The sequence below is a fragment of the Solanum pennellii genome, chromosome 7 (genome assembly GCF_001406875.1).
Source record: "Solanum pennellii chromosome 7, SPENNV200".
NCBI classification, from domain to species: Eukaryota; Viridiplantae; Streptophyta; class Magnoliopsida; order Solanales; family Solanaceae; genus Solanum; species Solanum pennellii.
In genome coordinates this window covers 36,128,937-36,201,025 of record NC_028643.1, presented here as the reverse complement: position 1 = coordinate 36,201,025, position 72,089 = coordinate 36,128,937, and the positions used below count along the sequence as shown (strand labels likewise).

The 72,089-nt window shown below is 34.1% G+C and overlaps 2 long non-coding RNA genes across 3 annotated transcripts; one reads left to right on the top strand and one right to left on the bottom strand.

Annotated features, from left to right (window-relative positions):
• Window positions 1-2,222: 2,222 nt before the first annotated feature.
• LOC114077950 lies at window positions 2,223-4,984 on the bottom strand. The gene is made up of 2 exons (XR_003579330.1): window positions 4,911-4,984; window positions 2,223-4,177 (listed from the first exon to the last, which is right to left on the bottom strand). It is a non-coding gene; the product is annotated as an uncharacterized LOC114077950 (long non-coding RNA).
• Window positions 4,985-42,848: 37,864 nt separating this feature from the next.
• On the top strand, window positions 42,849-51,436 carry LOC114078090. Of its 2 annotated transcripts, none has more exons than XR_003579636.1 (3): window positions 42,849-43,194; window positions 45,860-46,034; window positions 51,015-51,436. It is a non-coding gene; the product is annotated as an uncharacterized LOC114078090 (long non-coding RNA). The 2 variants fall into 2 exon arrangements; XR_003579637.1 differs by having other exon boundaries at window positions 42,849-43,306.
• The last annotated feature ends 20,653 nt before the right edge of the window (window positions 51,437-72,089 follow it).

The window sequence follows — 72,089 nt, the reverse complement described above, 5'->3', positions numbered from 1 at the left end:
TCATGCCCAATTTCTATAGATCTTGTGTCTATAACAGTAAACTCAAAGAATCTTCTGGTTTTTAAGGAATTATCGGTATAAACATATTTCCTGTTAGTAAAAATAGGTTTTAAAAGATGTTTAATCTCGTAACCTTCATATTCCTTGCCTACGGCAAGAATTGGAAAAACATGTAAGTGAATCATTTCATATTTTTCTTCTCTTTAGAAGGAGACTTAGCACTAGCTGGAGATACCTCTTCAGCAAAGCTTTCTGGCTGCTTCATGGCATAACTTTCACTAGTTTGTACTTGGGATAATCTGAGTTTTCTTGTAGGAGATGAAGATCTAGGCTCTAGATCCTTTGGAAAGGGCTTCTTCAAAATTAAAATGTTCGACGAACTACTATGAGGCGGTGTAGAAGAAACAATAGAAGGCCATCGGGCCAAAGCTGAATATCTATTATGATCAATATCAGGCCTCATAGTAAATGGACCTGTAGCTTTTGTTGGGACACTATTATTGGGCCTTAGAGGCTTTCTTCCTACTACAGGCCTCATTACTTGTGGCCTACTCATTATGTCCCTTCATGAATTCTCGTGATAGAAAATCTCGCAGAGAATTATTTTCTCCTTTGATAAATTTGATTTTAAAATCGAAGCTAGATACTAGAGCTTGCCACCAAGCAAAAATTAGCTTAGAAACAATATTTTTAACATCCTTTTGGACGATTTCTTTTGCAGGTTTACAATCTACTCTAAGCAGGAATTCTTTATTAACTAAATCATCCTGAAATTTGGTGATGCAAAGAACAATAGCAAGAACTTCCTTTTTAACAGTGCTATAGTTCTTTTGAGCGGAATTCCAGATTCCTGAGGTATAACAAACTAATTATTTTGGTGAAGTTGGGGTTTTTCTTGGTTTAAGGATGCCACCAAGTCCTATGTCAGAAGTATCAGTTTCTACAATCATAAAATAATCTGGGTTAGAGATACCAAGACAAGGACGATTTTTAACCATATTCTTAGGAAGAATAACTGCATTAGTTTGTTCATCACTCGAAGGAGACGGATTCTTTTCAACCTGTGCGTTAATTTAGGTATAAAGTCGGCAACATAATTAAGGATTCCTAAGAATCTCTGCAGTTGAGTTTTGTCAAGAATAATATTAGGAAACTTAGTTGAAAACTCAATGGCTATATAGATGGGTTTGTAGGTACCTTGATAAAGATCATGTCCTAAAAATCTGATTTTTGTTTGAAACAATTTTATATTTTTAGCACTAATGACTAATCCATTGTGCTTAATAATTTTAAAGAAAACCTTCATATGTTTGGAATGAGAATCAATGTCCTCATAGAAGATTAATATATCATCAATATAAACAATTGAAATATTGTTGATGTGATTAAAATTTGAATTTATGATATTTTGAAATTTAGAGGGGGAATTTTTAAGCCCTAAAGGCATTACATTCCATTATAATTGTCCAAACGGGACATTGAAAGCAGTTTTATAATTACCCTTTTTGGAAATTTGAATTTTCCAAAAACCTGATTTCAAATCAAGTTTTCTATAACATTGGCTTTAAAAGTATTTTTAAAAGATCTCTTTTATTTTGAATTGGATAGCGAAGCCATTTCAAAGTTGTGTTTAATGGCTTGCAGTTTATAAAAAGTCTTGGAGAACCTCGTTCTTGTTCAGCTGCATAATTAACATAAAATGATGAACAACTCTAAGGAGAATTGGAAGAATGATAGTTTTATTATTCAAAAGAGTATTTATTTCCTTTTTACAGATTTCCATAAGTTCATGGTTTATCTGAATAGGCCTAGCTTTTGTAGAAATGACCTTTTTATCAAATCCATCAATGTATGCTAAATATATAATGTGGGTCTTTCGTGCCAAAAAAATGTTAGGAAATTCTGAGCTAATTTCTTTTTCGAAAGTTTTATGAAGATTGGCTATTTTAGTAACCATTCCCGGGGGTTTTTAAAAAATGTCCTTAATTTTCTTAACCTTAATTTCTTATTTCAGAAAACAAATCTGATTTATTTTAAAAGCAGTTTGTTTATGCAAAAATTTACTTTCTTCAAGAGAAAGAGTTTTTATAAAAGGAAAAGAAATTTTATTCCCAATTTTTTTTTTTATTGAATCAAAATCTGAAATATAAGGTTTTATTTGAGTAATGAAAGGAATACCCAAAATAATATCTTCATTAATGTTTTTTGTAATAACAAAATCATTAGCAAGGCATATACCGTCATTCCATATATGAGCATTTGAAAGTTTATAATTTATACAGATACGCTCAGCAGTCGCGCTGTATAACTTAGTAGTTCCCTTCTAAAGGTACTTTGTAGGAATCAAACCTTTAACTATGCAGTTTCTATTTGCATCGTTGTCTTACAAAGAAATTTTGTTAAGTACAAAATTATTATTTATCACTAATTTAATCATAATATGAGAGCTCTGGGGTCTCACTTTTGTTATTAGACTAATACCTGCATCATCATTACCTTTGGGTGATAAAGGAGTATACTGAGAATCATTAGAATTTCCTCTTCATCAACCGAGGTAACAGGTTCTTTTCCTTTAGATGATATGGCAACATCCTTTAAAAATTGTGCTGCCAAACTATCTATTTAAATCTTGTTGAGTCATGACTTCACTTCTCTTTCTTCTTAGTTAAGAAGATTGACTTCTGCACGTAGTTCATTTATAGAAGGTTCTTCCTTCTTATATGTATATCGCTTCATGATTTGTTTCATGCTAAAAGGAGTTACACTTGTTGTAACTTCCTTTTCCTTTTGTTTGATGACAAGCTTTTGTTTCATGCTAAAAGGAGTTACACTTGTTGTAACTTCCTTTTCCTTTTCTTTAAGAAGATTGACTTCTGTACGTAGTTTATTTATTGAAAATTCTTCCTTCTTATATATATATCGCTGCATGATTTGTTTCATGCTAAAAGGAGTTACACTTATTCAACTTCCTTGTCCTTTTGTTTGATGACAAGCTTTTGAAGTTCGAAAAAATAGCTTCTTCGAGCTTCATCGTCATTGATATGCTCAATATTTGCGAACAAGACTTATACAGAATCTTCAGAGAGGACTCGAATAGATTGGTCGTCACAATGGTAAAATGCTCCTTGGCAATTGCATTCTTGACCACTATCTTCAGAGTTCTGGGCAACATTAAGAAATTCTTCATCCTCAGTTTTTCATATGAAGAGGAATCAGAATCTGATCCTGATTCTTCTTCTTCAAAAATCTAAAGAAATTTGTTTTTAGTTTCTTGGTCTACTTCAAGAAGATTGATTTTCTTCTTCTTCTTTTTGTTTCTTGGACAGTCAGGAGACTTGTGACCTGTTTTTCCACATGTCCAAAACTTTCCCTCTTTAGAACTGTTGTTAGAAGTTTTCCTACTTCTTTTTTCTTTCGAACGAACTTTCCTTCGAGAGGATTTCTTACGATGGTGCGAATCTCCAGATCGTTCTTTTTTTGAAACCATTATTGCTGAAGGTTGTTGTAAACATGGAAATACGAAGTGTTGGCAAAAGCTGCAAAGTTCGTTAGCTGAAGATTTTTATCTTTTTAAATTTGTTTTTTAGCTTAATATCTGTACAAAGCTCCATAGCTACAAAATGAATCAAACTAGTAAGATCACCATAAGTAAGATGGGGGTAGGGGATTTTACCATCACATCGATCTCTTATTTTTGGATCTGACTTTTTCATCAAAATGAGGGGGTAATCCACTAAGGAAACGTTCTTTCCAATAATCATTATTGCAGTCATCTCTTAGCATGACCTTAGTTATAAACATATCTTTATACCACCTGAAATAAGTTAATTTCGTACAGTATAGATTGTTTAATATTTCTAAACTTCTATCTTGGAAAAGTCATGGTTCTCCCACAAAATGTTTAGCAATGTTGTAGAGTAGAGTAGCGGTTTCATCCTCAACCACTTCTACAGTCGTGGAGGTCTGTCATCCTTCAGTCTTAACAATACTCTTGTTTGATACAGTATCAAGAATTTCATTTCTATTTCGTTCTGTGAGATAATTGTCCCACCAATTTCTAAGAGTACTTGTAAAATGTACAACTAACCTGTTAGCTGCTTGCTTATCGGTAGCATTTTCCATTTGTAGGTTGTAATATTCATGCCCATTTCTTGAAGTTTATTGTAGATTTTTCCATCTGCCATTCAATCAATATTCCATTCTGTTATTCCTGTACCATCTGCAACACTTTGGGTATGCAAATTTTTTTATTCAAACTAGATATCTGAAAAAGAAGGTCTCGGATAAAAGTTTTTGAATAAGGAAGTCTATCTTTGACAGTAAGAATAACAATGATGAGAATAATACAAAAATAAATTAAAGAAGAGATTATTAGATTAATAAAATAGATAACAATGAATGAACAATTAAATAGCCTTTGATATTACTCAACAATTGCTCCACACATATTGGATTTTACTCATCTTTGGCAAGTCATGTTGCAGGACGGAACACTAAAAGATCTATTGCCTGCCCCTTAGGACTTATGGACTTATCACGATCTATTTTCACGCTTACCAAGTCCTTAAGCCGGAGATTAATCAGCACACTCAGACTTATGCAGAGATGAAACCTCAATATGGGTAATGGGAAACCTTAGCTCAGAACTTGTTTTAAATCAAAGTTAACCAGATATTAATAGAATAATAACAAAGCTATAATTTCTTTAGATTATGCTTATCAAAGTTAATAATATCATAAGCAACATAAAAATAAGTTAAAATCATCCTATTACTTAAAAATTACATGATTTCTAACAGCCAAGACAACTAGAGGGATTAGCAATTCATGGTAATAATTAATGCCATAGACATGGATCCGATACCATTTGTACAATCGAGGTGCGGAAGTAAAAGAAGAAAGAATCTTACTAATAAACAAGCTTTTATTTATTGATTATTCATGTACAAAAGATGCATGGAGAGAGAGCTTCTAGAAATTTTCGTATTGGAAATATTTTGATGCCCTTCAATGAAAAATACAAAGTCTTATATAGACTTCAAAAGATAAGGGAAATCTTCAAAAGATAAGGGAAATCTAAAAGCTTCTCTCTTAATTTGCTATTGATTTCCATCCATTCTTTTTGCTTTTTCAGCTGTCAGTTGCTTTTGCTTTTAAGAAAGCATCTTCTTTACCTATTGATAAAGTCTTTGTGGGTCAGAATTGTCGTTCATGCATGTATGCCTTGTAGGTCAGTTGATCTTATTTGATTAATATGTTCAAGATTCCATCTCTTTGAGATTCCTTTATCACCATTATCATCACTCTTTGATGAAGATTCATCAAGAAGTCTATTAATGGATTCTTCATTTGGATCATTGTCTATCTCATACAAGGCTTTCTCTAACCTTTTCTTCAACTCACTCTTGGAAGGTGAGGATTTTGATGGAATCTTCTTCTACGACGGAGAAGGAACATCCTTTTTGGTCGAAGACCAACCTTTGACTCGGATTGCTTTTGATAAGAATTTAATCTTGTCAAAATCTGCAATAAAAAACGTGCAGCTAATAATATAAGATAAACACTTTTTAATAAAAAATTTACAGAGCTTAACATTGTCTGGTAGGGTAGATATGCCTTCTTCAATTTGAAATTGAGAATATTTTTCTGCATATTCCTCATAAACAGCTCCACCAATCGTAGAACCATCTGGGAATTGTAGAAGTTGCGACTTCTGGACAATACTTCACAAACCATGTATGGGTAGTTGGTCTAACATAGAAGAAATTGACCCAAGCATTCTTGTAATCATACCAATTATAGATTTATGGATTAAACCTCATTGAGATTTTGATAGGGGTTTGTAGATGATCTATAGGAAAATTAAATGGTAAAAAAATCTTATTAATTGTGAACTTTTAATAAGCGATACTATCTGGGTCAGATTTGTCCGCTAGTTCATGCTCAATTTCCATAGATCCTGTGTCTATAAGAATGAACTCAAAGAACCGTATGGTTTTAAAGGAATTATCGGTATGAACATAATTTGTGTTAGTATAAATAGGTTTTAAAAGATGTTTTATCTCGTAACCTTCATATTCCTTGTCTAAAGCAAGGATTGGAAAAACTGTATAGGAATCATTAAAAAATTTTCATTCTCTTTAGAAGGATACTTGGCACTAACTGGAGATACCGCTTTAACAAAGCTTTCTAGTTGCTTCATGGCATAACTTTCACTAGTTTGTAATTGAAAAAATATGAGTTTTCCTGTAGGAGATGAATAGGTAGGCTCTAGATCCTTTGAAAAGGGCTTCTTCAAAATTAACATGTTGGAGGAACTAACCTGAGGTGGTTCACAAGAAATGACAGAAGGCCATTGGGCTAAAGTTGAATATCAATTTTGAACAATATTAGGCCTCATAGTAAATGGACATGTGCTATTATTGGGCCTTATAGGCTTTATTCCTTCTACAGGCCTAATTCCTTGTGGCCTGCTCGTTATGTCCCTGCAAGAATTCTCTTCTAAGAAAATCGGGCAAAGAATTATTTTCTCCTTTGATAAATTCTATTTGAAAGTCAAAGCTAGATAAAAGAGATGGCCACCTAGCAAAAATTTGTATACAGCCAATATTTTTAACATCCCTTTGGAGGATTTTTTTTTGCAGATTTACAATCTACTTTAAGAAGGAATTCTTTATTAATTGAATCATCCTGAAATTTAGTGATGTAAAGAACAATAGAGAGAACATCCTTTTTAACGGTGCTATAGTTCTTTTGAGCGGAATTCCAGATTCCTCACTTATCACGAACTAATTGTTTTTATGAATTTGGGGTTTTTCTTTGTTAAATAATGCCATTAAATCCTATGTTAGAAGCATCTATTTCTACAATCACAAAATAATCTGGGTTAGAGATACCAAGACAATGAAGATTTTTAACCATATTCGTAAGAAGAATAATTGCATTAGTTTGTTCATCACTCCAAGGAGACGGATTCTTTTCAACCTGTCAAACAGAGGTTTACAAATGTGCCTTACTTTAGGTATAAAGTCGTCAACATAATTAAGGATTCCTAAGAATCTCTGCAATTGAGTTTTGTCAAGAATAATATTAGGAAACTTAGTTGAAAACTCAATGTCTATGCAAATGGGTTTGTAGGTACCTTGATAAAGATCATGTCCTAAAAATCTGATTTTTGCTTGAAACAGTTTTATCTTTTAAGAACAAATAACTAATCCATTGTGCTTAATAATTTTAAAGAAAACATTTAGATGTTTAAAATGTGAATCAATGTCCTCGGAGAAGATTAATATATCATAAATTTAAACAATCGAAATATTGCTTATGTGATTAAAAATTGAATTCATAATATTTTGAAATTCAGAGGGGGCATTTGTAAGCCCAAAAGGCATTACACTCCATCCAAATTGTCCAAACGGGACATTATAAGCAGTTTTATATTTATCTTTTTCGGAAATTTGAATTTGCCAAAAACCTGATTTCAAATCAAATTTGCTATAAACATTGGCTTTAAAAGTTATTTTTAAAAGTTCTCTTTTATTTGGAATTGGATAGCGTATCCACTTCAAAGCTGTGTTTAGAGGCTTTTAGTTTATAAAAAGTCTTGGAGAACGTTCTTGTTCAGCTGTATTATCAACATAAAATGTTGAACAACTCCAAGATGATTTTAAAGGACGAATAATTTTATTATTCAAAAGAGTTTCTATTTCTTTTTTACAGATTTCCATAAGTTCATGGTTCATCTAAATAGTCCTAACTTTTGTAGATATGGCCTTTTCATCAAATCCATCAATGTATGGTAAATCTATAATGTGGGTCTTTCGAGCCCAAAAGGAGTTAGGAAATACTGAGAAAATTTCCATTTCGAAAGTTTTTTGAAGATTGGCTATTTTATCAACCATTCCCGGCGTTTTTATAATTTGCTTAATTTTCTTAACTTTAATTTCTACTTTAAGAAAACAAATCTGATTTATTTTAAAAAAAGTTCGTTTATGCAAACATTTACTTCTTTTCCAAAAAATTTTGTTTTGATTGAATCAAAATATGAAATATAAGGTTTTATTTGAGTAATTAAAGGAATACCCAAAATAATATCTTCATTAATTTTTTTAGGAATAACAAAATCATTAGCAAGGCATATACCGTCATTGCGGATATGAGAATTTGAAAGTTTACAATTTATATAGATACGCTTAACAGTCGCGCTGTGTAACTGAGTAGTTCCCTTTTGAAGGTATTTTGTACGATTCAATTCTTCAACTATGCAATTTCTTTCTGCACCACTGTCTAACAAAGAAATTTTGTTAAGTACAAAATTATTATTAATGACTAATTTAATCATTATATGAGAGCTCTAGGGTCTCACTTTTGTGATTAGACTATTACCTGCATGATCATTACCTTTGGGTAATGAAGGAGTAGACTGAGAATCTTTAGAATTGTCATTTTCATAATCCAAGGTAACAGGTTCTTTTCCTTTAGATGTTATGGTAGCATCTTTTAAAAATTGTGCTGCCAAATTATCTATCTCAATCTTGTTGAGACGTGACTTGACTTCTCTAACTTCTTTTTTAAGAAGATTGACTTCTGCACGTAGTTCATTTATAGAAGGTTCTTCCTTCTTATCTGTATATCGCTGCATGATTTGTTTCATGCTAAAAGGAGTTACACTTTTTTTAACTTCCTTTTCCTTTTGTTTGATTACAAGCTTTTGTTGTTGATGTTCGCCTTGACGTTACATTGTCGTTCATATTCACATTGACTTTCACGTAGACTTTGGCATTCATGTTGATGTTTATTACACATTGACGATTACGTTGATGTTCAACAAAGCATTGATGTTGACTTTTACTTTTATGTTGATGTTTACGTTTACATTGAAGTTCACATTTATACGTTGAAATTTATGTTGACTTTTACGTGGATGTTCACATTTATGTTCACGTTGATGTTGATGTTGACATTTACATTGACGTTGATTAAGATTCTTCATGCTTACGTTGATGTTCACATTGACGTTGACGTTGATGTTCACATCGACATTAAAGTTGATGTTGACGTTCACGCAAATGTTGATCTTTATATCGATGCTAATGTTGTCATTGATACTTACATTGTCATTGAAGTTGACGTTAATATCGACGTACATGTTGACGTTAACCTTAACATTGACGTTAATGTTATTGTTTACCTTGACATTTATATTGACGTTGATACTCTCGCTGACTTTTACATAGACATAACATTCACATTGACGTTGATTAGACGTTGATGTTCACGCTAATTATAAGGTTGACATTCAACAAAATATTGACATTCACATACACGTTGATATTTCCATTGACATTCACTTTGACATTAACATTCATGTTGTCTCTTACATTTAAGTTGGCATTCACATTTACGTTGAAATTTATAATGACGTTGATATTTAAGTTGACATTGATGCTAACACTAACGTTGATGCTTACATTTACTTTGACATTGATGTTAACGTTCATACGCTCATATTGACATTGACGTTCACATTTACGTAAATGATGACATTGATGTTGATGTTGAGGTGATGTTTATAATTACATTTACGTTGACATTCACATTTATATTGATGTGTATTGACATTAAAATTAACATTCATGTTGTAGTTGACGTTCACGTTGACTCTAATGTTGATGTTGAAATTCTTGTTAACATAAATGTCCCGTAGTGTGGGTTGATCTTCTCCTTTTAATGAGGCTAAACTTTGAACATCCACAAGTTCTTCCCAAACTGTAAAGATACAAGATTCCGAACCCTTTCCCTCTCTCACGTCTCCTTCAAAAAACCTTTCAGACATGGTAGATGATACAACCATAAACCCAACATGCGTTTCATAAGATATAGGTTCAGCACAAGATTTTGCCATATATTGAGCTTGTGAATACTGAGATTTGTTGTCACACAACACTAGAGTGGGCAACACACCAAGACCTCGTCGGACGGCTGTACAAGGGAGGCTACAATTTCTGTTTGAGGGGGAATGGATTCATCAATTTCACCAACTCAAAAAAATTGAGTTAAGGGAGATTCCTTAGGGTAAGAGTGGAGAAGTTTAATGAACTAGGGTTTTCACCTTCTTGGGAGAGTGGGGCCTTTGAAGAATATTGAAAGAATTTTGAAAGAACTGAGAGACGGATTTTGAGAGGGTAAATTAATCTTCAAGAGAAATTGGTTGAAGAACAATGAGTTTGACTAAGTAAGTTAGGGATTCTATAAATTGGATTTACAAGGGTATCGGGTATTGATTAGTAGTGATTGTTGAATTTAAAAGTGAAAATATGCATGCAATTGATGCGACGTATATATACGTGGAAATAATGTTGACAACTAAGGCAGTGTAGCATAAGTAATACTAACATTAGGAGGACCATGTCCTCTTTTCAATTTGCAACCTTTCTTATTGTGCTTTAATCATCCCTTCAGCTTGACAAACCATGAGTGTATACCTACATTATGGTACCAAATGTATGACCAACATATAAACATGTATATATACCTACCATCCTTATCATAGTCAGTGAGAAGGGAGCTTCATGTAGTTTGTCAAGATATCAAGTGATTTTGAGCATCCCAGGTCTATCCTGTGTATGAGGAAGGATTCTTTACTCAAAGGCTTTGTAAAGATATCTGCCAATTGATATTTTTACTTGGATAATTTTATCACAACATTTAGCTTCTCAACATTTTTTATCAGAAAACGGAGAATCAAATTTATATGCTTCGTCCTTTATCTTGGAAAGGGTTTTTACATATGTTCATTGCGCTAGTGTTATCGCACATGAGAGGAATAATATCTGTGGTTAAAACATAATCTTCTAGATTGTACTTAATCCATAGAAGTTGTACAGAACGTTGATGCAACAACCACACATTCTGACTTTGTAGTTGACAAGGCTACAGAATTATGCTTCTTTTTTTCCCATGAGATTAGTGCAGATCCCAAGAAGTGTTACATTCATGATGTGTTTTTCAATCCACCAAAAAAACGTGCATATTAGGCATCAACATAACCTGTTATCTCAAAAGTATGGCATATTGTACAGAAAAAAAATAGGTCCTTCGCTCTTTTCAGATATCTCAGAATTCGTTTGGCCGCATTCAATTGTGACTCCTTTGGTGCTACGTGAAACCTTGCACTCAGTCCCACAGTGAAGACTTTGTAAATCCTGCTAGCAATGAGTTTTAAGAGTCATCCAATAATTCCTCTGTACATGGTCCGATTGACTTTCACACCATTTTCATCTTTATCAAGCCTCACACTTGTACTCATGGGAGTGTCCACCACCTTTGCCTCCAAAGGATTGAATTTTTTGAGTAGATCTTTGATGTACTTCTCTTGTCATATTAAGGTACCTTGAGTTGATTGTTTAATTTTAAGGCATAGGAAGAAGCCAAGCTCACCCATCATGCTCATTTCAAACTGATTACTCATCAATTTAACAAACTCTTTTCACAGTGAATCTGAGGTGGCTCCAAATATTATATCATCTAAATAAACCTGCACAATCAACAAATAATTACCTCTGATTTTTAGGAACAAGGTATTATCAATTTTACCTATCTTGAATACTTTTCTAGGAGTAACTTTAATAGGAGTTCATACCATGCTCTGGGAGCTTGTTTAAAACCATACAATGTTTTATCCAATTTAAGCATATTATTTGGCTATTCTGCATATTCAAAGCCTAGGGTTGCTTTACATATACTTCCTCATTCATATTTTCATTTAAGAAAGCACTCTTGACAATTCATTTGGAACAACTTGAATTCCTTTTGAGAAGCAAATGCGATCAAGATTTTAATAGCTTCAATTCTATCCATAGGGTCAAAGGTCTCATCATAATCAAATCCCTCCTCGTTGTTTTTACCCTTGCACAACAAGTTTTGATTTGTTTCCTGTAATTTTCCCATGCTAACTAAGTTTATTCTAAACACCCATCTTGTCCCTGTACAGGTTCTATCAATTGGTCTTGGGTCAAGGTGCCAGAATTTGCTTCTCTTGAATGTGTAAAGTTCCTGTTGCATTGACATGAACCAATATTTATCCTTTAAATCTTCTTTGATGTTGTTGGGTTCAATAGATGATATGAACATTGAGTATGCAACTAGGTTTCTTGATTTGGACCTAGTTTGAATTCCTGAATTAAGTAGAAAAATAAGATTGTCCAGTGGATGTCAGATTGATGCTTTCATCCGGACTTCCTGATTATCTCATCTTCTCTGCTAGCATCAGATTCACTTTCATCTTCTTTGGATTTTGCTAAATATTTCTTGGTACGAGCCTGAAGGATTGAGTCCTCTTGAGTGTTCTGCATCCTTCTCTATATTACCCTGATCCTGATGTTTCCCTTTTATAATCTCCTTGAACGGTCTTCTTTGTTCTTACTTCTCATTTCTGACTCATCGAACTTGATATGCATGCTTTCTTCAACACAGAGGTTTCTTTTGTTAAAAACTTTTTATTCCTTTCTAGTGGATGAGTAGCCAACAAATCACCTTCATCACTCCTGGCGTCAAACATGCCTAAGTAATCTTTCCCACTTTTTAGCACGAAACATTTGTATCAAAATGGCCTAATATGAGAAATCTAAGGATTTCTATCATGTAATAGCTCATAAGGTGTTTTCTTAATCAGGGATCTAATAAGGAACCTATTTGTAGCGTAACATATTGTATTGACTATTTCAGCCCAAAAACATCTAGCAAGCCCTATGTAACTCAACCTAGTTCTAGAAGTCTCCAACAATGTTATACATTTTCTTTCAAAAACCCATTTTGCTGAGGAGTTCTTGGTGCAGAGAAGTTGTGGTTGATGTTATTTTCAGCGTAAAAAAAATCAATCTTAGAATCTCCAAACTTTGTGCACTATGCTAAGATTGATGTTATTTTGAGGCCCTTAACATAGTGCACATTGTTTATCGAATTGTTTGAAGATCAACCTATCCTGCCATTTCTAAAGATGGAACCCTTCTTTCGATCGCCAAACGACACACCACCACATTGCTGTGTTATCATAGAGAAGAAGTTTGATGTATCTCGGTTATGTTCTTTGAGCATCCATTGTTTATGTTCCAGCACTGACTTCTTCATCTCCCCTGCATACGAATCACTTATTATTATTACGAACCCACATTAGTCGGTCTTAACAATAACTATCAAATGGCTTAAAAATAAACCCTCCTGTCATGGGAGCTAATGTGTTCTTGTTGAACCACTACTGGGGACCAGGTCCCCGCACTTGTGAGGCGATCATCAAAATATCTACGAGTATAAGCACTTATCAATTTCCCCATTTTTTATGATGACAAACAACTTGTATGATTTTTCACATGAGTGAGCACACATTCATTGAATAACAGATATCCTCCCTTAATAATTTCTCCCTTGATTAGTTCCCCCTTAATACCTTAGTCAAATTCAAAGAAACTTCCCTTTTTTAAAATAATTGAAAAAGTGAAGTTGTAAACTATCCAAGTTAAAACATAAGGCACATAAGAAACCAGGAGTAACATCTCACAAACTGAAATAGATAGGAAAAAGCTTAGAAGTTGAAATTGTCAGTTTTCGAAAGGATTAAAATTTGATAACTTTCTTAACTTAGGAAAAAGCGAGTTTTTGTTCAGTTTCAAACAGTCATAACACCTAGATCGAGACGAGTTAGGTGTAGTTCCAAATATGGTTGGAAATTCCTTAGAACAATCTATCTAATGCCTCCGTTGTTTGTGAAATTTTGAGTTAGGATAAGTTATTTATTCCCTTTGGAAGTTTGGTTGTTTGGTTAAGGAATTTGCCAATCAGGATTTAGAATGGTAGTTTGGTCTTTTCCTTATAAAAAAATCAAATTCATTTTTGGTAATTAACTAGGGGTCTAAGATGAATCATGTAAGTTTACAGTTTTACCAAAAGATTTAGGGTTTTAAGAGAAAGAGAAAAGAAAATGAGAAAGAGGAGAAAGGAGAACGGCATTATAGATCGTCAAGATGGTCAAAGTGTACCTTGTGTATTTCATCGGGGGTGATCCCTAAAAAGGCATGTGAATCTTCCATAACAATGGGTTCTTTTACCCATGTGCCAAGAATTTTGATTCAGCGTTATTTCATCCTAAAAAGATTGGATTTTTAAATGTTTTTGAATTGCTTTCGTTCTTGAAATATATTGACAATTTGGAGTTTTTTGATGGTATAGATGTTTTTTTTGAATTCATTGGGTTAGATCCTTGTATATATGATGTGGTTAAATTTATCTAAATTGAACTTTAAAAAACGAATCCAGTTAAAAGGATTTAAGGTCAAAAAAATTGAGGAAATATTCTGCAGATTTTTGACTGAGGAACAGGATGGCGCAATGCACCCCCATAGCACCAAGAGGGATGGGCCGGCGCGGTAGAATGGTTCCTCAGTAAAGTGAGGCTAGAGAGGCACACCCAAAATGTAGTTTTACACTTAGTATTCATTATTCTGTCTGTTTTAGCTTTTTTATAATTTTTTAACACTTCCTATTGATTCTACCTACTCTAAATTGCTTCTAAACATATAGAATTCATCCAGAAACATGAATTCCAACTTTGAATCCATGGATTAAAATTATAGAAAAGTTTAGTGCCATGTCTAAAAAGTTCGAATAGTTATGTCAAGAAGTCCTACAAAATGATTTTATTTTTGTTCTAAGACATAAGGAGAAAGTTGAGTAAAGAGAAAATAATAATGATAAGAAGTTCATTTTTCAAGTGATAATTCTTTAACAAATGTTTTAACTTCCCTTTATAGTCAAAAAGTTTTAAGTTAAGTTAAGATTAAAGAGTTGAGCTCATTTCTCATAAGTTATAATGGAACTAAGTATTCTTTAGGTATTTATAAATGAAAACACATTTAAGATATAAGGAAACTAAGATTCCAAAAAGACTTTTGAGCAAGAAAAGGGAAAATCGACTCCAAGAGTGCTTTTAAAAGTAAGTTTTGATCAATTATCTCAACCTAAACAAAAAGTTTTTTTAAAAACACATGAGCTAAGTAAATTTTTAGGAGTAGCATTGAGCACCGATATGGGGATGCGAGTTCATAATAACTCAAGTCTCCATAAACAATGTACCCATCATGTGTATTAATCGGTCATACCTTCTAAATAATCACACAAGTTATGCTACTTGATCCACTAAGTTAGGTTAGCTTCATATACTGATGACAAGGTATAAGTCGGTCCTTGGCAACGCAAGGTAAAGTGTTGTATCATTACTATAACTCTTAAGTGATGGTTCTGGGTTAGAGAAGCTCCCGTTGTAGTTGTTGCATGGTTCCTCAAGAGGTTCTTTGTATGAATGGGGTTATAGGACTTCATCCATACATTGCACAAGTAGACTTTAAGAGGAAGCATATTCTATTATGATTATGAACTGACATCACATTATTATGTATTTTTACATACATCTCAGAGTTATTTTGTATCTTTGCGTACATACACAGTTTACAACATCTTTTTGAACAACTTTACTTCATTATGCACTTTCTTTTAAATTTATTAATATCGAAATGAGTTTATTAAGTATTCATGAGTTTAAAAGAGTCAAGGTAAGTGTTTCTTTAAAAATTTCCTTCAAGCCTATGTTGTTTTACCACTCCAACTCGCATACTCGTACATTCAATGTACTGATGCAAGTGGGCCTTCATCATCGTATGATGCTGACACATGTAACTAGGATCAACATCATCCAACTCCTCGTTCATCCAGCTGAGCACTCTGAGTAAGTAGTGAGCCTCCTTGCATTCTTGAGGACACATTAATTGATTTTCGGTGTTTTATATGGTGTTGTGGGGTCTGTCCTAATATCCATCTCAGTTCTTAGAAGGCTTCATATATAGACTATAAAATATTAGTAGTATAGTGGTCTTTGCATTATTATTATTACGTTAAAGACTTGGGTTGCCATTTTAGCCAAGTTGAATATTTAAATCTTTAAATCATTCCAATTATCCTATCATTATGTTTAGTTAAGTTCTTTGATCATCATAGTATTGATTGTTGTCTTCCGGTGAGTTATGTAAGCCTGGACAAGGGTATGATTAGGGCCAGCAATGATATTTGAGTTCCAGTCACCTCCTGGGTATAGGCTCGGGGCGTGAAAAATTTTGTTTTAGACCACAAAATTCAAGAGTCCTAGTAGGTCTATGAAGCCGTGTTTGTAGAGTCCTAGTTATCAGTGTGAAGTACGCCACATCTATAACTTGGAGATTTTGACATTTAGGAAAGACCTCATTTCTTTCATATTCCTTCATTTATTAGAATTCATCGCTAAAAGTTACTCACTAATTCGTGCTTGTGTGTGTTTAATGCCTCCACGGAGAGAAGCAGGAGGTCATCCAACTACAAAGAATGTAGAGGAATTAGAGTTTCCAAATGCACCTTAAGTGAAACCGCAAGGAGAGTTTCTAATGATGAGTTAAGAGAGGGAATAAGGATGCTCAGTTAAGTTGTGACAAACCAAAATAGGAAGCAAAGAGGAGATCGACAAGAAAGGGATGACATCCAAGTATTAGTGAGTTCTTGAGGATGAATCCTCCAAGTTTTACTAGTTCAAGCTCCTTTGAGGATACCAAAATTTCGTTGTGGAACTGAAGAAGGTTTTTTATGTGATGCATGTTATTGATGCTGAAAGAGTCGAGCTAGCTGCATATCAGTTCAAAAATGTAGCTAGGACTTGATTCGATTAGTGGAAGGAGGGCAGAGATAAGAATGCACCACATCCGAGTTGGGCCGGTCTTGAAGAGGCTTTTGGGGTGTTTCTTCCCAAGAGAATTGAAAGAGGCTAAGGTACGAGAGTTCCTTACCCTAAAGACGGACTTCTTGAGTGTGCATGAGTTTGAGTTGAAGTTCACCCTGCTGTCCCGCTATCCTCCTGAAATGGTTAAGGACATGAGGAGAAGGATGAGCTTGTTTTCCACTAGCTTTGTTTGTGGATCAAGCAAAGAGGGTAGTGTTTCAATGTTTATAGGAAACATGGACATGTCTGATTGATGACTTGTGTGCAGCAGGTTGAATAGGAAAAGCTGAGGGAAAGCGAAGAGTACAAAAACAAGAGATCTAAGATACGGAATGAGTCTGGGAAGCACAAGAGTAATGCCAATCAGTCATCTTTACAACAGAAACAGAAGGGTCATACCCTGTCATTTGCTAGTGCACTTGCACCTAAAAGAATTGGTGAGTACTATGGTACGAATTCAATAGCTAAACCTATATACTCACAGGATAATATGGCGCATGAGGGAAGTAAGCCTCCTACCTGCGCCAAGTATTGTAAAACCCACTCCAGTGTTTGTCGTGAGGACTCCACTAGTTGTTTCAAGTGCGGTAAAACCAGGCATTTAATGAGGGAGTGTCAAAAGAACAAGAAAGGAAGTGGTAATGAGGATGATAAAGCCCAGTCTCAATAAGTTTCAACACCTTATAGGGATGCCCCTAGGGGAGCTACTTCTATTACTGGTGGAGGAACAAACTGCTTATGTGCTCTCAACCATCGCTAAAAGCAGGATAGCTCGCAAGATGTTGTGATAGGTATGATTCAAGTCTATGACTTTACTATTTATGCATTGGTAGACCCGTAAGTGATTTTATCTTTTATAACTCCATACGTCGCTATGAACTTTGATACTATTCTTAAACAACTTCGTGAACCAATCAATGTCTCCACACTTGTTGGTAAACCCATTTTAATAGAAAGAGTCTATTGTAATTGTCATGTTTTTTAACAAGAGTACCATGACTTGATTAGTTGAGTTATACATGGTATATTTCAATGTAATTGTTGGTATGTACTGGTTTTTTGCTTGTTATGCCTCAATTTATTATACAACTCGAGTAGTGAAGTTTAACTTTCCAAATCACCCAGTCTTAGAGTGGAAAAGCAGTTTAGTATTGCCTAAGGATCGATTTATTTCGTAATTTAACACAAGGAATATAGTTTCTAAGGGGTGTGTCTATCACTTTGTCCAAGTTAATGACTTCGGTATTGAGATACTTTTTATTTAGTCATCTCAACTAGTGAAAGACTTCCAAAAAGTCTTTCTCGATAACCAACCGAGAGAGAGAAATAGATGTCGGCCTAGACATAATTCGAGATATTTGTCCTATATTTTTCGCTTTCCATAATGGCACCAGCGAAGTTGAAAGTTAATGAGCACAATTACCCAACCCAAGACTTAGATTTGGTTGTTATAATATTCGCATTGGCATGTGTTTAGTTATAAAGATCTTAGTCTTAAGTAAACAAGGTTTTTTATGGGTAGTACCACCTGTTTTGGGGAAGATTATCTCAATTAGGAGTTCGATTAATGATTTCCACATAACTAGGTGATTAATTGGTCTGAATCATCATTAGTGTAAGAAGTAGATGGCGATCAACACCAAGACCCTATCTTACATGAACTAAAGAAAAATGTTCATACGCAAAAAGTGAAGGCTTTTGAACAAGGGGGAGATTGTGTATTGAGATATCAAGGTAAATTATGTGTACCAATGGTAGATGATACATTTACTTGAAATCTTAACCCATGAAGGGTGCTATGAGATTTTGTAAGAAGGGAAATTAGTTTGTAGAGAAGTTACTTGAGAAGCTAAAGAGGATAGGAAGAAGAGATACCCACATCTCTTTGAATCCAAAGAAGTTCCAAATTAAGGTACTAATACTTTTGTTGTCGTTGATATTAAGTTGGCGTGTTATGGTTATATTTTCCTATTGGGTGTTTGAGTTTAATGTAAGAAGTTACACCAAAAGCCTAGTAAGAAGTAATCTCATTCGAGGACAAATGTTCCTAAGTGAAAGATATTGTAACATCTTGCGAATCGAAATATCTATGAAAAAGCTTAGAAGTTGAAATAGTCAGTTTTGGAAAGAATTCAAGTATGGAAATTTCTTAAGTTTAAGTAAAAGTGAGTTTTTGGTCAACTTCAAAGGGACATAACTCCTGCCTCAAAATGAGTTAGGCGTAGCTCCAGATATGGCTGGAAAGCCCTTGGAAAAATCTTTCCAATGCCGCAGAGTTTGTGAATTTCGAGTTCAAATGAGTGAGTTATGACCTTTGGAACTTGGGTTCTTCGGTTAAGGAATTTGCCAATCCGGATTTTAGAAGTGTAGTTGGGTATTTACCTTATCCAAAAAATTAAATTCTTTTTGGTAATTAATTAGGGGTCTAAGATGAATGATATTAGTTTACAATTTTACCAAAAGATTTAGGGTTTTTGAGAGAAGAAAAAAGAAGAGGAGAAAGAGGAGAAAGCAGAAAGGGCGTTCAAGATTCATCAAGATCGTCGAAGTGTAGCTTGTGTATTTCGTCGTGGGTGATTCCTATAAATGTATGTGAGTCTTCCATAATGTTGTATTCTTAACTTATGTTCCAAGTATGTTTGATTCACCGTGGTTTCATCCAAAAAATATTGGATTTTTGAATGTTCTTAAATGTTATTCTTGAATTGCTTTCGTTCTTTAACATGAGTTGTGATTTCGGAGTTATTTTATAGTCTAGGTGTTGTTCTTGAATTCATTTTGTTAGATTCTCCTATATATGATGTGGGTACATAAATTTAAAGTGAATTTGAGAAAACGGATTGAATTAAAATGATTTAAGGTCAGAAAATGAGAGGAAAAAATCGGCAGAATTTTCCCAAAGGAACAGGTTGGAGCGAGCGCTCCCGTAGTGCAAAGGGGGATGGGGCGGGGTGCTAGTAGTCCATTGTAATGGTGTCTCAGTCATGTGAGGTTGGCGCGGCGTGCTCTGAAAGTGTCCAAAATGTCATTTTTAATCTAGGTTTCATTATTCCGTCCATTTAAACTTTTCTAAAGTGTTTTAACAATTTCTATTGATACTAAGTACTCTAAATGACTTCTAATCATAAAGAAATCATCAATAAAGATGATTTACAACTTTGAATACATAATATCAAATTCAAAAAAAGTTTAGAGTCAAGTCTAGAAAGTTCTTGGACATCTTTCAGAAGTCTATTACAAACACTTTTAAATTTTCTTTAAGACTTGAGGATAAAGTTGAGTAAAGAGAAAAAATAATGTAAAGATGTTCATTGCAAGTTTCATAAGTCCTTAACAAACGTTTTCATCTCATTTTTAAGACAAAAAGTTTCAAGTTAAGCTAAGAGTAAAGAGTTAAGTTCATTTCTCAAAATTTATAAAGCAACTAAGTATTCCTAGTGAATTTATAAATGTTTTCACATTTAAGATGAGAGGAAATTAAGTTTCCAAAAGAGTTTTAACCAAGAAAAGGGAACATCAATTCCAGGATAGCTTTTAAAGCTAAGTGTTGAGAAATTATCTCAGCTTAATAAAAGAAGTTGTTTTAAAAACATATGAGCTAAGTATATATTCGGGAGTACTATTGAGCACCGATATGGGAATGCGAGCTCATATTTAAATAGAGTCTCAAACCATGTAGCCATAATGGGTAATAGTGGGTCATGCTTTTTAGATGATCACATAAGTTAAGCTAGTGGATCCACTAAGTTAAGTTAGCTTCCTATACTGATGGCATGGTATAGGTCAGTCCTTAGCAGTGCTCAGTGAAGAGTCGTATCATCAGTGTAGCTCGTATGTGATGGTTGTCAGTTATAAAAACTCTCAATAACAGTTGTTGCATGGTTACTCAAGAGTTTCTACTTTGTATTAATGGCGGTATGGGACTTCATTCATGCATTTCACAAGTAAACTTTGAGGGGAAGCATGATGACTTTTACTGCGATTATGAATTGACATTAGGTTATTTTTTATTTTTACGTACATCTGAGAGTTATTTTGTATCTTTTTATACACATAGAGTTTACAATATGCTTTTAAACAACTTTTCTTTATCATGCACTTACTTTTAAATTGCTTAATATTGAAATTTGTTATTCAAGTATTCATGAGTTGAGAGGAGTCAAGGTAAGTGTTTCTTTCAGCATATCCTTAGAGCGTATGTTGTTTCAGCACTCTAACTTGCATACTCGTACATTCAATGTACTGATGTATATTGTCCTTCATCGTACTATGACGCAGACGTCGGTAACCAAGATCAGCATCATCCAATGCGTTATTGATTAAGTTGAACACTAGGAATCAATGGTGAGCCTCCTTACTATTTGAAGGACCTATTTATTGCTTTTCAATCTTTTTAATAGGGTGTTGTAGGGTCTGCCCGAACATCCATCTCAGTTTTTACAAGGCTTCATAGATAGACAGTTAGATGTTAGTAGTTCAGTTGTCTTTGCATTACTATCCTTATGTTAAAGACTTGAGTTACAATTTTTGGAAAATTGAATGTTTAAATATTTTAAAGATTTCAGTTATCCTATTATTAAGTTTAGTTCAGTTCTTTGATAATCACGTATCGATTGTTGTCTTTCGCTTAGTAAAGTAACTTAAGCCAAGGGTCTGCTTAAGGCCAGCAATGGTCATTGAGTGTTGGCCACGTCCACGGTGTAGCCACAAGCCACAGAGAACATGCGTATGACGACAAAAATAGAGGATATAAAGTACACATGAACAAGGGATATAATAAAATAAGCATTTTATCACATATAAAAACCACTATCACTGGTCTAAAAATAAAGCAACATAATATTTGGAATTACAAGAGTGCGCAAAAACAAACGAATTTGAGATAACAGAGACACATTTAGGACGGAGGAGTAAAGGGAGACAAAGTGTGCATGAACACATCTATCTGCTCCTTGGTATCTTCATAAGCTTTGATATTCGTATTAAGGGCTTTAACTTCCTCATTTAGTGAGGCATTTGATTTCACCAGTAGTGTATTCTCATCCTTGAACAATTGCAACACCTTATTCTTTGCATGACTGGTACCTAGTCCCCCAGAGCTTGCTTTCATATGTTCGGACTTAACTCGAACAATTTCAACCTCATTGTCGTTCAGAACACTTGTGAGATCATTCATTTTCTGTGTGAGGGTAGCATGTTGCTACAAAACCGCTTCTACATGGGACCTACCCTTAGTTGGTCCTCCATGCATTGACATTAAAATAGTGTGGTTCAAAAAGATTATTCCATTCTTAAATGGAGAAAACATCGAACAACGTTGTCATACCAAACCCTGTGATAATGTCAGTGTGGAAGACTGCCATTTTGCACCTTTAGATTTTCCATTATTTCTATTATCTCCTCCATTGTCAACTCCTTTTTTCCCCTTTTCTCTTAAACCATAGATCCATTCCCCTTTACGGGTTCTTAATCCACAGTCTTGGGCACAATTTCCTCCCTTTTAAGGCATTTTTGTTTTGTTATTTTCTCCTTCTCGGCAGGTGATTTCCTTGTCCTTTTCTTCTACATTCCCTTAGATTTTACCCTTTCTCCTATGCTTCGCTTTTCATTTTTCCGTGAAATCATCGCAAGCGCTATGCACATTGAATATCAGGTGCCTCCAAATATGCTATCACAAACATGAACCTACACAATCAAAAAAATACTTACATCTGACCTTTAGGAACAAGGTATTATCAATTTTACCTCTCTTAAACATATTGTCTAGGAGGAACTTTGATAAGCGTTCATACTTTATCCTGTTTCATAACATTATTTGGAAGTTCTACATCTAAAAATCCTTGGGCTACTTTACATATACTTCCTCTTGAAAATTTTCATTTAAGAAAGCACTCTTGACATCCATTTGGAACAACTCGAATTCCTTGAGAGCCACAAATGCGATCAAGATTCTGATAGCTCCAATTTATCCACAGGATAAAAGGTCTTGTCATAATCAATTCCTTCCTCTAAGTTGTACCCTTGCACCACCAATCTTTATTTTTTTGGGGTAATGGTCCCATGCTAATCAAGTTTATACCTGAATGCCCTTCTTGTCCTATAATGGTTCTGTTAATTTGTCTTGCGACCAGGAGCCGCACTTTGCTTCTCTCGAATTGGTGAAGCTCCTCTTGCATATACATGACCAAATATGTATACTTTAATGCTTTTTTTAAGTTCTTCGGTTTAGTGGATGATATGAAAGCTTACTATGCAACTAGATTTCTTCATTGGACCTAGTTTGAATTCCTGACTAACAGGAGAAATAAGATTTTCTAGTGGATATGAAGATTGATGATTCCATCCGGACTTCTTGTTATCCCTTCTTCTTTGTTAGTATCAGAATCACCTTCATCTTCTTTAGGATTTTCAAAAAAAATTTATTGTGATGAGACTGAAGGACCGGTTCCTCTTGAATGTTCTTCATCCCCATCTCATTACCCTGATCCTCTTGTTTGCCTTTTATTAGCTCCTCGAACTCGTGGTCTTATTTGATCTCACCTCATTTCTTAATTATCGAACTTAACTTCATGCTTTCTTCAACACAGAAGGTTCTCTTGTTAAGCACTTTGTATGACTTGCTTGTACATGAGTACGCAACGAAAACACCTTCATCGCTCCTGGCATTAAACTTTCCTATGTCATCTTTCACGGTTTTTAGTACAAAAATTTGCATCCAAATGGCCTAAGATTATAAATTTATGGATTTCTATCATTTAACAACTTACAAGGTGTTTTCTTAATCAGGGAATTGATAAGGCATCTATTTTTCACGTAACATGTTGTATTGACTACTTTAGCCAGAAACTCATATCAACATAGTTTAAGCAATCTCAACAAATGTCATGTTCTTTGTTTAAACAAGAACCTTACCAACATGAATCCCCAAGTACCATTCATAGGGTCCTTGAGAAGGAACCAAAAGCTTGCAAGACACTGTATTGGCAGTGTCAATCAACGCCATGCAAACGACGCACCTTAGACTTGTTGACGTCCCATCGATTAGGGGCGTTGACCATCACTAAGGCATGTGAGATAGGTCCCCAAATGTGGTGTCTCATACATAAAGGACGAAGTATCACAACGTCTTGTCGATCAGACGACGCCCCATCGCTAACATCCGCAGTTTGGACGTGCAACACTGCCAAGAAACGCTGCGAAGTCAAGGACTCCAACCAAAGCATGGACGGATATTTTTCCTATTTTTGGGTATTATAAGTTGATAAAAAACATAAAATCACAATTTAAAATTCTTTCTTCAAATTAAACTCTTCCCTCTTAAAAGAAACCATCTCTAGAACCTTCATTGAAGAGCAAGCTCAAAAACAAGCTAGGCAATGGATTATAATGGTTTCTTCTCCAATTTTAGTGGGCTTCTCATGTAGTAAAGTATGGAATCCTTTATACTTGGTTAACCTTTCATATAATGAGTTCTTCAAATGTTTCTCATAGAGAGTTTATTATCAAATTTCCTATCACTCAATCTAACTAAAGGTTCATTATCAAATTGCTTTCAAAGTCATTCTAATGATGGATTTATGATTTATTACTGATTTTAAAATGAATTTAAATCTAATTCCATGATGAGCCCATATTTCCCTCAATCTTTCAATTTAGCCTATAATGTGGGTGTTGTGATCTTGTTTAGATGTTGATGAAGTTATGAGTCGATTATGTTGTATTTCATATTGCTAGTATTATATATGTAAATTGGTTATGAATTGATGGGAATGGATTAATGATGAACATAGCTCGAAGAATTTGCAAGTTGACCTAACTCCTCTATATAGTATCTAATTGACATTGAATTGTATTGATTGGTATGCTCCACTAATGGTAGAGGTGTTCACATTCTTGTCAATCTATATAGGTTGTTATCATGGCCTTGAAGTCAATCGATGTATTGTGAAGGTTGGTTATGATGATCACACATATGAACTTATCTGCCTAGGCTTTCATTCTAGTTCACGATCATGGGTGAATTGACAATGTTATGAACATGTGAATGATTATGTTAGGGTTGGGTGTGGTTTATGTGTTTGGTTGTGATGAATACTCTTGTATAATTACCCCTTCCATTGTTACCATACATGAATATGTAATCTTATGTATGATTAGGAGTCTTCTATTCTACTGTTGAATATGTACTTATCTCTTAAGATTCAATTTGAGTGTGTGTCCTATAGTATCTAAATGCTCTATATGTGAGTTGTTCAGGACTTGAGGGATATATTGTATATGTGTTATGATCCTTTGAAGGGTTTTTTCCCAAGTAACCATGTTGTGGCTCTTATGTGATTATCATTACCAATATTAACAAACTCACACGCCATGCATAACTATGAATATGATATGTTTAAGGTATCAATTGAAAGGATAGTTCTCATATGCACCCTTATCTATTGTTATGCATGTGAAATATGTGATAAAGTAAGTATGATCATGTGTAGTTTAGAAATGTTTATGTGAAAGGCTTTCTCACTTATGTATACACAAACAATTTGAATGTATATATGAATATGGGTTATGCTAATATAGTGAAAATGAGTATCTTGAAAGATGTTACTCAATGTTAATGTAAACTAGAATATGAATATGATATAATTATGTGAAAGAACATTCTTACATAAATGTAGGTTCTATGATTAAAGGACATTATAATCTTAGTAACCTTTGAGCTATATGAAATATAAGGGATTAAGTCCCTAAAGTCTACTTTTTGAACTAAGATTAATAAAAGGCATAAGATGCTTAAAAAGGGGTATTTGAGCTTAGCACCGATTAAACATGACAAATTAGTGTGGGGGCTTCACTCTTAGTAATTACGACTTTCCACAAGAGAACCTTCACGTTAGCAAGTCTGGGTTCCCAACATAGATATTGTCTCATGAGATGGAAACCTCCACGTTAGCTAGTAATGGTTTATAGAAACAATCTCCTTGTTCCATAACTACATGCGCCCGCAAGTATTAGCTTAGTGGATCCACTAGAATATCTATTATACATGAAGTTCCTACCATGGCAAGTAGTACCCTCTTTTTTGCTGTGGGAGTAGAACATCGGATTGCATGTAGCTCAAATGGTCTATGTCGGTTATGACTATGTCTCTTGAAATTTAAGTATTGAACTAAGATAAGAATATGAACTTTAATCATACCTCCTAGATAATTTTACTTAGTATATGTCATATTCTAGGTGATTTGATGATCCTTACAATGAAGGGACACGGTTATTGTTTGAGTTCGCCCGTCAAGAACTATAGTGGGTACAACTGTAAAGCTGTCGTGTCAGAGGTTGGTGAGGCATCAGCGTATTACACCATTCAAAATGTATGAGGGTGTTTGTCTAACGGCTAACAAATCATTATGTGTGATATTTTTAGCATGAGAAACACCATATAAAATATATTCATTCAAACAAGAAAGTCAGCCAGCAAAGCCTTTCAAGAATCCTAAAGAAGTTTTCAAGGGACCTGGTCCCTACAAGACTGCACATGTGAAAGGATGACAAGACAACTGTCAAAAAAGCTGCCACTTCTGATGGGGTAGGTGCACATCCTTCCAGATTGGCAGGCTCTCAGCCAATGGGCAGTTCTAAGGAGTTGGTGTGTATCTCATATAGTTTTCTCACCAAAACACAAACTCAAGATTTGGCAAACTATATTTGGATTTTCTCTTTTTTGAAAATTCATAAGCTTACTAAGAGAAAGTCATCTTCAAGGAAGAACTCTGCTCAATTCAACAAAGGGACTTGATAGAGTGAAGGAGAGTTCATTGGCGATTTGAATAATGCTTACTGTGTATGGCCATATAAATGAATGATTCTACACTCACGTGAGAAGTAATTCAGGTTGTATGTAATAATAAAATATGGTGGAAATTGATAAGTGTTTATGCTCTTAGATTTTTTATGATTTTCTCAAACTTTTAGGGACCTCGTCCTCTGCAGAGTATGAAACTCGCCCAGTGCTACAGAAGTTGCCAGCGTCAGAAAGTTGGTGAAGCAGCAGAGTACTTCACCAATTAGAAGCGACGAGATTTTTTGTTTGATGGGTAATAAATCTTCATGGTATATACCAAACTAAAAACAATAAGATTCATTCATTCATTCATAGAGGGAAATTTCAAGCTTCAAGAACAACAACGAGAATAGATAAAAGTGAATTTATTGCTTTTTGTATATGCTTTATTAAGTTGCTTATAATCATTCTTACATTGTAGGATTCATTTCTATTGTGAAAAAAAACATTTAAAACTTAGTTGAGTCATAGTAAGGGCTAGGTTAAGGGTAACTTAGCTTCTTACTCGATATCTATATTAATCAGGTAGGATTAGTATACAGAGCAATGTTGTATCCGCTCAGGCTCAGCTAAGTGATAGGGAGTATTACTTAGTGGGGAGATTAACAGGCTAATATCTTGTTATAATTGACTTTTACTTTTGCTTGTTGATGATTAGTGAAAGTGGTTTGAAAAGTCTTATTTAGAATAGGTCGTGGTTTTCCTCCCTTGAGTAGTTTGTTTCCACGTAAAGTTGCTTGTCAATCTGTACGTTTCTGCATTTGTTCCTTATTGTCTGACTTTAATATATTAAGTGTAACATTCCAGAAAATATACCCGTCTAGGGAATGACCTATTATTTTTTAAGAATAGGTATTGGGGTTAAATAGGCATCCCAATGCCAAATATTTTGAAATATTGGACATATAAGAAAATTATGGACATAGTAGAAAATATTGGCTTAAAGGGTATTAGCCAATTTCATAACGTTAGTAAGCTTGTGTGGGAAATGTACCTGCAATGAACACCCTAAGCTAAAAATTAAGTTGCATAATAGTAACACATTAGGAACTAGGAATCAAAGTGTCAAGCCTAGTACCATAGCACATAACCATTTAAAATGATCATATAGATTAAGCAATGCCCAAGGACATAGTGAGGATCCTTCGGACAATAAGTAAACATTCCCAAATGAACCATAAATAATAATTAGTTAGGAAAGTACAAGCAACCCATGTTCAAGCCCATGCGCAAGCACATGGGGAGAAACGACCAAGAGGGGACCACCCTAACCTAATTTGGTTATGGTAGTTAGGGAGCAAGTGTGCACATGGGTTCACCCACGTGGGCCATAGATCTCTAATCTAGACTATAACCTACTTCCCTAACTAACTAACTAACCTAGTACAAAAAAAAATTATCTAGTACACCCGACAACCTAAGACTTAATTGGGTGACATTAACCTACTAACTAGTTAAAGATACAACCTAGTACCTAACATAGGATGGTCCAAAAGGTCTGTTATGGTCCTAAAGACTGTAGGTACTTTATTAATTACCATACTTCACCTAATTAACTAAATTAGAAAGTTAATTAAGTAAGTTAAAGGGTTCAAATCGAAATTCTTACACTAACCTAGTATAACTCAAGAAACATCCTAGTACTTAACATAGGATGGTCCAAAAGGGTTAGTTATGGTTCCAATGACTTAGGGGTATTTTAGTGATTAACCTATGTACCTTAATTAATTAAATTAGCCATTTAATTAACCAATTTAAAGGGTCAAAACGAAATCCTTAGGAAAAAATTTCAGACTTGACTAAGTGTCGTGTTTTCCTAGTGCTAGTAAATCGAGGAGTGCTTTTCAGTAATTAATTTATTAATTTATCAACTTTACTAAATTAGGCTAAGTTTAATTAGTCAATATTAGTTCCTAAACCTAAAAACTCATGACCAAACACATAGAAAACACGACGCTAAAACAATAGGCAAAAACGCAGAAAGTTCATCGACTCTCTAAGGCGAATTCAAGGTTTCGTTCAAGGTGGTCTTCGTAGATCAAGTTCTGAATAAGTTATGGGTTTCTTTCCAAGATTACTTTATATCGTCGTAATCTATGATATCTCAAACCTAGGGCTGTTTTCCCAAAGTTCTCGTCGAACTTACCTTTTCCCTAGTATCCTTTTTACGATTTCTATGTTATATAGATTAGTATTGATCATATTGTTGGTATGTGGTTTTGGATAATCTTAATGTGTAGGGTTTATGATTGTTAAATGTCAAATGAACTATGAATTGAACTCGTATGATGCTAAGGTTTTTTTTACGTGAATTAAAGAACGATATATAGTTAAGTTAAGTCCAAAAATGTTTAAGTGTTGATGTGTGATGTCTTGATGCATACTTACTGTTAATTTGACTTTATGAAGATGTTATATTCATCAAATATTAATATGATGTTGTCCAACATGTTTAAAAATGTTATGTTTAAAGTAATGAACTAAGATTGACTTAAAAGAACTCTATGAAATCACATTTGAATGAATTACCTATCTTATGCAAATAAAATGGCTAACAAGACACTGTCTAAGAATGATGAATGGAATTGGCAATAATGTTGTATTGAAATAACTAAAAGATTGGCTAATGTGAAATGTATAAAAACTTAAGCATGATGAACATGAGAATTGGCTTATGCCAAAAAAGATTGTTATGTAATCCTTTCTAAAATTGTTTAGGCCAATACTAATCATATACCAATCTTGTGTAGCCAAAATAATGAAATGACAACTCAAGCACTTCAAAACTGATTCAATGAACCCATATTCAAGGGCGTGCCATTCATTTGGACAACTCCCAACATGCTCTAAAAGATTGAACTATGAACATATGCAACTCATTGAATGAAGTGTTCATCGTCCATAAACGATGATATGAAGATACTAAACGAAATTAAGCAAGTAAAGTGAGTAATAACATAACTAAAGATGTCAAAGTTAAGAAATTGACAATAATGAGGTGTTAAATTAAGTGAGATAGGCCTCACTTACACCTAAGCTACTATGTTAAAAATACTCACAAATGAAGGTGTTAGAACGTATGAGACCAGTTTCATTAACACCAAAGATGTTTTGTAAGGACAATTCACATTTCATCAATGCAAAGAAAATGATGAAAAGTCATCAATAGAGTAAGTAAATCTCAATATAGAAGCAAGCTTCCATAATGTTTGAGTCAACTGTAAATGATAAGAAGATAATTAAAGTGAACAAAGCACCGATAGACTAGTTATGAGCATGTTCTTGCACGTGCAAGTCTCATGAGACGAGGCTACCACCGAGTGGGATAAGTAGTCTCTTTAAGTCCCTAGACTTCGAACTATGTATAGGCAACATAGGAACTATCATGTGGTTTCCAGCTAAGAGGGCTAGGTATGTTTCAATCTCACCTTGGCCAGTGAGATCACCTCTTTTCGGTGTGGTGAAGACACCGGCTTTCATGTTTATCTCACATGATCTATGTCGGTTAATACTCAAAATATGTTCTTGGTTCACTATAGCCGTGAGACACTCCTTTTAGGTGTGGAGTGAACACTTGATATTGATTCGCCTTAACCGGGAATCACCCCTTTTAGTTGTGGGGCAGACACTGGATTTCATGAGTAGCTCACATGATATAGATTCATTTTAACCATTGAATCACATCTTTTCGGTGTTGGGAAGACACTGGATTTCATGTTATCTCAAATGATCTTACTTCTAAATACGTCTCTACGAAGTCAAGAAAGAAAGATGATGGAACGTATGTTCAAAGTGAGCTATGAAAGTAAGAGCTTAAGAATGTCAATTGTTAATATGATTTCCTATGAAGTTTCAGCAAAAAAAAGGGAAAACCCAATAAAATTGGATTATAATGACTTCTTATATGATGCCAATAAAAGGGAGTAGGATTATAATAGCAACTCAAAACTTCTATAACTTCCCTAAAATCATAATGATGAAATAAGTGGCAAAGCCAATAGAGACTGGTTTATGAAGTATTAATGAATACTTGATGTAATGAATGACTTGTTGTAACGATAGTCAAATCATGTCCAAACAAATTGGCTTATAATGACTTTATATACTTGGCAAAAGATCTTATCCAAATAATATTGGCTTATAATTACTTCTTATATTAGGCCAAAAATACAATAATAGGAATAGTCAGTAAAGATTGGTTTATTTTAGATTTAATGCCCCAAATTGTAGTTAAATCATTTCCTTAATCTCTTGAATTACTTACTTGATTCATTGTGGGTATGGGACTACAATGAATCATTGAACTTGTAATTAAAATATAGGACCAAAGGAATTATTGAACTACACAACAACAAGAAGTAAAAGACTTAAAAATAAACGAAGTATACAATTAGAAGCTCTCAGGTTGAAGAGGATCAAAATCTAAAATCTTCGCCCGAGTTGTTAAAAAATCATGTTGATGATATTTATGTCTTGTAATCATATACAAAATGATTTGTGTGTTTTTAATACATTAAAATACATCATATTCATTCCAAAATTCACAACTAACGATTTAGGAAATTCTAGTGATTATACTTTCTAGAAATGGCATGTTGTTTGGGAAGAGCTTTCCTTGATCATACATAGTCTTATGTGTATGTGTGCATACACCCATACTCATTACAAGTGGTGTACTAACCCTATAAAAATTGGAGGTAAGAGGACAGATTGAAGACTCTTGCAGCAGTTTGGACATCAGCGTTCTCCAGACCATTTGGTAGGTCCTCTTGATTTCGACGATGCTAAAATATTACTCTAGCGTTAGTTTTAGACATAGCTAGTTGATGTTGTCCCTAGAGTTTCTTTCATACTTTATTCTCAGGCTTTTGGATGTAAGGCTGTTTTGGCAACTTATTATGATATATTGATATTTCATTTCAAATTGATTCTGTAATGATAGATGATTGTTCTTTATGTTGAGCTTAGTATATGATGTTCTACGTAAAAAGTATATGAAGTCTAAGTACACTTCATTAATTTAAAAAGTTTTAAATTTTCCGCTTAAATTAACCATATGAATGTGATAAATGCAAGAAGAGGCTTGTTTGCAACCTCAAAGAGGTTACGACGCCAGTTGCGATTCGGATTCCAGAATCCGGGTTGTGTGACATTGAGGACCTGGTACCATCTATATAAGTGGACGCATACATTCCAACAAGTTTTATCAGATTTTGGACTCTCTATCTTTGTTAACACCAAGAGATAGATTCCCGGAAGGAATGGCGACACAAGTGAGCTTGCAAAGAAGTCAGTCCTCTATAAGGACTCCTCTTCTTGATGGTTAGTTCTATAGTTGGTGGAAGATTATAATTATAGACTACCTCATGGATGAGGATATTGAATTGTGGGACGTGATATGTTAAGGTCCTTATGTTCCAACCAAAGAGGTTAAGGTTGGACAGATAACAAGAGTCATTCCCAAAACTAAAAAACAGTATAATATTTCTGACAAGAAACTAGTTCGGAAAAAATTAGAAACCCAAAACGGCTTATGTGTAGCATTGGAATTAAAGAATATAATCTCATCTCTTCGTAAAAATCCGCCAAAGAAATTTGGGATCTGCTGAGAACTACCTTTGATGGCACTGAGGAAAGAAGGAAATCTAAGCTAGATTTCTTTACTACTCAATTCGAAAGTTTCACCATAGAAGAAGGTGAACCAATTCATGAAATACAGACAAGATTCTCCATAATCACCAATGAACTCATGTTTTTTGATGAACCTGTCCTGGTGTCCAAACAGGTCTTTAGGATACTGGAAATACTTCCCAAATCTTGGACAAATGAATGTGTATTAGCTTATGAGACAAAGGGCCCTAAAGAGGCGACTCTAAATACACTATTTGATCTTCTTCAAGGTAATGAGTTGCATAGAAAAAGGTAGTGTCTCATTCTTAAGGGAAAAGACAACAGGACAAATCTGATTGATGAGGCTGATCAGAAGAAAGAAAATCATAAAAAGGCTACCAGCTCGAGGGAGGAGCGTTACAAGTGTAATCAACCATTTCACTCCACTTAAAATTGTCTTATGTACCAGCATGAGCAAAGAAAATATGTAAAGACTGCAGAAGGTAAAGACAATGATGCAGACCAGGTATATCTCAAGATAAACAAAAGAGAAACTTGTTTTCGGGTGGTAGAAATGGATCTGGCTTCATAGGAAAATTATTTTGGTTATTCAGATGATTCTGAACAAACAGATAACTCTATCCTATTTCAAGCAAAACTTGAATACCTTTTCTACTAGTAAGTTGAGAAATCTGGTTGTTGTTGATTTTATAAGTGAGGTGACATATGAGAAGGATCTCGTAACAACGGCCTAGAAATCTTTCAAGATGGAAAAATTGCTTTAGTTTTCCAAATATATGATATTGAAAGTCAAATGATTGTTCTAGAAGCTGAAAATCTAGAACTGAAGGAAAAGATATAAGGGGCGACTACTCTAATTTTTAAAGGAAAGAATGAGGCCAATAACTTGTAGTTGAAGCTTAAAAATACGTTGCACATTGCTGAAATGAAGATGAAAATGGCTCTTCAGAGAAATCGTATGCTAGAGAGGGAACTGGTCCGTGTAAAAGAGGAATTTGACAAATCCCTCAAATGGACCAATTACTCTAAGATTCTTACAAATCTTATCGGTCAAGACAACAACTATAGAAAAGGGTTGGGATGTGGCAAGATAAAATCCTCCTACAATCCTCGAAGCAAAAATGTTCGTGATGCTGATAATATGTTTTGTGTGAATTGTGGTCGAGATGGACAACTTTAGAAAGATTGTCCAATTTTTAAAAAAATATGAACGAAGCTTGTAAAACTATTCGAAACAGCAGAATAGACTAAAGAAGGGACCTGGTCCTACTTATAGTCCTATGATGAAGAAAAGCAGTCTACCTCACTGGACAATACATTTTCTTGTTGCTCCATTATCTACTTACTGTGAACTCCGCTGTATCACAAGTAATAAGGTATGGAGGTTAGAGAAAGTAACAGCATCCCATGGTTGTTAATAAATAAGAAGATTATCAATGAACGTGACTGGAAAAACTGAAAAACTTCCTCTCTCTCAAGGCTTTTCAAGGTGGAGGTGTCTTATTTGGCGATGACAAGAAAGGCTAATTTTGGGAAAGACATGTTTCAGAAATCTATGTAACAAACTATTTAGGATATTGTCACGATCGGAATCTAGACCCCAGACGGCGTCATTGACCTCTCAGAGGTCGCAGGCAAGCCTACATACGTCATACTTTCTTCGTCTATGTTAATTTTAGAGGAAAATTTGAACTTTTTGTTCCCTCACATTCATATAAAATATTCTACTTATACTCATAAACGTTCACAAATAAACGATCTAATATAGAGATAATCAAATAAAAGAAACAGTCCATAATTGCATTAACGTATTTTTGCCAAAATAGTACCAATACAAAGCCTGAAGAAAAGTGGAAAGAAACACTAGTGGGACATGCTCCACTAGATATAGCCTACATCTAAGCTAGATAATAACGATAGGCATCCTCGAAAGCATGAGGGCCTACAAAGTCCGGATGAAGGCTCCACGTGTAGATCGCTGCAACGTCAACCTGTAAGCTCTAGCGTCCACTTGTGCCTACACCTAAAATTGTAGAATTGTATGGGATTAGTATACACTTGTACTAAGTATGGGTATAAGCAAGCACACATCAAGGACATGCATGAGTTAGAACAGCTCTTTCCTAACAACATGATTATGGAATGTCAAGTCAGTGGACTTGCTAAATTTGGATTAGGGAAGTCAATGGACTCGCCAAATTTGGATTAGGAAAGTCATTCCATGAGAGTAAAATGCATCATCATACTTATCATATTGCACACATCACATAACATCTTGCACATAACGCATAACATATTGCATAAAGCACATAACATTTTTCATATCATTCGTTCATATGCCATGAAACCTTGGAATCATGGACTTGACATCAAGACTTCCCAAAAATTAAGGGCTCAACATATAGGACCTCAACTAGGGAGCCTTCTTTAGCAAGCACAGAGTCTGCTTCATTCATTCATACGTACTTCATTTTATTCATTCATAGGCTAGTGTGAACACCAGCTATACCTAGGATGTAGTTTAAGACTTTCATCTGGTTCACTATGCAATGATCAAGAATGAACTATTGTCATTACTTGAGTCTAGTTCACCTCTTGATTATCCTATACTAACACCATTGGTATCATCCCTTTCATTATGTGCATCATTTGAGGCTATCCTCATTTATTCATTGGGAACTTTAACTTTAACCGACATAGATCATGTGAGAATCATGAAATACAGTGTCTCCCTATAACAAAAAGAAGTGAAATCGCCGGCTAAAGAGACCCAAGACATGCTAGCGTACATTGGAATTGAACCCCGCCAGATCCCTATATTGGCAGTATAGGTTTGAAGACTATGAGATATAAGGCGATCCATACCTGGCATGCTGGACAGTCTCATCTCATGAGAGTTACGTGAACCTACTTCCTTCCCAAAAGAAGGCATCACCACTCATATCTAGTCTATCGGTGCGTAGTATAAAGTTCCATTACATTCAACTCATACGTCATGGAAGCTTGATTTTAGTATGAGGACATCATAGCTCAATAGATGATTTCTCATTTCATCATTAGTATTAAGTGTGTTAATCTCAATACTTTCTTTAGAGTGTTCATAGATACTGGTCTCTTCATTAACTTTACACTCTCATAGGTGAGTATGTTTTTGTAACATTTACTTAGGATCATTTGAGATTTCTCTAATCTTTTTTATTAGCCTCATATAATGTTGTCACAACCTTCATTAACATTATCACATTTGCTCTTCATAATTACTCACCCCTTTTTACGTGAATGTTCATTTCATCATATGCCAATGAACTTGTCCATTTAGTGTGTTTCACACTCATACTTAACCCTTCTAGGGTTTCATCATTTCATTGTTCATTTCATCATTTCATTGTTCATTACATTATTTCATTGTTCATTTCATCCTGTGTCAATGCACTTGGCCATTTAGCGTGTTTTTTGCACTCTTACTTAACCCTTCTAGGGTTACATTATTTCATAACACACATCTTAGGTTCTCTTATTTTTAAACGTATGCTAGACTTATGAATCTATACATACAAGCCATGAGGCTTCATTCATAGTTCGTTTAACTGATTCATATCTTCCTACGATTATGTCGTACAAGGCTTATGCATCTTGTATGTATGCCAAGATCTGGATTTCGATCTAAGTAGGCAATATTCTCCTTGAATATTTAATTCATGTATGACTTATGTATCAATACAGAATTTGGGCAAGGGAACCCGGTATGGAATCCCTTGGACAACACTTACATTTTTCATTTATTTTATTTTGGTCCACACGATTTGGGGACCCAAGATCGAGCCCCAAAACCTTCGTTTCATTTTAATTTATTTCCTTTGAAATTTCTCTTCCTTGGCCGAGGGGTTGTGGGATCGAACCCCCACAACCCCTTTTATTTTTTATTTCTTTTTTCTTGACTTTTTCGAGTTGACCATGAAGGTGTGAGATCGAACCCCCACAACCTCACTTTAATTTTCTTTATTCTCCTTTTCCGCCTAGAGGTCGTGGGTTCGATTCCCACGCCTCACATTTCTTTTCTTTTCAGTTTTTTTTCTTAAGCTTGACCGAGAGGTTGTGGGTTCAAATTGCACTCCTCTTATTTCTTATTTTCATACATTATTTTCCAGCCAAGAGCACCAAAGTTTGAATCCCCTTAACCCCAATTCTTCATTTACGTTTTATAGTGTTTTTCACGGGTGAGGTCTCGGGTTCGATCCCTAATGACCTCACCTAAATTACACTCATTTATAATTTCTGATTTGTTCATTCATGTTTTGCCTAAACATATCTTACAAGTTGCTGGAATTGTTTTTCACGTTTTCAGCTAACTTACATCAACATTTATACATAAATTCATAGGGTAATTCGTAAATCATTTAATACGTTCTTAGGTGCATTTTCATGGATTTGTTTAGCCGAGAGATTATCACTCAAATCAGCCACATTTCAACTCATATGAATATCACGATTTACATAAACATTTGTACATGAAATATAAAGAACTAACATGCCATTTCAAGTCCTAAACTGTTACCAATAGCCAAGGCAACACGCCCAACCACACGTAGTTAAATTTTTGGAAAAAATTAACATAGGTCACATAATTCCGAACATACATATAAACACATAATCATCACGAAAACACGTTTCATCCCTAGTTTTCTACCAGCAAACATAACAAACCTATGATTCAATGGGAGCTAGGGACAGGGACATGCAACAGGGAACAACCCTAGTTTTCGGAATAGATTCGTTTGAACCTTAGGGGTCTCTTGGGAAAGGGAACAAGAGAGAAGAGAACCCATACCTTTTTGACGTTCAAACCTCGACTTGCTTCCCAAAGAACTCCTCCAAACACACTTCCAACACTGAAAGTTCAACACCAAACTAGACGGACAACCTTCTCTTTGCCTACCTGATTGAATTCGTTGTTTGTTTTTTATCTTTCGTGGTGAGTTCTTCAAGTGTGAAGAACTTGGTTTATCTTTCTGTTCTTGAAGTTATTTTGGCAGAGAGAAAGTGAAAAAGATGAGAGAATCATCGTGATAGACGTGAGAGAGTGAGAGTTTTATTAGGCTTAGGAGTCTAATTTAGGACTTAGTCAAATAAGGTTTTATTAAATGATAAAAAATCTGATTTCCCTTTTATTTTAAATCGAATAATAAATAATAATATTAATTAATTACATAAATTTACCAACTTCAATTAAAAAAAAATTTAATTCACTGCTTCAACCTATGTTCGAACACGGGTGGACCAAGACTTCACTCGAAGAGCCAATTTTTGGCCTTCTTTCCCAAAAATACCCCTCCAACTTATTAATTAAATAATTAATTATATATTTATAGTAATTTTGATACTACCCTTATCCAAGAAAATGACCATTTTACCCCTACACCTTACAAACGTAAGATTTTCCCTTTTAAAGTCCGGTAAAAACTCCTCCGAGTAAATCTTCGTATTCGAGAGTCCTAAATGGCTGAACCCAACCTTTCCTAGCACAAATAACTTCCCAAGTAAGTTGTATTGGTTGTAGCAAGGGTTAAGAGGTCTGGTCTACGACACATCAATCCGTTTGAACCCGGTCTATTTGTAGGCATTCCAGACACATTAAGCATCACTTCACATATCCTTTTTTAGGGTTGTTACAGATATGTACAATGTCAATGGTTTAATTAAAATCTTTAAGTGTTTTACATATCTGTGATGAGTTAAATAAAGTTAAGTTCTTATCAGAAAGAACCTGTGGCCACAAACTTGCTCTCTCGGTCGATGATCTTGATAGAAAAGAGATGCAAGAACATGTATATTGCTGATACGATACTGCTTGTAGTGACAATCTCACTTGCCTTGGTGTTCAAGGTGAGAATGCTAAGGTATGCACAAGAGAGATGCGTATGTGAGTGTTGCTCTGCTACACAAACTTGTCAGAAGGGTCCTGGTCCCCATTCTGCAAAAATTGAAATATGCAGATGACTAAGGTTGTTACAATGGTGTAAAACAAAAGCGGATCAAACCGTTCTTCAAGTGGAATATGCAGGGTATGAATATTCCAAAGGACCTTCATGCTGAAATGGTGAAATATAGTACATGCTTTGTGATCAAATGGTGATATTGAGAATTGTAATCTCAATGGAGTTGAAAAAGTATTTGTGGGATACTCTTCCTCCAGCAAGTCTTGTCTGGTGTGTATAATGTGTGTGCATTGAAAAAGATATTCATGTTATTTTTGATAAGGCTTGAAGAAATGAGAAGTTAGTTCCAAAATAATGAATATTCTGAGATGGAAGAGATGTTTGAGATTAAGAAAGATGATCTAAACAATGAGCTTCTTGAAGAACATCCTCTTAATGAATCCAACAATCACAAGGAAAATGATGCAGCTTATGAACCTGATGAGGGAGCTCGTACTATGGACATACTGAACCAAGTTGATGCATTGAAACTAAAATGTGAATTCTGAAGGTGAGAATGAAGAACCTTATCAAGCTTATTCTGAAAGAAGCAAAGTACAAAACTCAATTTCCAAACAAGCTGATAGGATGTCCAAGTTGCTCCTCAACAATGGCTTTAAGAGTGGTAAAATTGTCAAAAAAAACCTCTCTTTGAATTAAACATGAAAGGAGTTGATGATTACAAATTGACGATGTCATCTTTGAGGCAATTTTTGAGGTGTGTGTAATGAGTTTATATCACTCATTTACAGTGACTGTTGAAATGAGCATAATGGAAGAATTAAATCTCTTCTTGGAGCTGTAGATCAAGCAAAGTACATTTGTGAGCTGCTCAAATGACATAATATACTTGAAGGCAAGAAAATGTTATAGACGGGCAATGTCATCATGGTGTTTTCCAAAGTTGAAGATAGAGTGTCTGACATCTTCACTAAAGTCATAAAATAGGACTAGTATGTACTCACAGTGACTTAGATGAAGGAAAGAAGATCGCAAAACATTATCAGGGAAATTGATGTCGGAACAAAGAAAGGGACCTAGAACCAGATCAAAGAAGCTGCTGAAAATATTTAATTATATGGGTTCCTAGACAATTCATACTTTCTTGGGCACTAACTTGAAGCTGGATGCTGATGAACCGGGTTCAAAGACTCTACTCATGTACAATGAAATCTCTTTTGACGGCTGCTAGTAGAATTCAAAGATATTTGAAGAAAACAGGGGAAATGGTCCTATTTTGTCCATCAAAAGATATTTTTATTTGGAGTACATGGTAATGATTGATTATGTTGGGTATAAAGTTAATAGAAATATTACCTCAAGAGTAGATTATGATACAGACTGATTTTCACTTATGGAGAATTAAAAGGAGAGATTGAATTGCTCTTTCATCAACTAAGAAAATAAATGTAGCAAGTGCAGCTGGATGGACTCAACTCTTGTCGAACAACAAGCAACCTGATGTTCACAAAAATTTGGCTTAAATAATCAAGTTGATGATGGAAATGATAAAACCTTCTTGAATGGATCCTTCGTGAAGCAATCAACTCTTTCATGAATATGCAAAGGGAGTATGTATTCATGCTTCTCAGTTATGTATGATTTAGCAAGTTTAATTTCATACCTTTTGTAGGTATACACATGGAAAAAAGGCTGAAGGTAAAGGGAGGTCAGGACATATCTAGGCAATGGCATTCAAACTACAGAGAGGGACCTCTCTCGAAGGTTAGCACTCTTAACATTGCAGTTTGAGTTATGCATGAGAACCTTGAAATTGCCACATGTCTATTATTCAGGTATCTGAGTGTTGTCCCATCTTTTGAGTGCCAAAATGATACTTCCTTTTCTCTTTCTATATATTCCAAAATCCTTTCTATTTCCGAGAAAAATCAATTGACCTTCCAAATATCAGGGTGTTTTAAATTTCTCTTTTCTCTTTTATCAAAATACTTCAAATTGTTAAAACCTTTAGCCTTACTGGATAATCTTCTTATGAAAATGTTTTAAGTGTGAAGAGGGACCTGACCCTCAAAAAAAATGAAGAAGTGGAAAAGATGATGTTCAAAAGTGGATAAGTTGATCTTCTGAGAACTCAAAGTAGTCTGAAAAGGAAGGTGTCGGTTTTAAAAAAAAGAAGAAACTTTTTTGTTCTTTAACTAGTGATCTATTCATCTCGGAGGCCTTGAGTGAGTTTGTGTTACCAAATCTTTCTGTTATGAGAAAATCAGTCTATGTTTGGAAGCTATGACAGATGATCTTGCTAACTAAGATACTGAAATGGGTTGCCTAATGCTTAAAGGCTCAAACAGAACTACCTGAGGGACCAGGTTAAAAAAATGGCAGTCCTGAAGATTCAACATAAAGGTTGGGCAGCACAACATGCTAAACGTTAAGATAAGATTCTTAAAATCTTGTGCTAAGAGATATGCTTTATTAATTCTATTCTTCAATCCCTTGAATACAAGTAATCCATTCTCTCCCTAAATTTTTCTTTCAATCTTCATTTATTGAAACTCAGTAGACATTGTCTCGGTTCTCATTCTTAATGATATCTACAATGTTATGATGGTTGGTCTTTTATTTATTATTGAAGAGTGTCTTGCTTCCACTGGCTTGTCTCATTACTTTACACATTTTTTACTCATGCTATATGTTTCCCAAGTGTCCATGAATTTGCTGGAACTACATTTATGTCATTTTGGTTTACTACTTTAACCCTTCTTAGGATGTCAAAAGGGGAAAATTGTTAAGGTATGAGATTAATGATGCAATGAGTTATCTATTTGAAGAGGACATGGGTCATGCCGATAAGAGGAATCAATGCTAATTAATTGAAGAGGACATGGACATGAATCATGTCGATATGGGGAACCAATGCTAGCTAAATGAAGAGGACAAGGACGTGGGTCATGGCGATAGGGGAAATTAATTCTAGCTAAATAAAGAGGACATGGTCCTGCCGACAGGAGGAAGAAGTCGATCAAGTTTGTCATTATCAAAACGTTTGAAATCCTATGTTGACGTTTTGATGAGTTGACAAACTTAAGGGATGATGAAACTCCAGTTACCCCAAGAGTTCTTGATTATAGGGGGAATTTGTGAATATGTCTGTTATAGTCAAAAAAGGTGAAAATGTTTGTCTGGCGCTCATTTTATGTTTTGATGATTTAACAAACTTAAACATCTACCAAGGAACCAAATCCTTGTTACTGGGAATGCTGACAGTGAAACGAATGATAAGCTCAGTGTGAGGTTTATTTATATGTTATAATCAAAAATGGGGAAAATGTTATATTCTAGGTGTTTTGATGATTCTCACAAATGTAGGGACCTGGTCCTTGTCTGAGTTTGCTCATCCAGATCTATAGTGGGGTACAACTGTAAAGTTGTCGTGTCAAAGGTTGATGAGGCGTCAGTGTACTGAACCAATTAGAGTGGATGACGGTGTTTGTCTAACGAATAATAACTCTTTATGTGTGATATTTTTAGCATGACAAACATCATATTAAATTCATTCATTCAAAGAAGAAAGTTAGCCAGCAAGCCTTTCAAGAATTAATAAAGAAGTTTGCAAAGGACCTGGTCCCTACAAGACTGCATATGTGAAAGGGCAACAAAACACTTGTCAAAAAAGCTGCCACTTCTAATGTTGTAGGTGCACATCCTTCCAGAAAAGCAGGCTCTCAGCCAATGGGCGGTCCCAAGGAGTTTGTGTGTATTTCATATAGTCTTCTCACCAAAACACAAACTCAAGATTTTGTAAACTATATTTGGATTTTCAATTCTCTAAATATTCATAAGATTACCAAGAGAGAGACATCTTCGAGGAAGAACTCTGCTGAACTCAATAAAGGGACTTGATAGTGTGAAGGAGATTTCATTGGCCATTAGAATAATGCTTATTGTTTATGGTCATATGAATGAATGATTGTACACTCACCTGAGGAGTTATGCAGGTTATATGTCATTATCAAAAACAGTAGAAATTGATAAGTGTTTATGCTCTTAGATGTTTTGATGAACTTCTCACACGTGCAAGGACCTGGTCCTCTGTAGAGTATGAATCTCGTCCAGTAGTCAAAAGTGCTGAACAACTAGAAAGTGTATCCGCGTCAGAAAGTTAGTGAAGCAGCAGAATACATAACCAATCATAAACCACGAGATTTTTTGTTTGATGGGTAATAACTCTTTATGTTATATATCAAACAAAAAACGACAAGATTCATCCATTCATTAAAAGAGAGAAATTACAAGCTTCAAGAACAGCAAAATTCATATTTTCTAAATGGTTTGGTTGACCCTTATACTTGTATCAGTTTGTATTTTGAACCCTTCTACTTAGCCATTTGTCATCTGGATCCCTAAACTAAATAAAACACAATATATTAAACCCCTTTGACCATTGAACATCTTATGTGGCATTAAAATAATTGAGTTGGTGAGAGAGTGTAATTAGACAAATTTAAGGCGAGTGAACATTATATTTTAAACTTTAAATTTTTTAATTATTAAAATAATATAATAAAAAAACTGTAGAAAAGAAAAGAACCAATTTCATCCCCACCCACTTTTCTAGGAACCACCATCATCGCTGCCAAACATTATTTTTCTCGCTATCGCTGCCAAACCCTTTTTTTCTCCCACCATCGCTGTGCAAACTTTTTCTTTCTCCACAATATAGTCATCTTTTTTAGCCCTATTTTAGTTTGACACTTTGGTGACATCAGGTCTCATAGCAATTTTCAATTGAGAGGAGATTCCCATCATTAATCTTTCACATGAATCGTCTCCTTCTAATCCCTTAAATTTATCTTTTTTCAATCGATTTCAGTAACCCAAGAAAATCTTATGTGAATTTTGGGTCTATTCGACGAGATTCACGTCAGAGGATGGTGTGAAATTGTATTTGTTAGCAATTTGGGGTGTTGATACAATAGTCAGTGTCGGATTACGAAAAGGTTAGCCAGACATGACTGTTAAGTGGCTTTGGTTGTTGTTACTGTGGGAGTTGGAGGAGAAAATAAAAATAGCGATGTTGTGCGGCGGATATAAAGACGGATGAGGGAGAAAGTATGTTATTTTACTGGTAAAAAATGGCGATGCCGCCGACAAAAATGGTGCCGCCGCCGCCGGTGATGGCTTTCTTTTGATTGTGAATATAGGGATAATTATAAATGCCAGTAATAAATTAAAATATTATTATTTTACATTTTATACATAATTTTTGTTAATAATTTTAAAAAATACTATGAAATAAGATGATGTGGCATTAATATATCTGACGTGTATATGACATGTCAATTATATAATAGAGAGTGAGCTACACACATGGTTGGAGGGGCTTAACAGTCTCATTTTAATTTATTTTAAGGGTCAAGCTGACAAAGGGCTAAGTATAAGGGTTCAGAATACAAGCTGATACAAGTATAAGGGTCCCCCAGACTATTTTGCCTTTCAGATTTGCTATATTAAGTTGCCTGTAATGATTCTTACAATGTAGGATTGTTTAAATTGTGAAAGAAACGTTTCAAATTTAGATGAATAATTGTAAGGGCTAGGTTAAGGGTAACTTAGGTTCTTACTCTATATCTATATTAATCTGGTTGGATTAGTATAAAGTCCAGGGTTGTATCTGCTCAGTCTCAGATAAGTGATAGGGAGTATAACTTACTGGGAGATTAGCAGGCTAATCTGTTGTTGTAACCGACTTTTACTTTTGCTTGTTGAAGAATAGTGAAAGTAGTTTGAGAAGTCCTGTTGAGAACAGGTTGTGGTTTTTCTCCCTTGAGCAAGGATTTTTTCACAAAAAGTTTCTTGTCAATGTTTATGTTTCCACATTTGTTCTTTACTGTATGACTTTACTCTATTGAGGACCTGGTGGATGCATACACTACAACAAATATATGTAGGGCAATGGACCCTACCCATGCATTGCACTAGTGAACTTCAAGAAATGATAGGAGTGGAGCCTCTTATGAAATAAAGACTTATGTTTATGTATGATTAGTATGAAAGAACGTTAAGGTTAATTTTGCCTATGTCACGGCATGAACTATGATTATGCATGTAAATTACACGTATGACTTCCCAATGGGTTTTCTTTGTATATGTGGGGGTATGGGACTCCATGTGTACATTGAACAAGTAAGCTTGTGAAGGGGTTTGAGGGTGGTTTACCTATGATATAAATTAAATGAATTATGACTACAGATGTAGTAAACAAATGAGTTTTTATATGATGTTATGAAGTATTTTGGTCTTATGTCTAATCTAAAATGAAGATGTTATGAGTTGATGAATATGATGTGCGTAATCTAGGTGGCTTCTTAGGAACACTTCGTGTAAGTAGTATTATGGGATGCTACCTACACATTGCACTAGTGTGACTTGGGGGTTGTCTTAGGTGGTGGGACTTATGTGAAGATTATGTCTTATGATATGTTTATGAATTTATGAATATGTATATGGTTGTATTGATGAAGGCTATGTGAAAGTATATTTTGGGTGACCTTAAGGTGATACATTGTACTAAGTATTACTTGAGGGTTTCTTAAGGAAATAAGTTAAGGTAAAAAGGGAGGTAATATGTTGTATGTAATGAATGTTCCTCAAAATGTAATAAAGAACTTTATGTGTTATTATGAATAGTACTCATGTATATATGATGTATGTGAACTATATTGTTGCATTGTATCAATGTTCATGAAGTTTTACTAAAATACATATACATGGTTTCTACCTAAATGTCCTCCTTTAAAGCATGTTTTTGGATGGTTATCATACTCAGTGCATTCTTGTACTAATACCATTCTTCTTAATCTTTCTATACAAACTGTAGCTCGTGATGGCTAGATGATCTTACCTAAAGTGAAGAGCTTGGTTAGATATTCCCCAAGATCAAGAGGGTCCTTATGAATCAAGGATCTTCATGTCAGATGCCTATTAAGTTTTATTTAATAGTATAGGTTATATTTCTATATTGGTAAGGGTAGTGTCCCTATTCTAGTCCATTGTTGTTGAGTCTAAGCTAGCGAAATGAGATTTAGTGTTAACTATTTAAATATGGTTTTCAAATGAAGTGAAGTTTAGCGTTATGTGCTCTAAAAAATTTTACATTTTCCGCTATTATATGATTATGAGATGAAGGTATGCTAAGAGGCTTATACAAGACCTCTGTGAGGTCGAGTACTTCGCGTAACGACTTGAGGGTTCTCTAACTTCTATTGTGTACAATCAGGGCGTTACACCTATTTGGATGAGGAGTTCTTGGTGCTGAGAAGTTGTAGTTGATGCTATTTTCAGCTCAAGATCCATCAATCTAAGAATTTTCAAACACTGTGCCATGGTCAAAATCATATGCTCCCAATTTTGTAGTTTAACTTTTATTGAATGGCTTTGGAAAATATGATCATAGTTCCAGCCCTTTCATATTTTGTTCTCAAGAACATGCTCCATTTAAATCTAGCGATGTCATCACCAATAACAAGAATGTATTTATCACCTCCTCTGCTTTATATTCAAATAGGTCCACATAAGTCCATGTGAAGGAGCTTTAAAGGTCTGGTTGTGCTAACTTCCCTCTTGGCCTTGAAAGATGACTTAGTTTGTTTCTCTTTTGCACAGACACTACAAACTTTATCATTGGTGAACTTCAGCGTAGCAGTCCACAAACCAGGTCCTTTGCAACAAATTTTATCAGCTAAGTAGAACAAACATGACCTGGACGTCGGTGCCACAGATCATCATTATCGGTTTGAGAACTTACACAAGAAGGATCTTCTCCTTTTATAAAATCAAGGTCCGCAACATACATGTTTTTTACTCCAACTTTCTTTGTCATACTATTTGTAACCAAACAATTGTTAGCCATGAACTTGACTTCATTCCTTTTATCATAAATTAGAGATACTCTCAAAAGATGATATTTGAGGCCCTCCACATACTGAACATTGTTTATCGAATTGTCAGCAGATCTACCTATCCTGCCATTTCCAAGAATATAAGCGTTCTTTCCATTGCCAAACGGCACACCATCACCTTGGTGTGCTTTTAAAGAGATAAAGTTTGAAGTATCTCCTATCATGTGCCTTGAGCATCGACTGTCCATGTACCATCAGTGACTTCTTCCTATCATGTACATAAGAATTACTTATTATTCTTAGGAACCCGACCACTTTAGTCGGTGTTCCGAATAACTATCAAAAGGCTTACCAAAATACCTTCTTGTCCAACGAGGTAAATTATTCTTGCTGAAAAGAGCGGGGACCAGGTCCCTTGTCTTCCCTCTTTTTATCACTTCCAGTTTTCAAAAATTTAATATGAGGACTTGGTCCCACGTGTTCCTAGTTTTCATTGTTTTCAAATCTGACAAACTTCTCATGCCTTTCTTTCGTTCTTTTCAACTTCTCACACTTCTCTTTTGGATGACCATAATGGCCGCAATGATTACACAAGATATTATCCGATATAGACGTGTTTTTACTATGGGGATTATAGGGAGGTTCTATAGATCTAGACCACAGTCTCTTCTTTCCAATGAATCTTTGATGAGACTGGTTAGAGAGTATCCTGGAATAGTAAGACCATTTTAGGGAGTGACTGAACTCTTCTTTGACCCTACTTACATCTTTCCTTAGTTGAAAGTTAGTTACAAGGGAGGCTTTCTTTTGGAAACCCCAAGTTTTTATGATCTTTTGAATCATCTTTGTGACGTACGCTGTCTCAGTTTCCTCCTCAGTCATCACTCTTTGAGATGTTTTCCATGAAATAGACTTCTCTTTCTTTCCTTTTTTTCAACCTTGTTCCTTGTTTCCTAGTTATCTCATGGGTTTGGAGATTCCCAATCAACTCGTCCATAGGAAGCTTCATCAGATCCTTTGCCTCTCTTATTGTGTCTACTTTGCCTTCCCAAGATATAAGGAACTTGCTAACCTGCTTGTAGACAGGTTAAGGCTCACCCAAGCACGTGAGCTCATTGGTGGTGGCACCAAAGAATAAGTTCATCTCGTAGAAGGTTTCACCTTCCTTCATAACAAAATTCTCATACTGATTAGTGACAATGTCAAGCTTCGACTACTTTACTCGTTTAGTTTCCTAATGAGCTGTTTTTAGACAATCCAAAATTTTTTGGTGGTCTCACATACAGAGTTCCAGTTGTATTCATCATCTCTAATTCCACAACCAAAATCTTTTAGGCTTTGCAGTTCTTTCCAATCCTTTTTCTATCAGCTTCATTGTACTCATTTCTCATTTTTACAACTGTGGTGGTAAGCTCGCCATTCTTCACTTCCTTAATAGGAAAGTAAGGTACATCAAGAATGATGTCACAGCTTTGTGTCCTTAGCATTGATGTACTCATGCCATAGTACTGACCGTTGTACCCTTGTGGTGTGGTCGAAGACTATCCTTCCTCTATATTTGATGGTGCATCCATTACGTCAGGATCTTTCCTTTTCTTTGTGTGAACCAAAGTGAAAATTCAAGCTCTAATACCACGTGTTGGAATGTATGCGTCCACTTATATTGATGGGACCAGGTCCTCAATACTGTAATGAAAATCAGTAAGAACATATGAAGAAAGTAAACACTGACAAGCAACTTTGCCTGGAAACCTCCTTGCTATAAACGATATGTTCTCAACAAGACTTTTCAAACTGCTTTCACTAATCTTCAACAAACAAAGATAAAAGACAGTTAGAACACGAGATTAGCGTGCTAATATCAACACTAAGCAATGTCTTCGATGACTTATCTAAGCTAGGGCAGATACAACACATCCCACTTATACTAATCCTTAACTGATTAATATAGATTTTGAGAGAAAGAACCTACATTACCTTTTAACTAAGTTCATATAATGATTTACAGAAGTTGGAAATGTTTCTTTCACAAGTGAAACGAAACCTACTATATATGAATGATTACAGGAAAACAAATGCAGCAAGTACAGTATGCAATAGAAACATTTCTATCAAGTACCTTGTTGTTTTGAAGCTTGAAAATATATCTCTTTCAATGAATGAGTCAATATTGTTGTTGTTTGTTTGATATATATGATGAAGAGTTATTACCCATCTAACAAATAACCTCGTCGCTTCTGATTGTTGAAGTACTTTGCTGCTTCACAAACTATCTGACACCGACAGATTTTACATTTGTACAACATTTGACAATTGGACGAGTTTTCATACTCTGTAGAGGACCAGGTCCGCACACTTGTGAGGAGATCATCGAAACATCTAGGAGCATAAGCACTTATTACGTCTACTTGTTAAACTATTGTTCAAACCTTCCTTTAGTACTTTTCTAAGTATTTACTTATAATTTCTCCTTGTCTATTCTATTTTATATTTTGTTTCCATTTGATTTCATAAGTATCTGATTATTAGTCCTTGTTGTAATTTGCTTTCGTTCGAGTTTGATTTTTGTTTCATGGCGATATATGGATTAATGTTGTTTAGTAGGTTTATGTATCATTAGTTTAGATTTCTGTTTCTGTCAAAAACTTTCGTCAATCATGTTTCGATTTATTTTCATTTTTCATTCAGCTAGTTTAAATGCGTAGTAGTTGTTCATTTTTCTGCTCAAGTTGATCCAATTTCGTCATTATTGCTCCAGAATAGCCTAAAAAATTTCCTAGTTCAACTTTTTCTTGTGATTTTGATCGTATATCAGAGGTCTACTTGTTCAACTATTGTTCGAATCTCTCTTTAGTACTTGTCTAAGTTCTGTTTTTTTGCTGCCCGTTATAGCTTAGTGTCATAGAGTTCCAAAGTCTCCGCCTTTCAAACATTTTAATCTCAAGCATTCAGCAAATTTGTTATGTTTTCAATTTTTTAATTAAAATTCTTATATTACATTTAGGCGTGAATCAGCTATAAGAAAGGTACTAGAGAAAAGATCTGGACTACTAGAGAAAAGATCTGGAGTAGAGATGGGATCTGTTTTTGAATATCTGCACTAGTTTATTTTTAAATTTCTGCACTACTGAAACACTGCTGTGAGCTTCTCTGTTTTACCATGTTTTGCCTAATTTTTGTTCATCCTTCTCGTCTCTTAAGAATATTGTGCCTCTGTAAATTTGTGTAAATCTGCTTCAACTGTTCCTTTTCTTGCACCATGTTTCACTTCTAACTCTATTTTCCTTTGTAGCCTTAATGGTCCCTTGTTGCTAAGTTTCATTCTATAAGTAGTGCACAAAAAATTCCATATTGACCACAAATTATTCTGTAAATGTAATAGCTATGCGACTCAGTGGTCCCTCCTTTGCTTTTCATGTTAATTTGTGTTGCTGCTTATGATTTTCCTTGTTTTACCATTTTCTTCATAAGGGCACAAACTTTTTCTAAAAATAATTTCTGCACTGCTGCAACACTGCCTCAAGCTTTTCTGTTACCCATTTTGTTGTTCATCCAGCTTAACTTGTGTCCAATTGATATGCTATGTTTACTCATGATTGTTTGAATCTACCCAGTCGTAAGTCACGCTTGCTCAAATTCCCTTCTATTAGGATCCTTGACTCTAACATATACCTTACAGGCTACTTCTGCAAGTCCCATTTATACAATGTCTTTTTAAAATTAGTAGTCACTTTCTGGATTTCAGCTAGAATCATATTTTCGTAAATGTTCAAAGCAATCACATTTAATAATACCAAATATATCTTTGAAAGCATGTTCCAAACAGCTCAGCCAGAACTTTGAGTAAAAAATAAGAACATTAATGGTCATCTTAGTTTTTTCTTGTTCAGCTCTTATTTAAATGCTTATAACATATAGTATAATATATGTTAATGTTTTTCGTGATGCCTCTTGTGATTCGGAACATGCCATGACATTTGTATGAATGAGTTAAAGATTAAACAGGGAATAAGAATTCAAAGTAGAGATCATTTACATTATAGGCCGACTCTATTATATATGTAGACTTACATTCTCACCTTCCTTAGGAAACTGTAGTTTCCTTTGTTCCTGTAGGATTTTTTTTATTAATATCGCTTCAATAGTTGTGCTCGACGATGTTGTCCTCTGTGCGTCTCAGTTATCGCTATTCCATTGCTCTTTGGAGTGACGCTCCATGCCTTTTCAGTTAGCGAAGGCCACTGTTCCATTGGCTGGCTTTACCCTGTTCCAAACTCCACATGTTCCTAACAAAATTCTCTAATCGTTAGTACAAATCTCCACGCAAATCTGCATCAGAGAACTGAAGTCGTCGAACAGCCATCTGTGTACACCATTTTCTTCACCCTCATTTGGTTTCAACCTAACAGTTGATTTCACCCCTGAATCCATTTCCTCTCCTTAAGCAATTGGATTGGTTCGAGCTGAGTAAAAACTTCCAAAATTGTAGAGTTTGTAAACAGTTCATCTCGCCCTCCGGTGTTACCAGCTGTGCTTTCCATATCGTAGTCACACAACTTTTTTTTTTGGTTCACGTTCTTTCCTTATTTTTGAAAATCCATCAATGGGTTCTCAATGCTGACTTTTCTCGTCGTCGCTCTCGCCATTCCGGCCTCCGTGCGCCAGATAAAATTCACATTTATCGTGTGCCTAGACAGGGTTATTGATATGTGTTGGTTGTATATGTTTACTTAACGTAAAATATTCTGCACATCTGCAACACAACAATGCTACCAGCTTCTCTCTTTTATACTTTTTTGTCAACTTGTTGCTCATCCAGCTCATCTCTTAAGATTTTCTATTTAGACTTCTCTGTTGTTGGATTGTTGATTGATGTACCTAATAGTTTTTCTAATGGATTTTTTTTTTATTTCTTGCAGATTTTGTAGATATGTTTTTGGATATGACATGACAAAGACTAAACTTTAAGGGCTCGATTGGTGTCAGGGATAAGTATAAATAGTCATTACATAATAAAAAAAAATATTCCTAGGATAAAATTTAGATGTCTTGTTTTATTGACATGTTTGGGATAACTTATCCCACCATTTATAGTATAGTGTTTGGGATAAGTTATCCCATATACATGATGGGATAAGTTTATCCCAAGATAACCAATACCAAGACATTTTATCCAGGGGTAACTAGTTCCCAACCAAACGACCTCTGTGTTCTTTGCCCAACTTCCGTTCATTCTTCAGTGAAGACACAAGCATAGAAGATATGGACTAACTCATTCTTACTTTGGTATGAATATTATCTATGTTTTTGTTTGATTATGCAAATATTGAAACTTACATCATATGATGGTGCTCATAAATTTATTTTAGTCAAGTACAATTTTTATTTTTATCGCTCTGCAACCCTTTCTACATTATTTCTTTTATCCAGATTTTTATTTGTATATAATTTTATATTTGATAGGCTCTTGTGATAACAATAGTTGTAGGATCAATGGAGATAAGTTAGAGACCATAATTATTGGCTGTCTCTAAAGTTCAATCAAGGAAAAAAATTGTTGCTCGTCTATATAGCAATTTTACTACCAGGTTTTTGTTCGTCCCTAGAACAACTCTAGGACTAGGTTGTTGCTCGTTCCTAGAACAACTCTAAGACCAGCTTGTTATGGTCGCTAGAGCTATTCTAAGAGGATATTATCAATGGTATCTATTAATATTCTTGGACCAGGTCACACTTGTCTCTAAAGAGTAACTAGAGATAGGTTGCGGAAGGTCACAAAAGAGTTTTAGCAACCTGCACAACAAGATATCTGGAAAAGAGTTTGAACTCTCCTCATTGACCAGTAGCGATGGCAATTTCTAGGATGATTGAAGACCAGATTTTTCTTGTCTCGGTTGCTTGTTTGGGACCAGATTTGAACTTTTAGGGTCTAGATTTCCCTTACATAGACGGTTTGTCGGTCGATTTTTTCCCGTATTTATTAGTTTTACCTAGGGTTGTTTTAATGTTAGAAATGTTGGATTTTAGCTATTACAATGATACAAATCGTATTAACATGAATTCAGTATCGATTTGTCCAAGTTTCATGCATAAACCTGTAACCCTAGTTATGAAGTTCTTCTAGTTCATGAATTACGAATGCTAGTTTAGTTAATTCAATTACATAAGAACATGCCTCAATTTTTGAGTGCATTATTATCAGAAAATTAATGTTCCATTCACAGTTTGCATGTCACTTTTGAGCTATCTAGTGTTACAACATTTCAGTCATAACATGTTAATTGCTTAATCATATGTGAAGCTTAATACCGAGTGGACTAGAGTCAGCCACCCCCCAAGTCACAGAGATACGTGCCCTATAGAGTGTAAGTCCCCTATGTGCACATCATTTTACTCATTATGTAAGCATGCCTATATATGTGTGGCAGGGTATATTGGTTCTTCTCGATGAGGTGCATACAACGTACTCACCATTTAGCTCATATGGTTTTAAGTCGGTTATTACTAGCTCCTTATAGTTCAGTCACTTTCTATTTCATTGGCCATGTTATCATTAAAGTTCAGTATTCTGTCGCACCATGTTATCAACTTGGTCATTGCATTAAGTTAATTCATGTACAATACTTTCCCTATCCTTATTATGTTCAAATCGTGTTATTGTTTAGATGCTTTGATTTAGTTATGTTATTGTTCAGTATTACTCTATCCTTCATGTTTGGTACGTTTCAAGTACAAACGCATATTCTGCGCTTCATCTTCTTGTGAATTAGGTTCTAGTGCTCAAGATTCAAATGACACATAGATCGGTTCCCGATCATTAGTTCAACAACATTAGTGGTGAGTTCTCATCCTACGAGGACAAGTGACATGACTATTTTTATTGTTTTTAACTTTAGTTTCAATTTTGCTAGATCTAGCTGGGGCATGTCAAAGTATTTCTAGTCCATTTAGAGGTGTATTTCAGACATAGTTAGTTCCAACTCTAGTCATTGAGTTTGCCTTTTTTTTTTTGTATTCAAACTTACAATTATCTATATTCAGATTTTAGTGTATGCGTATTCTCCATCATTACAATTTTATCATGACTTAGTCTCTGCACATTATTTAATGTTTCAGGTTATTTCTCGTATACTTTTGATTTCGCTAGCAATGTTAGCTTGAGATTTTATGTTTCTGTAATCAAGGACATAACTTCCAATGTAAGTGTCTACAATTGTACAATAGTAAAGTAATCTAACCAAGGGTTGGGGTCGTTTCCACAGGGAATGGTTGTGAGAATAAATTAAAAAATAAAATTAAATTCAAACTAATCATAGCTAAAGATATTATCTAATAAAAACATTTTAAATGAGAGGGGTGATGCAAGCGTCAAATATCAATGGAGAGGGGTTTTGCACTTGAAAACAATAAGAGAGACTCATGGGAAACGGGATTCTTGGGATGTGATATGAGTACGGGATAGACTAAATTATTAATTACATGCTTTCAATGATAATTTTGTTGAACATTTCTGACTAGGCTAGATAATACTGGGGGTAAACTTTTTTTGAAACAACTTACACGAATCAAATGAGTTCCTTTTGGTCGCCCACTTTCCACATGAAGAATAACACTCTCTTGAGTTGAGTGTGTGGGAGAAATACCAGAGTTCACTCTCTCGAGCTGAACTTTATTCGAACCAATCAAACCGGTCATCAATTTAGTAGTCTTAGTTTTATGACCTCTCGCTCGAGCAAGACGGAAACATAAAGGTGAAATTGTATTTGCAACTACAATTTAAATAAATTATAACACAAAATCTAAATCAAGAAACAATTAAACAAAAAATAAACTAACAACAAGCAAGACCCTACAGACAATCTAACCCATATTTAATAAACTTACACCCCAAGAATTAGGATTTTAGCTAGACATATTCAAGACATAGAAATTTATACTAAAATGAGTTTGCATTCAAATGGATGTTAAGATTTTAAGTCTTGATACAAGCCAAAAAAAGAAGAATCTAAGAGACCTAAGCCCAAATTCTAGGAGATGAAATCCTTTGAATCATAAAGTTCTTCATAACCCTCTTCAAACTTAGAAATCAAAAGTTAAAGCTAAAACATTATTGTTTCATACAAAGGAATTCAATCCCTAAGCTAAAGGAAATAACTATTATTTATAGCTTTCAAAAAGTTGTGTTGCGAAGTACCACTCGCCGCAATTAGTCGGGATGGCCGATCAACTCGACAATCAACCCTTTGGTATGTTAATCACCGTCATGTTCTAGCCTATAACACCTTTGTCTTTTGGATTATTGGGCGACATAGTACTGCTTCGCGGAACTACTCGGTGACCCGTCGAATTCTCCTTTTTTTCCTTTCCTTTTGGGCTCAGCTAAAAAAACGGGATGCTACACCATGCATAATAAAAGAGCTTCTACTATTAGCCTTTTATATTTACACCATGCATAATAAAAGAGCTTCTACTATTATCCTTCTAAATATAAAAATATTTATTGTTTAAACATATTAATGTACAAATAATGTATTGAACTTCAATTTAATAGTTTACTAGTAAAATTACCCGTGCTTTGCTCAGGAATTTTATATCATAAAATTTATAAAATAATACTTTAAAACTATCAGTCGTTGAAACTAAAACACAATATTTTCTTACATACACTATTAAGTGGTAACAAACATTAATAATGCAAATGAAAATGAAATTTAATACATCTGATCATTTATCATTAATATAATAGAAGAATTAATTAATGACTATAAAAGTACATAGCAAGATCTATAGCATAAGCAATGGTGTGAGTCACTCAACGGGAACCATGCACACAAATATTTAGTTGTGAAGAAGGAGGAGGAGGTGGTTTAGAACTTTCATTGTTTTAAAATGAGAGGAAATCCTTTTTTTATAGACAACAAATGGTAGCATGAATAAATGTTATGTTTTTTGTGCTTTACCATAAATGTTACAACTATTTGAAAAAGTTTGTAACGGTCACAACCTTCTTAAAATTCACAACTTTCATGAAAGTAACAACTCTTCATTAAACTTGCAAATTTGCATAAAAGTCGCAACTTTTCACAAGACTCTTAACTTTTCATAAAAGTCACAAATCTTCATAAAAGTCATAACTATTCATAAAAATCAAAACTTTTTATAAAATCACAACTTTTAATTTAAGTCACAAATCATCATTAAAGTCGCAACTCGTCATAAAAGTCACAACTTTTCTTCGAAGGGGAAGACCAATTTTGGAAACAACAAAATTTAAAAGGGAAAATTCTCGTTTGTGGTGGTGCCATGTGTGTGTATATATATAGATATTAAAAGATTCAACTGTTTTGAAAGGTTAAAACCTTTTATATAAGTCACAACTTTTCATTGAAGTTAAACTTTTCATTAAAATCTTAACTTTTCATAATGAAAAAATAGGTTCTTAAAAAAGTCACAACATGTGAAGCTCAAATTGTTTAACTAGTTAAAAATAATGGAAAAATAGGTTCTTAAAAACTATTAGCAATATTCCACATGAATTTGATTATTTGTCATTATCACATGACTCAAGAAATGAATAAATTATTTACGAAATAATAAATCATTGATTTTTAATCAACATTAAAAGGAAAATAAAGAAGAAACTAAGAATATATGTAAAAAGGCATTTCGTAATAAAAAGAGACTTTTACGTTGTATATAGATTATACAATTGTGATATATTTCTTACGAGAAAATTCAAAAATTTATTAACATATTCAAAAAAGAAATTATGATTGAACATGAAAACAATTATAACATTTGAATTTGCATAATGAATTTCTTCAATTGATAAGTAAGAAATTTCATAACTATGTAAAGATAGATAATATGTATGTTTTATATAGTACTTTTAAGTTATAGTATTTAATATAGAATATCAAAATATGAATTTTTGGAACCGAGTACGATATTTATGTTCTGCACTATAAATATAAGTACTATATGTGTATCATATATTATTATAGGTGGGAAGCTCCTAACCTCAAAGTTGAATTACCATTTTATCCTTAATTTACCTCTAAAGTAAATTAATATTAATATCTATTTAATTAATTAAATATTAAGTAAAAGTTATATATAAATTCATGCATCAAATAAGATCTTAATGCATCCTATATTCATGTACTAATTAAATGTAGATAATGAAGAGTCTAATAACCTTTCAATTTTAATTTGTAAGATAAGTGGGGGTAAGTGAAGAGTCTATCAAACATACTGACACCACATTATTTATATTCCTTGTGTTACTCAAGTTTGTAATCTTCTTGCATTCTACAGTAGGTTAGACTACATCCCTTGTAAAATTTTCATTACCAGTTTATAATTATAAGAATTCTTACTATTTTATTTATTTGTATTCTTTAAAATTTCATGCATATTCATCTTCTTTTTGTTGTGAAATAAGTAAATTATGATAGTTACAAGATGAATATACTCCAATATGATGTTGTAAGTAAATATTTATCTTTCATATCTCCATCGTTTTGAGTTCTTAAATATAACTTCGTAGTTGATTATTGTATTTTTGTAGTCAACCTTTCTTCTATTTTTAGGATATATATAGTAAAGCTAATCACATTTTGTATTTCTCATTAATTATTTTGAGGGTAAACATGTTAAATCTCATAGAATAATAATAATGTCTCTTTCATTGTTTGATAATCATTTATCTTTTTAAACCAACATATTTGTCCTANATGTTTTGTCTAGAGTAAGTCTACTTTTAACAAAATGTAATTCAATTAGTATGAAAATATTTTTTTCTATATATTTTAATGTGATGTCATTTATTATGGATGTCATGTCTTTATTTACTCCTTTTTTTTAATTTGAAAGTAATTTTTTCTATAAATTTGATGGTATACCGCCCAAACATTTTGTAATATTTTTCTTTATACGTATCTTTTTTGTAGACAATTTCTTTTTTGATTATTAAAACTTGTGTTTAGTTATTAAAATATATTAATTCCTCTGATAAAATAAAATATTAATTTTTCATGAAGCCTCCAACATCTAACACAATATTTTTATGTTATATTTTGTGCATAGTTATATTCTTATGTTAAACTTAGGTATGAAAGGACTTAGATTTGAACTTAGCTATATAAATTATACTTTTCTTATATCAATTAGGGGACAAACGTGCGATGCACGTTCCGAGCACTAGTATATTAAAAATAACCAGAGACAATAACTTTGCTGAAACATAAATAACAGAGTTTAAAAATGTACTATAAACAATCATTAATATCAAAAGCATAAATTAATGTGTAGAAAAATATACTAGTATAAGTAAAAGTAGATTGAAATAGAAAAGCAAAAATGGAGTCCACTAAACGTATAATACCCCCCTTAAGAAACTATTGCCTTCCAACACCAAAGGTTTACAAAATTACATTCTCTCATGATGGAAAAATTTTACTCACAAATTTATTGATACAAAATAGTGGTATCAGCAAGCCACTCAATAGGAACAAAGTACACAAATATTTAATTTTGCGAAAGCCGAAAAAGAAGATCAAAATTTTGTTTTTTTAAAATGAAAGGAAATTCCCCTATTTATCGACAACAAAGGGTAGTGTGAATAAATGTTTATTGTGTCTTATCATACATATTACAACTATTTGGAAAAGTTGCAACGCTTCAAAAAGTTCACAACCTTTCATAAAAGTCACAACTTTTGATAAATGTCGCAACTCTTCATTAAAGTCACATATTTTAACTAAAGATGAATGCTAGATTTTGAAATAAATAAATTTAAAAGGAAATTCTTGCTTGTGGTTGCATGTGTTGAACGCTAAACGACACCGCTTCCAATACTAGGTGTAGGCGGTCGTTATCTAGTATAAAACTCATCGAAGAGTTGGGGTTGAACCCAGAGAGAGCGGTACAATTTTGAATTCAGTTATGAAGTTATAAATGTAATCTTGTCGGTGGTACGAGTACAAATTTTCAAAAATATTAAAGTAAATTGGAGGGGTTGACAACTAATGCCAGATGGGGGGAATTGGTTTGTAAGTTAGAAACTAAGACAAATAGAAAGCAGGATAATCAACAATGTAGAGAGTACTTCACGGTGTGTGATCGATAATATGCTAATTTTTCTATATGGCTAATTGAAATTTACTAAAGGAATTCTAAATCTCAGTAGGTAAGTTAGAGTGTAGATGCAGTACCTTTCTCTCGAACAACTATTACAAATGAAGCAAGTTCTCTCAAATCTCAACAAGCTTAACAATATAAACAGCTAGAACATTTGTTTATCTACTTTCTCAAGCTAGATAGGTATAACATCTCGCAACTAGAAAAGGCCTAAAAAGGAGTGAAAATCTGGAAAAAGTTATTTTTGGGAAGTATAAGGAAATCCGGAAATTTTTAAGTAAGCAAAAAGTGTGTTTTTGGCCAACTTCATACGGAAATAACTCATAGCTCAGGTTGAGTTAGTTGTATTTTTAGATATGGTTGGAAATTCCTTTGAATGATCTATCCAATGTAGCTGCGTTTGCGAGAATTTCAGTTCGGATGAGTAAGTTATGCCCTTTAGAAGTTGGGCTGTTGGATTTAAGGAAATGTCCAAATCCGGGATTTTAAAGGGTATTTTAGTATTTTCATTGCCCTATTACTTTAATCCATTTTAGGAGTTTAATAGGGGTCAATACTGAACTAAGTCAGTTTTACAATATGGGATTTTCACGCTGGCTAAGGAGAAAGGAAATGAGAAGGAAGAAGGGAATAAGGGAAAATTCATCAAGATTGATCAAGAACGTTGTTGTTTTCACCGAAGGATTTCTTCTACAATTATGTGATATTGTGTCAAATTTGGGTTTGTTCGCCCACGTGCCAAGCATGTTTGATTCGGTGTGATTCTATCCTAGTAAGATTGGATTTTAAATGTTCTGGCATGTTGTCTTGAATTCTTTTCATTCTTGAACATGAGTTGAAGTTTAATAATTTCATGAGGTATAAAGTGTTGTTTATTGAGTTTAATAGGTTTGATAATTTTGTATATGATGTGGGAACATGAAATCTAAGTGAATTTAAGAAAAGAAATTGAATTAGAACGATGTTAGGTCAAAAAACAAGAGGAATGTTTTTCAAGTGTCACCTAGGGAAAACATGTGTGACACGCCCCATATATGCCAGTAGTCAAGCCGAAGGGCGCTTGCAGTGCACCCAAATGGGGCCCCTGACGTGCCTGAATCGGCATTTTTTCATCTACTTTCTTTAAGTCAGTCCATTTATGACTTTCTAAAGTGTTTTAACACTTCCTAATGATTCTAACCATGCTAAATGACTTCTAAACATATAGAAATAATCAAGAAACACAAATTACAACCTTTAATTCATAACTTCAAATTTAAAGAAAGTTAAGAGCCAAGTCTAGAAAGTTCTTACAGTCTTTTCAAGAAGTCTTTGACAAATATTATTAACTTTTTTAAGAATTGTAGATCAAACTGAGTAAAGAGTAAAGATAAGGAGAAAAAATTTATTTCAATTTACATGTCTTTCACAATTGTTTTAACTTTGTTTTGAGACTTAAGTATGAGTTTAGTTTATAGTAAAGTGAAGTCTTTTCCTAAAGAAGCATATGGTGACTAAGTATTCCCAAAGGAGTATAAATGTTTTAACATTTATTTAAGAACAAAAACTAAGATTTACAAAGAAACTTCGGGCTAGTTTTCAGAAGAGAGTAATAGCTTTCGAGATATAGAAAGCATGGAAACAGAGATATCCAACATAACCTTTGAGATAAGTTTTGATCACTAATATAAAACAACCTAATTAAGTATGTTTTAAAAACATAAGAGCTAATGTGATACTATTTTTTGGTGTAGTATTGACCATCAATATGGGGGAGTTCACATAACTCAGAGCCCCCACAGAGTTTCATCATGGGTAGAAAAGGGTCATACTCTTTAGATGACTTCTTTAGTGCTTTTAAGCATAGACTAGTGGATCAACTTAGTAGTTCAGGTTCTATACCAATGGAAAGGTATAAGACGAATGTCACTCCTAGAGCCTATACCCTAGGTGGGACTGGAACTCGGAGACCATTGCTGGCCTCGAGCGAATCCTTGGTCTGGCTTACTAAACTCAACGGAAAACTAAACTCATTCTCAAATAAAGAATTAAAAACATTCTTATCAAATAACTTAATTAATTGTTTTCGCCAAAATAGCACTAAGTCTCAACACTTGAACATATAAAATATAACTTAAATTAGATTCCAAAACTGAACTACTAACTGTCTATGAAGACTATAAAATAACTGAGATGGACGTTGGGACAGACCCCACAACATCCTAATGAACTAAGATAGAAAATCAATAGAAGGGTTGTCCTCCAGATGCAAGGAGACTCACCAAGTGACTGTGGAATGCTCGACTGGATCAATGGTGCGTTGTGCGCTGATCCTGGTTACCTGCGTCTGCATCATGAAATGATACTGGCCAATTGTCATCAGTATATTAAATGTACGAGTATGCGAGTTGGAAAGATAAATGATGACTTAAGCTTGAGTGGATTAAGATAACTTACCTTGGCTCTACTCAACTCAAGAATATGCTTAACTCAAAGTATGTATATAAAGTAATTTAAAACATATGCGATATATATAAAGCTTGTAAAACTACAAAACAATTTAGTTCGTTAAAGAAATGCAATAACAAACTCAACTTTACTCATATATGAAAATAATATAACATTTTAGGAGATTCTCTAACCAACAACCATCACTATGAGCCTAACTGATGGTACAATGTCTTATCTCACGTTGCAAAAGGACCATCTTACACCTTGCCATCGGTATAGGACCTTACTTAGCTTAGTGGATCAACAAGATTACCTTACGGGATCATCTAAAAAGTATGACCCGTCAATTCCAATGATGGCTTCAAGGATTACATGGATAATTCATTTAAGATGAATTCTCATTCCCACATCGGCGATCAATACTACTCCCAAAATATACTTTAGCTCATACTTTTAATAAAACTTTCTTCCTTGGGGTTGAGATAATTTACTGACCCTTTAGCTTTAAAAAGCTCCTTTTGGAATCAATGTTTCCCTTTTAGTTCAAAACTCGTTTAAAACTCTTAGTTTCCTTTAAACTTAAATGTGAAACCTTTATAAACCTTTTAGGGAATACTTAGTTCCCTTATAGCTTTTGAGAAATAAACCAACAAGAATTTAAAGAATTTTCATCAAGAACTCCATATTCATCATTCTATATACTCTGACTTGATGAATTGAAACAAATTGGGTGTAAATGGAAGGAACCAACACCGAATGATCTCACATACCTCGATAGGGATCACTCCGACGAAATCTACGCAACGATCTTGGTGAGTGTTGGACAATTCTTGATCTCCTTCTTCTTTTCTCCCAAGCCCTAATTGTTCCAAGTTTTTTCTAAAACTGATTTGAAATTTGGTTTTACCTCTAATATAAACTTAAAACGAATTTAAAAAAAACCATGGTGTAAAGACATCTTTACTCTTACTAAAATACGGATTGGATTTTGCTGAGCTCAACAAAAAAACATCCGAAAGGCATATCTCCCTCATACTACATTGGATTTTCGCAAACTTGGCGGAGTTGGAAAGATCTTCCAAAGGGATTTCAAACCATATAAAGAAATCATCCTAACTCCTCCTGATCTGGAAGTTATGACCGTTGGAAAATGACAAAAACTTACTTTTGAATGTTGGAAATTTTTCTAAATTTCTTTACTCATTCCAAAAATTGATTATTATTGGTTTCTTAGCTTAATCTTAGTTAATTCAAGTTACTAGATGTTACAAAAACCTGGCAGCGTGAGGAAAATTGACGTATCATCACTGTATCTCTTAAGTTATAGTTGTCGGATAGAGAAACTCACATAGAAGTAAAATGTATTTTATATACACAGTTCTATGGTACTTTTACATATATATAAGAGTTATATTGTATCTTTGCATACATACAGAGTTGTCATCATGTTTTAAAAAAGTTTTATTTATATTGCACTTGTTTTAAATTGATATATATTAAAATGAGTACAGTCTTGTAGAATTGAGTTTAGCCAGGTAAGTTCTTCAAATTCTCATTTCAAGTCTATATTGCAATATTTAGCATTCAAACTCGCGTACTCTTACATTCAATGTATAGATATCAGTTGAACGGCATCCTATCATGATGTAGACGTAGGTAACGAGGATCGGCATCTAGAGCACTATTGATCTAGTAGAGCACTCCAGAGAAATTGGTGAGTATCCTTTCATTATGGAGCACTCTTTTACTTTCTTTCTGGTTTAGTTCATTAGGATATTGTAGAGTATGTCCCGACACCCACCTCAATTTTTGTGGCTTCCTAGATAGACAGTCAAATGTTAGTTCGTTGAGCCTTTTCAGTATTACTTCTTATTATTAAGACAGGTTGAAAAATTTGGCCAAGTTTGAAAGTTTGAGTTTAAAAAATATTCTCAGTTATTACATTCTTTCAATTTATTTAAATTTATTGATCATTGTCGTACACTGAGTTATAGAGTGCCGAACCCGCCCAGGGTGTCGGCACAGGGGGTAATAAATTTTGTATTAGAGTACAGATTTCAAGAGCCTAAAAGTCTATGAAGTCGTGTTTGTAGAATACTACTTATCAGTGTGAAGCGCGCCACATCTATAATTACGAGGCTGTAACATTTAGGAACTATCTCATTTCTTTAAGACTCGTTTAGTGCATTAGAATTTATCTTCAATAGTTTCTTTATAACTCATGATTGCGCGTGTTTTCAGAAAATTATACCTCCACGAAGAGAAGCAAGAGGTCATCTTGCTAGGAGTAGTGGTGAGGACCATGGGGTACCGAATGAACCTAAAGTGCAACCCAGAGAGAGATTACCAAGGAGAATATAGAGAGGCAATTAGGATGTTGAGTCATGCTCTTACTAATCTGGTTTGTCACACTAGAGGAGCTCAACAAGAAGAGGTTCTCACTTTGAGTATTCATTAGTTCTTGATGATGAATCCCCAAAGTTTCACTGGTTCGAGCACTACTTAGGATCTGGAGAATTTCATTGAGGAACTGAAAAAGGTGTCTGAAATAATGTATGTTGCTGACACAGGGAGGGTTCAGCTAGCTGCATATCAACTCCAGGGTGTTGCTAGAACTTGGTTTGGTTAGTGGAAAGAGGGTAGAGATGAGGATGCACCATATGTGAGTTGGGATTTTTTTGAGGAGGCCTTCTTGAAGAATTTCTTTCCCAAAAAACTGAAAGAGGCCATGGTACGTGAGTTCCTCACACACACACACCACCTTCTCTATGTGTTCTTGAATATAGGTTGAAATTTACCCAACAATCCCATTATGCAGCATAGATGGTTAAGGACATGACGAGTAGAATAAGTTTATTCGTTCTTTGTTTGGGCCGTCTATCAAGCAAAGAGGGTCGTACATCAATATTAATTGGGGACATGGACATTTTGAGGTTCATGATCTATGTGCAATGCGTAGAGGAAGAAAATCTAAAAGATAGAGAGGAATTTAAAAATAATAGGCTAAGACATGGAATAAATCCGGGCAGAAGAAGAGGACTGTCAACCGGTCGTCGTTCTTGAAAAAACAGAAGGGACCTTTTCCATTGTCTGATAGTGCACCTGAACCTGAGAACATATGTGAATATAATAACTAGAATTTCAGGGCTACACCTGCTTATTCTTATAGTAGCATGCCTGCTACATACACCCTGTGTGACATGAACCATTTAGGTGCTCATCGTGATGGATCCACCGGTTGTCAAGTGTGGTCAAAATGAGCATTTCATGTGATAGTGTCTGAAGAAAAAGTAAGGAAATAGAAATGGGGGCAACATAGCCCAATCTTCATCAAGTGCTCCATCAGGCAGGAACTCACTTAGGGGAGATACTTCTGATACTAGCGGAGGAACAAACCACTTGTATGCTTTCAACAATCGCCAAGAGCAAGTTGATTCACCAGAGGTTGTCGCTAGCATTATTCAAGTCTGACTTTACATTTTACCGATTGCTATACCCAGGAGCAAGTTTATCTTTTGTAACTCCATATGTTGCTACGAAATTTGATATTATTCCTCAGAAACATAGTGAATCATTCACTATTACTACACTTGTTGGTGAGTCCATTCTAAAAGAAAGATTCTTTTGTGATTTTCCTATTTCTATTAATCAGTAGAGTACAATAGCTGATTTAATTGAGTAAGACATGGCATATTTCAATGTCATTGTTTGTATTGAATGGCTTCATGCCTGTTATACCTTGGTTTAGTGTAGAACTCGATACTCAAGTTAAGTTTCCAAATGAGTCAGTCTTAGATTTGAAAAATAATTCAGCATAGCCTAAGGGTCGTTTTATTTCGTACCTTAAGAAAGAAAGTTAGTTTCTCAGGGGTGTGTTTATAACATAGTCCGAGTTAATGAATCAAGTGTTGAGGTATATCTTTATGAGTCAGTTTCAGAGTTTCCAGAATTATTTCCAGATGTTCTTTGTGGAGTCCTTCCTAAGAGAGACAGAGAGATTTTTGTATAGATCTTCTTCAAGATACTCGTCCCATATATTTTATTCCATATATAATGACACCACAATAGTTGAAGGAACTTAACGAGAAGTTGAAAGACCTTTTAGAGAAAGGTTTTATTCGACAAAATGTCTCACCTTAGGGTGCTCCAGTCTTGTTTGTGAGGAAGAAAGATTGTTCCCCTAGGATGTGTAAAGATTACTGTCAATTGAACAAGGTTACCACAAGAATAAGTATCCCCTCCAAGGAATTGATGATTTGTTTGACTAACTTTAGGGTGCCAACTATTTTTCCATGATAAATCTCAGATTTGGCTACCATCAGTTAAGAGTAAGGGAGTGTGATATTCCAAAGACAACTTTCAGAACAAAATATGGGCATTATGAGTTTTTCGTCATGTCTTTTGATTGACAAATACGCCTGCACCATTCATGGATATTAAGAATAAAGTTTTCGAACCTCATTTAGATATGTTTTTATCATCATCATTGATGGAATACTAATCTATTTAAGGAATGAAGAAGATCATGCTAGTTATCGCAGAATAGTTCTTCATACTTTGAAGGATGGACAGTTGTATGCCAAGTTCTCTAAGTGTGAGTTTTTACTTGAGTCTGTGGCATTCTTTTGTCACATAGCTTCTGGTGATGGTATAAGATTTGAAACCTAGCGAATTCGAGAAATGAAGAATTTTCCTAGACCCATATCTCCAACTTATTTTTGGAGTTTCTTGGGTTTGGTTGGCTAATATAGGAGATTTGTAAAAGGTTTCTCGTCCATTTTGTCTACTTTGACGAAGTTGACTCGGAAAACCATCAAGTTTCAATGTTCTAAATCTTGTGAAAAATGTTTTCAAGAATTGAAGAATAGGTGGACTATTGCCTCAGTTATGACTTTACCGGTAAGTACTCAAGGTTTTGTGGTTTATTTTGATGCATCTAGAGTTGGTTTGGGTTGTGTGCTAACGCAGAATGGAAAGGTTATAGCATATGCCTCAAGACAGTTGAAAGTCCAAGAGAAGAATTACCCAACGCAAGATTTAGAGTTGGCTGTTGTAGTTTTTACCTTGAAAATATGGCATCTCTATTTGTATGGTGTTCATGTTGATGCCTTCACTGATCACAAGATACTATATATGTGTTTACTCACAAGATCTTAATCACTTACAAAGGAGGTGGTTAGAATTACTCGACGATTATGATATGAGTATTCTTTACCGCCTAGGTAAAGTTAATGTTGTCAACGAGGCCTAAAGCAGGTTGTCTATAAGTAGTTCCACCCATCTTGAAGAAGAGAAGAAAGAACTAGCAAAAGATGTGCATAGACTGGCACGCTTAGGAGTCCGACTCATATATTTCACTAATGGAGGTATAATGGTGACCAATGGGGCTGATTCATCAATAATGTCAGAAATGAAAGAGAAACAGGACAAATATACTGTTTTTCTTGAATTGAAGACAAATGTTCATAAGCAAAAGGTGTTAGCTTTTGAAAAGGGAGGAGATCGTGTATTGAGATATATAGGTACACTCTGCGTAGCAATGGTGGATGGATTCCAAGAGCAAACCATGGAGGTAAATCATAACTCCTGATATTCCATTCATCTATGTTTCACCAAAATGTATCGTGACTTTAGAGAAGTATATTAGTGGAATGGTATGAAGAATTGCATTGCAAATTTTTGGCTAAGTGTCCCAATTGCCATCAAGTAAAAGATGAGCATCAAAGGTTTGGTGGTTTGGCTCAGAATATTTTACTTCCGGAATGGAAGTGGGAGATGATTATGGATTCATCACAAGTTTACTAAGGTCTCGCATACAACATTATTCTATTTGGGTTATTGTGGATAGAATGAAAAAATCAACCCACTTTTTCCTGGTAAATACTTGTTTGTAAGCAGAAGATTATGCTATGTTATATATTAAAGAGATGGTAAGACTTGATGGAGTTCCGATTTCAATAATTTTGGATAGAGATGCACAATTTTCTACACAATTCTGGAAATCATTCAGAAAGGTTTGGGTTCAAAGGTAAACTTAAGTATTGTGTTTCAACCTCATAGAATGGGCAAGTATAAAGAAAACTATCCATACTTTAAAGAAATAGTTGAGGGCATACGTGATTGATTTCAAAGGTAATTAGGATGATCACCTAACTCTAATTGAGTTTTCCTACAACAATAGCTACCACTCTAGCATCAAAATGACTCTATATGTAGCTCCTTATGGGAGAATATACAAATCATCTATTGGATGATTTTATGTTGGTGAAGCTGGGCTGATAGAACGAGATCTAGTTCATCAAGCTATAGGGAAATAGACGGTAATTCAATAAAGGCTGAAAATGGCAAAGAGTCTTCATAAATCCTACATTGATGTTAGGAGAAGAGAGCTAGAGTTTGAAGTAGACTATTGAGTATACTTAAAAGTTTGACCTATGAAGGGTGCTATGAGGTTTAGTAACAAAAGGAAACTCAGTAGCCGGTATATTGGACCACATAAAATATCCAAGAGAATTTGCAATGTATCTTACGAGTTGGAGCTACCAAAAGAGTTAGTAGTAATTCATCTGGTATTTCATGTCTCCAAGTTGAAGAAGTTCATGGGTTATCCTTCTTTGATCAGACCACCTGAAAATATTGGGATCAAAGATGACTTTTCTTATGAGGAGATTCCTGTGCAAATTCAAGATCGCCATGTTTGCAAGTACAGAACAAAGGAAGTTGCATTAGTCAAAGTCCTTTGGAGGAACTAGTTTGTTGAAAAAGCTACTTGGGAAGATGAAAAGGATATGAATAAGAGATATCCACATCTTTTTGAATCCAGAGAAAATGCAGTCAAAGGAACTAATTTTCTTGTTAGTACTCTTTAAGTTATGAGTTAGCATGTTGTTGTTACATTTGTTTGTTGGGTGTCTGAAATTTACATTACTACCCTTATTATAGAAATAATAACCTCATCCGAGGATGAATATTCCCTAGAGGAAGATATTGTGACATATCGCAACTAGAAAGAATTAGAAAGGAGTTATAACTCTGCAAATAGTTATTTTTTTTAGTATTAGGAAATCTGGAATTTTTAAGTTAAAAGTTATTTGGTCAACTACAAATGGCGATAACTCCTTGATCAAGAAGAGTTAGGTGTAGTTTCTGATATCATTAGGAAGCCATTGGAATGATCTATCTAACGCCGGCGAGTTTGTGCAAATCCGAGTTTGGATAAGTGATTTATGCCATTTGGAAGTTGGGCTGCTTGATTTAAGGAAATGTCCAAATCCGGGATCTTAAAGGGTATATTTGTCTTTTTATTACCCTATTATGTTGATCCGTTTTAGAAGTTTAATAGGTTTCAAGACTGAACTCAGTCAACTTTAAAATATGGGATTTCCACGCAACGGCTGAGGAAAAAGGAATAGAGAAAGGAGAAGGGAATAAGAACAAATTCATAAAGATTAACCAAGAACGTTGATATTCTTGCCAAAGGATTTCTTCTACCAGGTGTGAGAGTCTATATAAACTTTGTCTTTGTTCACCCACATGCCAAGGATGTTTGATTCTGCTTTATTTTATCTTTAAAAAAGGGATTTTGAATGTTCAACAATATTATTCTTGAATTTCATTCGTTCTTGAAAATGAGTTAAGTTTGTAACTTTCTTGAGGTATAAAGTGTTGTTTTTTAAGTTCATTGGGTTAGATACTTTTGTATATGATGTGGGTATACATGAAATCTATGTTAATTTGAGAAAAAGAAATTGAATTTAGAACGAGTTAAGGTGAAGAGAAGAGGAATGTTCGTCAGGCGTCACCTAGGGAAAGCAGGCATGGCACGCCCCATCTATGCTAGAGGACCTGGGGCGGCGTGCCTACAGTGCGCCCTTATAGGGCCTTAGAACTTTGCGGCGGGCACGGCGCGCCTTAATCGGCGTTTTCACCCAGTTTGATTAATACAATCCCTTTAAACCTTTCTAAAGTGTTTTAACACTTCCTAATGATTCTAACTACTCTAATGACTTCTAAACATATATAAATCATAAGAAACATGAATTACAACCTTGAATTCATACCTTCAAGTTCAAGGAAAGTTAAGAGTCAAGTCGAGAAACCTCTTAGTGTCTTTTCAAGAAGTCTATCAGAAATGCATTTAGTATTGTTGTAATACTTAAAGATCAAGTTGAGTAAAGAGTAAAGATAAGGAGAAGAAGTTCATTTCAGTTCGCCGTTTTTAATTAAAAATAATGATTTATAATTTATTTAAAAAAAAGGTACACCATCCGTCACTTTATTTTAATTAAAAAAATTCAATTATTTAATTAAATAAGCGACAACGGCTTCTCTATGTCCGTCACTTTTTGGTCAAATTAATCATTATTTATTAATTAAAATTTTATAAGAAAGCGATGGACAATGTTTCTTAGTCCGTCGCTTTTTTGGCAAAATATTTGTCAAACGTCTGTTAAAAAAGCGACGGACATAGAGACGTTGTCCGACACTTTTTGTTAAGTATATAAAAGAGAATCACTATTTTTCCCCATTCCCTATTTCCCCAAACTAGAAAATTTCAAACTCTCCCCACCTTCACTATCGAACCACCACCTCCACTGCTGGACCTGTTGCTCGTCGATACTGAAGTTGCTGCTGAAGCCGCCGCTGCCCTTGCACTCCTGTCTCTTCAATATCCCCTTCTACCTTTAAGGTTAGGTTATAATTAATTAATGTTTTACATTTTTTTTCTTAAATTGAATTATATTTTGATGTTATTAGCTATTTAATTTTAATTAGTTTATTGATTTTCAGTTTGAATTAGAATTATTTGTTAGTTAGTGAATTAAAAATTTTATTGTTATGGTTAGTTTGAATTAGGGTATGATATTAGGATTTGTTTGAAGTTGTGTAATTTCTAGTTAATTAGTTTTATTTGGGCATTGTAGGATTAGTGTGCATTAGAGTTTATTTTAGGAGTTATTTGAATTTAGGTATTAGGAATAGCTTGCTATTTTGAATTTATTATTTTAGCAGTAGTTAAATTTTAGGATTTTAGGATTAGTTTGAAATTTGTGATTTTAATACTAGTTTGAATTTGGATTTAAGAGTAGTTTGAAATTTATTTGAGATTTTATAGGACCACTAATAGTTTGAATATGGCATTTAACTAGTATAGCTAGTTTGATTTTTTAATTCTAGGTGTACTTTTAATTTAGGATTTTAAGACTAGTTTGAATTTAGTATTTAGGACTATTTTTAATTTGAAATTATAGGACTAGTTCGATTTTTGAATTCTAGGAGTACTTTGAATTTATAATTTTAAGCCTAGGGATTTTTATTACAATTTAACTAGAAATTATAATTAAAACAAAATTGAACTTAATTTGAATATAATTAATTAGTATTGATTAATTAATTTATCATTAACTTTCTTGACCGTGAACAAGTGGAACTTAATGAATAGTACCAAACAATTAAACGTATTTTGAAGTTGAACTTGGACTGGAACTTGAACTTGAACTTGAACTTGAACTTAGAATTTGAACTTGAACTTCAACTAAGAATTTGAACTCGAACTTAGAACTTGAACTTGAAATTAAAATTTGAACCTTAAATTAGAACTTGAAGTTAAAATTAGAATTTGAACTTAATATTAGAATTTGAACTTGAAGTTAGAACTTGAACTTGAAGTTCGAACTTGAACTTAGAATCGAAATTTAACTTGAACTTAGAACATGAACTTGCAATTAGAACTTGAACTTGGAACTAATTAATCAGGTTATATATATATATATATATATATATATATATATATATTCAACCTGATTAATATATATATATATAAAATAAAGTTTTGAAATTAGATATGAAGTTGAATTAAAAACTTGAACTTCTTAAAACTTGAATATATATTAAACTAATTTTAGAATGTTTCATGCTACGTTACATAGGAAGCTCAACATTTAAATAAATTTGATACAATACTATATTGATTCTTTAATCAAAGTAGGAGATAAGGTTGGTTCTTATAAATTTCTTTAAGTTCAATTAAAATTATTTACAATAATTTGTTTGTGTCCTTCTATTATTGATACTTTGCTTTAATTTTTACATAATTGATTTGTGTTAATCGAGTGTTTATTTAGTATAATTACCAACACTGGTTGATCGTATTGATCACAAAATTGATTTTCTTGCAAGATTGATTTATGTCCATCTAATGTTGACACTTAGCTTTAATTTATAAATAATATCGTAGGTAAGCATAAGTACCAACACTAGTTGATCCTATTGATGACAAAATTAATTTTCTTGCAGGATCGATTTGTATCCATCTAGTGTTGACCCTTAACTTTAAATTAGAAATTATGTGTTTGTTCAGAGTAAGTGCAAACACTAGTTGATCCTATTAATGACAAAATTTATTTTCTTGCAAGATCGACTTGTGTCCATCTAGTGTTGACACGTAGCGTTAATTTTGAAATAATATAGTTTTAAGCATAAGTACCAACAATAGTTGATCATGTTGATGACAAAATTTATTTTCTTACAAGATCAACTGTGTCCCTCTAATGTTGATATTAAACATTAATTTAGGAATGAAGTAGTTAAATTGTCAAGTCAATATTAAACTAGTTAAATTGTTTAAGTTTTTTAAATAAGTTAGAAAATATAATGTGGTTTAGGTGGTGGATTTTTTTTTTGTATTGAGGAAAAAATAAACTAGTTAAATTATTATAGTTGTTTAAATAAGTTAGTCATTATTCAGTGGGATGGATCATTGTAAGTTTGTTTTGTCATCTTTTTGTTAGTTTATTTTATTTATTTCTTATACTTTAAAATATTTTTCATGAACTAACATATTTATTATCTGTTATGCGGGTGGCATCCGGCAAAGGATGCTGCAAGGGCTTTAAAAGAAAGTGTTAGGAGACTCTTCCTTTCTTCCTCAACGTGGGCTACAGTACCCATAGATAATCTACTAAGAGATTCTGCTACTACATTCGCCTCGCCAGGATGATAATTCACACTCATATCATAATCCTTAAGGAACTCAGGCCATCTCCTCTGGCAAAGATTCAACTCTTTCTGGGTGAACATATGCTGAAGGCTCTTATGGTCAGTGAACACATCCACATGAACACCATACAAGTAGTGTCTCAACATGAGTTAGATATTTCTTATCATGATCCTTAAGTTGTCTGGAGGCATAAGCTATCACCTTATCTCACATCATTAACACAAAACCTAGGAAAAGTCTACATAAATCACAACAAATCACACGACCTTCCGAACCCTCTGGTAGACTCAAGTCAGGGCTTTAAAAGAAAGTGTTAGGAGACTCTTTACATAGGCTTATCAATCTTGGAGCCAGATCCCAAACAGTGTACGCCAGGCGATGTTTAATAACTTTAAGGTACGCATCTTTTAGTTAAGTTTAGTAT